The sequence below is a fragment of the Clarias gariepinus genome, chromosome 16 (genome assembly GCF_024256425.1).
Source record: "Clarias gariepinus isolate MV-2021 ecotype Netherlands chromosome 16, CGAR_prim_01v2, whole genome shotgun sequence".
Classification (NCBI taxonomy): Eukaryota; Metazoa; Chordata; class Actinopteri; order Siluriformes; family Clariidae; genus Clarias; species Clarias gariepinus.
In genome coordinates, this window is record NC_071115.1 from 5,585,494 (window position 1) to 5,657,582 (window position 72,089).

Genomic DNA, 72,089 nt, shown 5'->3' on the forward strand with positions numbered 1-72,089 from the left:
CACGCAAGGATTTTCCGGGCTATTTGGTACGACACACCAACAGTGGCAGCAATGTTGTGGATTGTTTTCCAACATTCATCATGAACATGTTAGTAAATGGTTTTGACATTTTTTGGGGTTGAGCTCATTGAAGGTCTTCCTGATCTCTCGTCGTTTTTCCAGTGAGGTTCTTCCGCCTTTGAAGTGTGCATGCCACTCAAAACACCTCAAAAGACTCATTGCATGTTAAACATCTCTGTGGCAGCTTTGCCAAGTTTCACGCAGAATTTTACCTTTGCTCATTGTTCTAGCTTGCTTTCCATAATAAAATAGCAGACATGGTAACGCACATGGTATTTTGGCACAGTAACCTATGAAGGTTGATGCTCCCTGTCACTGTGCATGTGGCTTTGTGCTGCCATCTGTTGGCATCTGTTACAAAACTGTTAAAAACAAATGTCTCAAAATGTTTTGATACCACCTTGTATGCTCCATATTGTGTAGGTTCTCATTGTGCTGCCAGCCCTGACCTCTCAGAGCATGACTGTTATGTTATGATCTGTTTTTTGATATTTAAGAAAAAATTATTTCACTCCCTTTTTTGAGGGAGTGAAATACAATTTTCCATACAATTATGAATGTAATGTATGGGGTATTGAGTCACTGTTCCTCTTTTCTGATGCAAAAAGACTTTTTTTTGCTCTACATTGGAGTTCTTTCCGAGGTGTTCCTGAGAGAGCATCACGGTCTGAACAGGCATTTGGACATCAGCCTTCTCTATCAGCACCTTTATCTTCTAAATCTAGAAATATTTTTCCTCCACCTTTTATTCATCCCACTTCTCTTCTTCCCCATTTTGTATGTATACTTTTTTAAAGCTGAGAGTGCTTATTCAATTCGATGCGATATAGGGCTTTTAACAATTGTCATTGTCGCAAAGCAGCTTTACACAGTCAAAAGAATTATTTAGGTTTGTATGGAATGTAAATGTGTATAAATCAAAATGGTCAGTTTGTCCCTGTTGAGCAAGCCAAGGGCGACAGTGGCAAGGAAAAACTATCTGAGGTGGTAATAGGAAGAAACCTTGAGAGGAACTGGTCTCAACAGGGAACCCATCTTCATTTGGGTAAATCAGAAAGCAGGAATTGATCTGCATTCATGCTGTGTGTTAGGTGGCAGGCAGGTCAGCATAACAGTTGATGTTAATTGATGTTAATATGGAGTTCAGGTAGTTATTCGAGACTCAGGTAGACTTGTAGGAAATTCCGGTCCTGAACTATCGAGCAACTGCAGCCATGTCAAGTCTTCAGAGAAACAGCTGTCAACATCAGTCGAGGCCAAAACCGTCTTCATGGTAGAGTGAAATTGTCCCCAGACACCGGACGCATCCCAAAGAGACACACGGGGCATCCATGTGACAAGATCTCCAACCAGAAGCAGAGCACCAGGATGGGTCAGACAGGTCCAGAGGGCAAAGGGAGTCTGGATTACTGGCAGCTCAGGAACGACATGTGTAGCTTGACAGAGGGAAGGAAAGAGATGGGGGTGGGGAGAACAGGGGAGGGGAGAGCAGAAGGGGAAAGATAACAGTTTGGTACTGTATGGTTTATGGATGTGCATCCCTGGAGATAGGTGGAGCATGAGGAGCATTTATCTCACCAGCCTGACCACCATAACGAGGGAGAAAAGAAATCAAATTTCATTCCAACTTCAAATTTAAGTGTAAATACTAAAAAGATGCCTAGTGATGAAGAGGTAGTTGAGGAACACCATTAAAAGAATGCCTGGTGACAGCCTAAGACCTCAATATGACACTTTCCAAACTGGTGTGTTAAATGAAATTCAGTTCAGAACAAGGATTTGGTTCCAATCATGAACCTTGCTTATTAACATAGCTTTATTCAGAAGTTTGAGTGCTTATGAGAAGTGGCAGTAGTGTTTCTGACTTGTCTGTTTAACAAGATCTTGGAGGCTGAGAGGAGAAACATATTGGTGCTGATTTTTAAGAACAAGGGGGATGTTATAGTATGTTAGAGTGGTGAAGGACATGTATGAGAGCTGTAAGACAGTGTTGAGATGTGTTCAAGAGTTCAAGGTGGAGGTGGGTCTGCATCAAGGATCGGCTCTGAGCCCCTTCTTGTTTGCTCTCGTGATAGACAGAGATAAAGAAGGTGCAGGACTTTAAGTACTTAGGGTCAACAGTCGAGAGCAAAGGTGGAGAAAAGTGTCAGGTGCGTTGTGTGATAGAGTATCAGCAAGAATGATGGGAAAGGTGTTCAAGACAGTGATGAGACCAGCAAAGCTTTACAGCTTAGAGACAGTGGCACTAAAGAAAAGTCAACATAGGCATGAAAATCTTTTAAATGTAGGATTGTATTGCTTGTAGGAAGAGTATAGTTCCTTATTTGTCTATTTTGAAGGTGGCAAACCTAACCTTGGGCCTGTTTTAGTGAACACTTGTGGACAATAACAACCTCCTGAGAGTATGTTGTCTCTGAGCAATACGTTTATTTAAGTAGAACAATAATAATAATCCTTTAGGGCCAGGAGTGCCTCTTGTGGAGCCTCTGGTGTTGTTGTGGTTGTTGGATTTTTTTTATATGAACTTTGCAGCTATAAAAACATTCATAAAAAACAGTAGACAAAGTTGTGACAAAAACCTTTATTCTGTAATAACTTTCACTATGATGAAGCTATCTAAACCAAAAAAAAAAAAAATGCTACATACCTCGACATATTGTGTTACATGCGATACTGGAAGTGATCTCGGGATCAGGGATTATCTAGACATTTTTATTTATACACATTTTCACATTTTATACACATTTCCATAATATTCTTTTGATTGTGTAAAGCTGCTTTGCGACAATGACAATTGTTAAAAGCACTATACTGTACAAATAAAATTAATTGAATTGAACTGAATCTCCATTTTCTGCCAGACAAATCTCGACGCAGCATGTTCCATGTTCCTGAACGTACCGGGACCCTGTGACAGTATCAACTCCTGAACGATGGTGACACGATACACATGCAATTTTGCCCATTTTTGCACAGCTCTTTGACATGTTTAATAAGACCTCCTGGCCGTATGTGCGAGTTGTCCAAGAGGTTTCGTAGACGACTGCTGCAGACGAAGTTGCATGATGTCATCAATAGCGCCCTGAGACATTTCCAGGCGCCCTCCGCCATGAGAAGGGATTATTGATCCTATATACATATATATATCACGCACAGAGTCAGCCAAAAAATGTATACACACTTCAGGAAAAGAAAAATATTATGATGTATATTATATTAATATAATATTAATAATATTATCATTATATATATATATATATATATATATATATATATATATAACATATAGCAATAAAAAAAAATTTCCTGAAGTGTATGTGTAATATATATATATATATATATATATATATATATATATATATATATATATATATATATATATAGGGGAGCAAAGCTCCCTGTGTGTCTTCACAAATATGTAGAGGATATTCTGTGAATAAATTAACATTTTGTCTTGTTTTAATTTCACCTCTAAATGAAGACTTTTCAGACAGCTTGTATATTTATGTATATTAAAGCATCTATATATATCTATGTATTTTTTTTTTTAATCAGTCTCTGTGTTTGTCCTGGTCCACTACAGTGATTTTAGCAGAGCAGAACGCCTCCCCGTGCATGTTGGTGGCTTTGCAGGTGTATGTGCCGCTGTGCTGCAGGGTGACGCCGTCCAGTGTGAGGACACACATCCCGTCTTCCTCATAATCCACCTGCACACAGCCATCCTCCTCCTCCAGAACCGCACCATCCCTTAACCACAGCACTTCAGGGTCTGGGTAACCTGCAACACAAGTCAAACCGGGACCAAGTCTTCCCCTAATTTCTTTGAGCAGGGTCTTTACTAAATGCAGTAAATGTATAAATAAACATTAGTTTGATGATGATGATAATAACGCGTCTAACCAGTGACATGACAGACGAGCTCCGCAGTGGAGTCCTCAAACACTGACAAGTCCACTGGAGTCTTAATGAACTCAGGTTTCGACTGCATCCTTTTCTCCAGGGACTTCAGCACATGCTTTGTATCTGCAGCAAGGAAAGTTCAGACACTATCACTGTGTGGGAAGATACTGACTGGCACAAAAAAAAGTATTTTATAAAATGAATCAAACAGTGCTTGGCAGAAATAGGTAAACCAATATAGCAAAAAAAAAAAAAAAAGCATGAACAATAGTAGTTACAAAGTGGACTTTTTAACAACCTGGATCCACTAACATATTAACTATTAATGTATATATTAGGGCTTTATTTTTACTGATATATTGATTGGTCATTATGTTTTTGTTGGTCAATAAAATTTTAATGATGGTACAATTAATTGTATGACGATGAAGTTACGCTTGGTTATGGTGAATATTCTGCAGTAGGTCCTGTATGTGAGTGTGTGTTTACCGTCCACAGGGCTGGTGAGAGACGTGGAGTTGTCCGATTTGGACAGCAGGGCCATCCTCTTCAGAGCCAGCACGGCTTTTCCTGTTTTCTGTTCACAAAAAACAAATGGCATTGACAGTGTCTGTTACTCGCCATGACAATGATTCACAAACCTTTTTGACTTTTTTTTAACTGATTTACCAGATCAATCTGATCAATCAATTAATATATTTTTTTTAGGAAAATGGTAATGGGATAACGAGTTTGATCTGAGTACTGATTTTAAAATAAAAAAAATCAACTGATGAAAATTATTTGTCAAACCCAAGTGTTAAATAAGTGTTAATAAATCTTCTGTCACTGTAGCAGGTTTAAATTAATGCCCTCGTTTTATCTCATTAGGATGCTGATTCTATTAGAGATTAACGACTCATATGGTGGCCCTACAACATGGCTAACAGTACATGAATTGAAATTGCAAAGGGGTAAAGGATAAGATGTTTATTTTACATTACAATTCTTCAAGTTCTAAATTTTCTTCTAAAAAGTGATTAAGCTCTTCATGAGAGAGTATGTTGCGATTTCTAGTTTCTTTATAACATGCCAATTCTTTCTAATTAACTTTAAGAGAGATAGACCTGTACAACCTGTTCGACTGCTCTTTAGCACAGATATCTGCATTGCAGCAACTCAATGCATTTCAGCATATCAACGTCAAACCGAGCCTTAGAATGGTGAACAAATGTGATTTAAATGACTTTGAACGTTGCTTGGTTGTTGGTGAGTATTTCCAAAACTACTAATCTACTGGGATTTTCACTCAAAACCATCTCTACAGGTTACAAAGAATGGCCTGATAAAGAGAACATCTCCAGTGAGAAGCAAATCTCTGGGTGAAAATGCCTTGTTGATGTCAAAGGTCAGAGAAGAATGGCCAGACTGGTTTGAGCTGATAGAAAGGCAACATACAACCAAGGTATGCGGAAGAGAATCTCTAAACACACAATTCATCGAACCTTGAACCAGATCAGATACATCATTAGAAGACCACACCATCGGATAACAGTCCTGATAGTTGAGACCATGAAACTGAGGCTACAATTCACAAAATTGGACAATAGAAGATTGAAAATTTTTTCCTGGTCAGATGAGTCTCAAAGTTTAAATGTTGATGTCGGATGGTCGGGCCAGAATTTGGCGTAAAACAACATGAAAGCATGGACCCATTCTGCCTTGTATTAGCGTTTCAGGTTGCTGGTGGTGCTGTGGTGTGGATTTTCTTGGCACACTTAGTTCCAGTTGACCCTTAGTACTAATTGAGCAGGGTTTCAACACCACAGCCTACCTGAGTATTGGGTCCAATCCTTTATAAGCACAGGATAAAGCAGCAGGTCACAAAGCTAAAATTATCTCTAACTGGTTTATTGAACATGACAGTGAGATCACTGTACTCACATGGTCTCCGGAGTCACCAGATTCGCGTTATGGATGTGCAATTGACAAATCTTCAGTAACTACAGAATGTTGTCACGTCAATATGGACAAATAAACATAAAAAAGGGAAGCTTCCAGCACCGTGTCGTATCTATGCCATGAAAAATGAAGGCAGTTCTGAATGCAAAAGGGGTTTAACTCAGTACTAGCAAGATGTACCTATAGTAATGCACTGGGTAGTGAGTGTATATCTGCAATAACATAAGCGACAATAAAAACTAAACAGTATAACGTTTCATTCTTTAATTAAAAAAAACTGACTTTTGAAAATCATCAATATTGTAGAATGAGAATGGGTTTTTGCTATATCCAGATGGAAGCAGATGTTTTAGAGCTTTTTGTAAATAAGGAAATTGTGCTTGTTTTCTGAGACTTTGTCTTACTGCAGTCATCTGTAACTTTCTTTTTTTTTTTTCTCTCATAAATTTTTAGTACCTTCCACTTCTGCCTGGCTAAGTACTTCTTCATCTTGTCTTTGGAGAGGTTCTTAGCAGAGACCGGTTCTGTAGACTCCAACGTCGCCGTCCAAGCATGAGACAGAGCTTTATCGCAGGACATCCGGTTCCTGTGTAGGGAGAGGACCGCATGTTTCCGTGTGCATCTGTGTGTACATGTGTATGTGTGTGAGAGAGTGTTTACAAATGTCTAACTTGGTGTTTTTCTGCAGTAGAGAGCTGATAAAGTCTTTGGCTTGGTTTGAGATGTCCTCAAAACTCTCCTCGTCGAACTCCCACTGGGCCGCGGTCACTAAAGCCAGAGTCTCTGTATCGCTGTCTCCTTGGAACGGAGATTCTCCACTCAACCTGTACACAGTTCATTCTGTTAATAGCTTATTATATTACACATGCAATGATGAGAGAAACCACTAGATGGCTGGCTACCATTTTTTAAGACTACTGTATTTTAAAGCCCAAAGCAAAACACCACTAAACCGAGGAAATGAATGGAACGCTGGTGATGGATTCAGTCACACCAAAACAGGATAAAAGATCATTTTGATAAAAAAAAATGTATCAGCATAATTATACTTTTAGAAATATGTCTGTTTTTTTGTTGTTGCATGACGTAAAACTTGTGGTTAACCTTTAATACCAGTATACTACAGTTCATCTGTCTACTCTTAAAGAATGCAAAACTATCTGGATTTACTTGTTGGTATTGTTTGCATTATATTGTTGAAGCATTTGAACGTTGCATGAAAAGCCAATGAGAACATCTACCAGGACTTTCTCAAATGACATTCACTTTCAGTCATGTGTACTCGGATCTGCAAACAAAGTTACCTAAAAGAATCAGGAAATATAATTCCAGTATTTAAAAAAAAAACTTTAGCTAGCTAGGTAGCTTAGTGGTTAGCAGAGTCACCTCACACCTCCAGGGTCTGGGTTCGAATCTCGCCTTAGAGTTGGTGTGCATGGATGTTCTCCCTGTGCATGGTGGGTTTCCTCCAGGTACTCCGGTTTCACCCCACAGTTCAAAGACATGCAGATTAGTTTCCAAATTGCCCCTAGTGTGAGAGTGTTGCCTGGAGGTTCTACCATGGCCGTTAAAATGGGGACTAAATACAATGGCCACCATTTTCCTCCACAGTCCCTAATTGGACTACAGAAGTTCCTAGATAGACTTCCTGGAGTTCCTGGATGGAATTAATAGCGAACCAAATGTCTGAACCAAAGGTTGACTTCCAAATAGTATAAAATGTGAATGCACTATGTAGGGTGTTCAATCCCTTGTTCCACACAAGTAGTGCCCTTGATCAGGGGTTAGAGAGGGATTTTGGATTGAGGTTTGTTTTAGAAGCTAATTAGCTTTGTAGCTTGGCTTAGGCATGACACACAACGTTTTACACACAGTCGGTTAAGAGGCATTTTAAGAAACAACTAAGAAGCAATTACTAAGAAGACAAAGTGTTTTTTAAGGTGACAATGTTATCAGATGTATGTTCATGCTCAAAATTCTTCCGTGATCCGTTTTAAATGTGTGTTTTGGCACTGGCATCCGGTAAGTACCGTTCCCTTTGCTGTCCCAAAGTGGGCGGGACGATGGGGGTCATGAGGTCACGTGTACCAGGTCAATAAGTGTGTTCTTGATTGATCTCTGCTTCACCATTGTTTCTCAGCTCCAACCTTGGAACATACTGCAGCTTATCGGACTTTCAACGAGATTCATTATAAAAGGTGCTGTATTATAAAACGATAAGAATGGAAATGCAAGTATTTCTATCATCAATTCTACATCAATCTGCATTGACCCTAAAAAGGTCAGTAACAGTAAAAAGAAAACAGGCTGCCAATGGCGTGGTGATAAAACTGGTTTCATATGAGATCGTTGTTTTGAGCGGTACAGTAGTAGTCTTGTTGCTGCATGTTGCACTTTCTTGTTTACTTGTGGCAGAAATCCTCTGGGCAATTTATGACAATAGTCAAAGTTGTCCCGTAAACAACAGGAAGTGTTTCCATGTTGTAAGAGAGAGAGAGAGATGAAACTTACAGTATGTAACAGATAACGCCAATGCTCCACATGTCTGTGTTCAGACACACAGGTTCATAGTTGATGACCTCCGGAGCCACAAACTCAGGGGTTCCATGCATCACCTTCAGAGGAGTGGAAGAGTCTGAGCAACACACACACACACACACACACACACACACACACACACACACACACATACCATATTTAATACACATTTGAAAACTGACCCGTACACACACTGACCCGTACACACACTGACCCGTACACACTCACCCAACTTGCTGGCAAGCCCGAAGTCGATAATCTTAATCTGAAAGCCGGTTCTGTCCTCACACACAATGTTCTCCGGTTTTAGATCCAGGTGAACGATATTCTGCTGGTGCACGTACTGAATCCCCTGCAGGATCTGACGCATATAACCTACACTCGATTGCTCCGTGTGCTCGAAGTTATCATCCACAATACGCTCAAAAAGCTCCCCACCTGGAATGCTACACACACAGACATACATACGTATTACATTCACCCTGGGTTTAGTGGAACAGACTGGTTTGATCAAACTAGGTTGCTTGAAACTATGACGATTTTAAACCGGGACTTGTGATGAAATTGCTGGTAAATAAAGGCGTAAAGCTGATTGACATTTACAGAAGGCTTCAAGCACAGTATGGTGATGAGTCTCTTAACTGCAATAAAACATGAGATTGACGAGACAGTTTCAAAGAAAACTGGCCTACTGCGGACGCTCACGTGAACATTCCTTGTGTGGAGCGCCTGATCCTTGAAAATTAACGGATAATGTATCGCCAACTTGTGAAAGAGATAAATCCGTCTGTGGGAACTGTCCACACAATCATTCACCAACACCACTTAGACGTTACAGGAACTCTGTAGCTGTGAGTTATTGCCACATCCCCCGTATAGACCTCACTTCAAGACATTTCCACGTATTTTGAAGGAGTTCCTGGGAGGCCGGAAATTCAGACTAGAGCGAGAAGTCCGATCATGGCTCTGGCGTACTGATAAAAACGTTCTACCTTGATGGTGTCCAAGCTCTAGTGAAACACTGGGATGAGTGCATCAGTGTAGCAGAGGATTATATAGTGGAATAAAGGGAGATTTTACTCTCAGAACTGTGTTCTGTTATTCTGTGCAATCAAAAGTCCCGGTTTGAATCGAACACAGAACAGGATCGTCCTCTACTGTATACATGTATATGGGTTGAATGACAAAGCTATCTACGGAAGCTCATTGTATTCACAAAAGAAAAAAAAAATCAGAGGACTTATGTCATAATTATGACTTAATATCTCATAATTATGAGATAATATTAATTATTAGGTTAGGGCTCTGTTCATTTTGTGTTTTCAGTTTCATTTTGTTTCCTATAAAGTCCTAATTAATAAACCCCCGCTATCTCCAAACGATAAGGTCTTCCCGTGTGTATCATAAGCACTCTCACAACAACTCCTATTTCATTGATCCCCTCTAAAGCCCTGCGTTAGGGCTCTTATACACATCTTAAGATTTCGTGGTGCGGCTCTCCATACCGCCCCTACGTAACAAAACCAATATGGAATGCTTCATGGATACAAAATCATCCATTTAAAATGCATCCAAGCTGGCTTTGTGGTATCTCAGAGAATCATCTGGCACCTATTAAAAATTATGGATCTTCGTTTCCGAGCAAAAGGATGCAGTAACTTTCGTTTCCGATGTCATGCGCTAAAATGCCCCTTCCACAAACTGCCTCTCCTTATCTCATAATTATAACTTATGAGAGTAGGTTATAATTATGAGATAATTATCTCATAATTATGAGATATTAAGTCAGAATTATGAGATATTAAGTCATAATTATGAGATAGTAAGTCATAATTATGAGATAATTATTTCATAATTATGAGATAATTATTTCATAATTATGAGATATTAAGTCATTTGACAATTATGAGATGGTAAGTCATAATTATGAGATCAGGATCTCATAATTATGATATATTAAGTCATAATTATGACATGATTCATGAGATTTTTTTTTCTTTTGTGAATGCAATGCGCTTCTGTAGCTATCTACTCTCATAAATGTTTAAAATTGATGAACATCGGGCATTATTTGGTATTTTTTCATGAATTAAAGATGTAGTGTACTTATTTTAAAATATACGTTATACAGTATTAATATACTCATAGTACACGGATAAAATCGGAGCATTCAAATGAAGCATCTTAGTATCAAACATTAACATGATGATTTGTTGGTAAAGAGTTTTACAGTTTTAAAGTTTTACAGTTTTACAGATTCATACTTAAATCTCCAGATATCTATAATGCCTATTTTTAAAAGCACTGTACATGAATCCAAATGGTTACTATCCAAGACAAACCACATAGTGTAGTGTGCACTGTGGATACTCACAACTCCATGACCATCACTATCTCAGGCTTGTTATCATACGCCGCCAGGCACTGCACCAGTTTGGGATGATGTAGGGAGTTCATCAGCTCGATCTCCTTCTTAGCCGCTTCTCTCTCTTTCGCACGACGACCCTTATAGAACTTTCCAGCAAACACCTCTCCGGTCTCCTTATGGGTCAGACGGTACACATGACCGAACTTCCCTCTGGAAACAGAGATTTAAAATAAAATAAAAAAAGTGAGAGGGAAAAGTGTTAAAATTTTGGTGAATAACCACAAGTACATAAAGCTTAATGTCCAAAAACATCAAACCGTGTCTTTATAGTCCTTGCTTTGTGCACTGGGACACAGTCATGTTGGAATAGAAAAGGGCCTTCACCAAACCGTTACTACAAAGTTGGAAGCATACAGTAGCATTGGTTAAGATGGCCTGGCATGCTGAGGGATCAAGATTACCCTTCACTGGGGATAAGGGGTATGATTCATTGAAACACCTGAGTTCAATACTTTTGTCTATATAGGGTCTGAAAGTCTACGAAACTGCTTCCCTTTCTCTGTGATTCATCACTCTGCTGCAACTATAAAATGCTTTACACCCCAAACATTCATAAATACCTCCAAGCCCTAAGGTAGGTGTTAAAAAACTTTATTATACCTTATTAAACCATGTGAATGGCAGAGTGACAGCTGATCCCAACCCTTTCGCAGACACCCTCAAGGAATCTATTCCTGAAAATATCAAAGTTCTCCCGAACTGGCTGGAAATATATCATATTCTTCACGTGTCTTCTTAACACTCTCATGTTTGCACACGCTGAAGCTTTTCAGGGATTAGCTTAGACATTTTTTGGCATCTTTTTATTTCTCTTCGAAACAAGAGCTGACGTGAGCCAAGTTTCTTACATGCAATCTGTTTACTTACACTCCCAGTTTGTCCAGAACATTGTAGTGGTCAGTGACTTTGTGTTTCTCATCAATGGTAACAGTGACGTAATTGTTTCTCTTCTCTCCACGTGGCTCACCTTTGAAGAAGGACACATTCATTAGCACATTTATGTATTACATACTGTACACCAAGGATGAGTGCAAATGATTTTATTTTGGTTTTATAGGTATAATAAAGAAAAAATAAAAAAAAATTCCCAGTAATCAGGGACAAATATTTTGAAACTAGGCGTTTGTTACAATCATTTTGTCACAAGTGAACATTTAAATGTGTATGGCATTAGGTTCAGACATATCAATTACAAAGAGATATTAATAATTCTTACTGGTTCTTATGAAACTTTTGACTTTTTAACCTGACTATCACTTCCCTAGTGGATTTTGGTGGTACTGCAATATTATTTTAGCACAATATATAGATTAATTAATTAATTAATTAATTAATTAATTAATTAATTATTTAATAGATTGAAATAAAGTTTTCCAATAATAACTTTCAAAACATGGTTTCGGTGCTAAAAAGTGCCTCACCTAGGCAAAAAAAGTGATTTTTCAAAATATTTTCTACAAAATCATGCTTTGTTTTTTGGGGTTTGTTTTTTGAAAATTTACATACACATTTATGTTTTTATCAGATAAACAAAAAACATTTTCTAAATACAATTTCATGCCATTTTATGTATGTAGTGTCTGTAACTTTTTTTCAAATGCATTCTTTCAATGATCTTAACTGTCATTCAGATAAAATGACAGTTGGAAGTGAGTTGGAGTTCACATGAAAAGACAAAATCCTAAAAAAAGTTATTGCAACATGAATTTGACAGGGTTATGGACACTACAGAAGTTTTTTTTTACCAAAAACCAATGTCCAATTTATTTTCTTTTCTTTAGTATTTCTCTTTATCCATATTTATTTCTAACGTATAAGTAGTTTTTTAAGGTCACTGGTGGTCGTATAAGCATTTCACTGCATATCGTACTGTGTATGACTGTGTACGTGACAAATAAAATTTGAATTTGAATTTGTCGATTAAGCAACAACAGGTCATACAGTATGCTTCTTTAGTATCAATACTCATAAAGATAAATTAATAATTTGCATTTTAGATTATTACTTGGTTAAAGCGAGACAATATAACGCTGAAAAAATTGCCATTTTTGGGGAACATATAAAATCATCTCTCTTAAAACCGCAGAAGTTATCAACTTGAACTGATGGAATCAAGATTGGTCACTTCCACGTTGAATAAACTTCATAAGTAGCTTTTTTGGCCACACAGATTTTCTGTATTATATGTATTACATAAAAAAGCACCAATACTGTGTTTTGGCCATTTGGTTTTTAATGTAACAATGAAAAGCGGCAATTATTAAAAAAAAAATCACATTCAATCCAAATAGGAAAAAAACAACAACAGATGGATAGGTTATTAACGATCTTATAATAGTTATAATAATGAGAGACCTTGTTTCCTGTACATTTCACACTAAATGTAATGATAAATGCACGATTCTTTACAGTATTTATACAAATTATAATTGTTGGTTAAGAAGAATAAAATATGACATTTCATGCTGTAATGAGAGAATAATCAACTACAGTAACAGTAACTCTGCTTTTGGGAACGACACAATCTTGTCATTAATTTTTTTCCTAAGAACGCACACCACCATGTGTGTTCACTAACCTAAAAGGGTCGCATTTACGATATAATAGTTTTTCTCACCTGCACTGGTGTCCATCCTGACCACCTGAGACTCTGGACTGGGGTCACCGCGTCCCACAGCGTTACAGGCTCTGACCCGGAATCGATACTCCTCCTGTGGCTGGAGTCCTGAGCTCACCCTGAGGGAGGTGCTTTTACAACTAGCTGAGAGCTCGGTCCAGCAACCTGCCTTGTGTGAGCTGACCTGCTGAACCTCCACCACGTAACCGGTGATGACTGACCCGCCGTCGTAGCACGGCCCTGACCAGGTGAGTACGAGGGAGTGTGAGGAGCACACACACACCAGCGGGGACGAGGCAGGTGGCTGGGGTCGGTCTATAACACATACACACCAGCAAATCTTCAACATTGATTTCCTTCAGTTTTAGACTACAGACATAAGGCTATGCTGCTAAATGAAACCTACTGTATAGTTACCACATAAAGCGGAGCTTACCGATGACAGAAAGTGTGAGCGAGTGCTGGGAGGAACCTTTACGGTCTCGCACGAGCAGCGTGTAGCGTCCAGTGTCCTCGGGTCGAGTGTCTGAAATGATCAGAGTGCTGCTCTCAGTGCCGCCGTCGATCCTAAACCTGGAGTCTTCGAGAACCTACAGGCAGATTTAATTCACATCCTTTATTATTATGTTTGTTGTAACAAAGGATTTTTGTTCCAATATTACATCAATGCATATATTTTGGTCTTCCATTTTTTTGTTTCATATATTTATGTTATTTAGGAGGGTTTTTAAAAGAATTATTTTTTATTATTATTTTCTGAACTACAGAGGGGCCCAAAAAATGTATACACAGGATCGCATCAACAACAGTGCAACTATTGGCATCTTTAGAGGAAACATAATACTACACATTACTGCCATAATTTCCATTTGAGGTTTTTATTATTTTTTTGAAGGGTATATATAGATAATAAGTTTTGAACTGTGTATACATTTTTTGGACCTCTCTCTATATTCAAACTACTGAATGCGTGAAATCTTTCATGTTCAATGTTATACCAGGGGAACATGCACACAGCCCCCGAGGCGGGGTCCAACCCCAACCCTAACCTTAACCCCAACCCTAACCCTAACCCTCATCTCTTTAGGTGCGAGGTCACAGTGCTAACCACTAAGTCATCGTGCCACCTGGAAATGACTGTGTGCAGATTATAATCTGAGATGCAGAGTTGGAAGGTAACTAAGTACATTTACAGTTTATATTTCCCGTCTGTACTTAAGTTTTGCTATATATGTAATGGAGTAAAAGTAAAAAAAATAAAAAAAATAATCACTAATAAAACTACTCAAGTAAAGTAATTTCTTTTTAACTTTTACTTCATTACATCCTACAACAAAACCAGTGTTTTGTATTTTACTACAGTTCTGCATGGTATTGCGTTACATACTGTAACATAGAGCTGTGTAAAGTTTTGATATCAGAACCTGCTGACTATTATGTGTAAATAGTGTGATTTACATTCTTGAGAGAGAGAGAGAGACTAGTATTCTACTAGGTTTTAAAGGCTGTAGTAGTGTGCTAATACAAGCTCAATACTTAAGGAAACTACTGTACTTTTTCTGAAGCAGAATTGTACAGTAAATGGAGGACTTTTTTACTTGAGTAAAAAGTATCTTTCCTTTTAAACAGAATTTGTGCACTTTGCCCACATTTGACGAAGGGTAGCTTAGGGTTGCATGACACCATCTTGTCAATAACAGCAATTCATCAAGTGCTTTATTCTTTTTATAACTTTTCCAAACTTCCGAAAATTAGCAGTGCAGAAAAAAAATCATACTTTAAATCAAAATATAAACTGATACCAAAATCCACTGGTTGATGCTGTCTAATATGCAAATTTGTATTTACATTATTTATCATTATTATTATTATTATTATTATTTTTATTATTATTATGTTCCTGCATCCCCTGTTTTTTAATCCTTGGGTATAGCATTTGTTCAGTTTTAAACGTATTACTATTTTTGATAATTCATTGAACTATTTTTTGTTACGAGTCAAGTCTCCTGAATTTTGTAAAGTGATAACAGCAATCACAACCAGAATAAATATGAAAATGTCTTCGCATGTGTGTCAGTACCTCTTTTTTGTTATAAATCCAACAGGAAACGATGGGTGGATTGCCCGTGAAGGTACAACTCAACCGGGCCGTCTCACCCACCCGCACATTCACCTGAACCTGAGACGACACAATTTGCAGAGGGACGACTGCAGGGACAAGAGGACACAGGGGACTGTTATCAGCCATGTGTGAAACTGAACTGTATTATACACTAACTGGTGAAAAGAAAAAAAACACTAAACAGTTGTGTTTCCATCAGAAAACCATTCGTTAGTGAGACTAATCAGGCTTGAATTTGCTAGGGAGCATCAAGATTGTAACAGTTTAATTTAAGCAAGACCTCGCTGTACTCACATTCCAGCACTATGACTGCATCTTTACATTTAATTGTGCAGCTTGTTAATGTTTAGTGGGACATCCATGTCTTTATAGTAATGTTATATAATATTGCAGTGTTAATAATGATTGCAATAAAGCTCTACTGCTTTTAACACATTTTCATAATACTATATATATATATATATATATATATATATATATATATATATATATATATATATAGTAATTTTAAGCTCTAAGCAGCTACAGAAATAAATATGTGTATTGCGTTACACTATAACTACACACTGAGGCAATATCTGCTTAATCTGGTAATTAACGTCCCACTCAGCCCATATCTAACTTTTATGGCTGAGTACATGATAAAACTCTCCGAAGAGCCACCAAACATACAGTAATCATTCAAATCAGATCAGAGTGCTTTATTTGACTTTATGCTAAATAGACCGCATGCTTTTAATGAAATTATGTTTTTTTTGGCATTTGGCAATTCCAAAAAATACACCACACAGTACATAGCTTTGCAATGCATAAAGAGTTAATAGAATGTTTGGAACAGGAACTGCATTTAAAAGGTAGAGAAAGAAAGTAGAAAACAACTAATGACCAAATTCACAATGTTGGTGCTTACTTAAAATAATAAGGCCATCTTGATGACAGCTGTTACTATTAAAAAAGAAAAATGTAAAAATGGCTGCATAACTTGAAAAAAAAATTGTAGCTTAATCAGTTTATCCTTAATGATCAAGCCAGGGGCGATGGTTACAGGGGGAAAAAAAAACTCATGACGCAACATGAGGAAGAAACCTTAAGGGGAACCAGACTCAAAGGGGAAACCGTCCTCATTTGGGTGACACTGTACTGTATATGTTGTGATCATGAACAAATCTCTTTTACAGCTGTGTGCTATAAGGTCAAAAGTGCCGTTGTATAAGAGGAAATTCATTGTAGTTAACAAGAAGCCCGCCTTGTTATGGTTACTGATTGTTCAGACCTGTTCAGTGTACAGTAATTAAAGTAATTTTAATAATCATAATCAACACTCAATTAAATCATTGTTTCAAATACACAGTAAAATGATGCAAGTTTAAGGGTGGTAGTAAATCTACTGTACATAATCTACAGTAGTTGTGTATTTAAGACACAGACACAATTTTACGAGTGCCCTTAGGGTTAAGGTTCAAGTAAACTGGCTTTTTTTTTCCTTGTGCAGGAACAACAATTTTTTTCCTAGTACAGGCATGTCTGTGAAGACTAGCCACATGCTACAGACATATTTTCCTTTTTAAAAAAAGCCCTTGGGCTAATTATAGTCTAACAAAGCCAAAATCCAGTGTGGCAACATTTTTGGAGGTTAGACGTACATGATAAAAAGGTGAAAGAGAAGTCGGGTTAAAAAAATATATATATATATAAAATCAAAGCCCAGCAGAGATTCACATGCAGATCTGAGATTTTTAAGCACTACAGTGGATTTGTCCAAGAATTGCCGCTAATAGATTACAGTTTAACCTTGTGTAACATGAATGGCTTTACCAAGCGCAAATGTTGCATGACTGAAAAAAAAAACACTGTACAGTCAAAAAGGACCTATAATAAATAGTTTAAAAAGACACAAGCGGAAAAAAAAAGGTTGTAAGATTTACTAATAATACAAATTTAAAAATGGAAGGAAAAATGTATTTACGATATAAACAGACGGAAGAGTGAGGAAGAGAAGCGGTCTTACCTGTTCCCGAGCTGCTCCTTCTCTTCACTGGGAGCTCTGAGAACCGAGGAGAACATGGACAGAAGATCAAACACACAAAGAGCCCGGGGAGGGGTTACAGATGCAATCTGTGTGTGACATGCATGTGGCTCAAGCACGAAAGGGAACAGTACAACTATGCATAACAAAACACACAACTGGATTCCGAGAACTGCGATATGACGAGCTACTGTCCGCTCATGAATCTTCTTCACAGGCAAACAGTTTATGTGGCATCGATTACTTCCTGTTCATATGAGAATGATAGGCGTTAAGCCATAAATCTATGATATGAAAAGCATCATTCAATACATTAGTTTTTTTTTTTTTTTACACAAAAGGTAACCGTTGTGTTTGTGAATGCAGGTCTGTACTGTTACTTTTTGGAATTCTGTTAGGTGTGAAAGTTAATTACTTTTGATTAATTACTCAATTATGAACAGGAACAAACAAACAATAGCTTAACGTTATTAACATGAGGACATTTTATTAAGCTTGTTAGGTGATTTATCTAACCTAGGCATTGATCAGTTTAGGTGTCTAAAGTCTTTCAACATAGACTTTCTTTTGTTTTTTTTTCTGTGTCAGTAATTCACACAATTGCACTGACCGCAAAAGTGTTACCTTTCAAATAAGACCGAGATTGTGATTATAGCCCAAGGTATGTGGGAACATATCCAATCTAACCTATTAATGCTCCTTTAATCATTTGTCATTTATTAGTGTTTTTAGTGTTAGTGTTAGTGTTATCAGTTTTCCATCTCCAAAAAAAAAAAAAAAAAAGGATTTTGTGGTTTGTTTGTTTTTAAACCTAACTATCTGCGTTTACTGTCTAAAACAAAACAATGGCTCATGAGGACCTGAGAGATTATAGCTGTTTATAACTCTCGTTGTGGTTATTTCATGACTTCTATATAGATATTTAGGGTCTGGTGTAATTTTTACATATTATGTCTACTTTACTAAATTAAATAAATGCTATAATGTACTTCAGTATATTTATATACTATTATTTATTATTATTATATTATATACAGTATAAACATAATATTATTTACGTTTTTTATTATTATTTTGTTCAACTAACATTTTATTGAGGGGCAATTCTGCCCTTAATTTAAATATGCTGATACTTTGAATAACTTTTTATGTAATTAAAAAATAAACAAACAAATAAGTAAATATTTAAAAAAAATGATCTAAGGAAAACAAAGCAAAGCAGGATCTGCTTATAGATACTAAAAAAAAAGGTACTTTTAATGAAATAATTTGGTGTGGTAACAGTAATCCTAGTAAAACAGTCACAGCAGTCTGCAACAGATCGTCCCATTGTTAACTATTTTCATGTAACAGCCCGATTTTGGGTATTTTATTACTTAAAAAAGGAACTAATTGTTTTCTAGTTATCAATCATTATAAAGTCTATAATAAGTGATGCCATGATAGTCCATGTTCGACACACATTTATGCACTATTTTATTCATATTCTCTGTTTAACTTAAAATGTCAATCTGTCCTGTCGCAGCTAGCTGACTAACTAGGTCTCCAAATTAGCTAGTTAGGTTTTTTTTTTGCACTTGTACTGTATGTACAGTAGAATGTTGTTTCGTTTCACTGTGTACTTAACCGTATATGGTTGAAGTGACAATAAAAGCCTACTTGACTTGCTTTGGTTTATATGCAGATTAAATAGACATACAGTCTATTCAAGTAGCCTTATGACTGTTATATACTGTTATGAAAACCCAAAAATCTCAATTTTAACTTTGTTTGCCTTTTTACTTTAGCAACACAGGAGAAGTAAAATTACTGTTATGTTCAGTAGATTATATTCCGCTATGGCTGATGTGACCTGTCTTATTTACTTTACAAAAATATATTTTTCCAATCTGTGTATCCGTGTGCACCCTAACCAAATCAGCAAGTCGGTTTGAATGGTCAACAACGAAGTGGAGTTTAAGGACAATATTGATGTGTAATAGTACTCATACTGCACTTTAGCAGCGTTAACATAAAGAGGATGTTGTGTAAATGATTCGCACTTCAAGACAGAACACTCACCCCTCGGGCTCGTTGGTGTTCGAGGACTTTGCGTCTGAGGCGACTGCGGCCCTCTGAAGACGCTGATTTCCTCCAAACTGGTCTTGGGCGATTTAAAGCCCCAATTTTCCAAAGGAGGCGTGCAAGGAGAGGACGGAGACGAGCGTGTCCGATTGTTCGAGGGAGCGACGGTCGTTTCTAGAGCAAATAAAGACAAACATTAGTGATAAGGCATGATTATGAGGCTGTGGAGTGTATTTAAGGACAAACTCTTCTAAAGAGCAGCCGTGCTCCTGTGTGTGGTGTAAAGATGAGTCCATAGGGGCATCTTTTTGCCCTGGGGTAAAAACCAAATTATACCTCAGTGACCGTTTTGTCAAATCACGAATATGTATTAGGCACAAACACAAGCATTCAAAAGAGACTTCGAGGTCAAGACTAGAGATACGGCTGACAGGCGAAGAGATAAAGCGTGTCAGCTCTTGTCCAGGAAGTCATCTTTTAATCTCAGCAGCTGTTGTTGTTCTTGTGTGTTAGCGTTACCTCTGACATACACTGCTGAGCTGCTGGATGTTTTTCCTGCAGTGTTTTCAGCTACACAAGTGTAAGCTCCGGCGTCCCCTGGGACGCATCTCCTAACAACCAGCTTCGCCTCTCCACTGACGAACGATGATTTAGGAAATCTCAAAGGCTGACCTGAATTTAAAAAACAAACAAACAAACAAACAAACAAACAAACAGAGAAAGTGAAGAGCAGAGAGATAAAGATTAACTGATTAAATGTTTGGGGGGGGGGGGGGGTGGGGGGGGGGGGTTGGTATGAGTCATTACTTGTGGTAAGGTCAGCCTGCTAAGATCTAATAATCAGTGTTTGTTGACACATATAATCGAAAGAGTGCTGGAGAAAAAAAAAAAAAACACCTCCAAATCATCTGCTGGTGGTTTTTCAACTGTATCACCACATCCCTGTTTCTCTAATTTATCAGGAGAGGAACCTGAAGTGGTCTTCTGCTTTTGTTAGGTATAGCTAAGTTCAGCCTTTATTTCTTTATCACATTCACATTACTGCACAGTGAAATTCTTTATTCTGCGCACGTTCCAGCTCCTTTGTTAGTAGGCTAGGGTCAGAGCGCAGTGTCAGGAATTATATGGCACACCTGGAGCAGACAGGGTTAAGGGGCTTGCTCAAGGGCCCAGCCTGGTGGAGCTGGGGTACAAACCACTGACCTTTCCAGCGTTCACACTACTAAACCGTAGTGGACTCCGGGGGCAAGTGTCCTCAGAACCATACCGGAGACCCTGGTGTGAAAGCAGCCTTAAGTGACTGATGACTGAATGCTAGTTATTTTTCAGTCTACTGTTTCTCTCTCTCTCTCTCACATGAGCACATTACTCATACTGTATATTAAGCATAACTCAATGTTGTGTATTGTCCCTATCTCATAGCCTGGGTTGTTGTGTTTCTTTATACAGACATTCTGTGAAAACATTATTTATACAGAATCATCCAATGTTGTCCATCAAAAAAGTAATGTACATCGACCACAAATGGCCTTGTATAACCGTACTGCTCTCTAATAATATAGAAGCAGTGCACTTTGGAGTTTCCTTCCTCTTTGCTTTAAAAAAAATAAATAATTAATTACACCACTGTTTCCTTTTTTTCACAATTAAAAAAACAATCTGAGTCATTTGCTGCAAAGCATGAACTGTAGGTCACGTCCACGGTTGGTGGGCCTGCAAGTCCGAACAAGTCTAACAGCTGTTAAACATCATCTCATTTACTGAACCCGGGTGTAATCTATTGCACTTAAACCCTGTATTAATCTGCAGAACCATGACTACCACTGCCAAGCTGAGCATAACATGTACACAGTGATATCCTGATGAGAACCACTTAGATTTTCCTAATTAGCCCTTTTTATTAAGGTCCTAAGATCCTAAGGTCATCTTGCTCTTTTTCTTTGTCTCACTCACACACACACACACACACACAAAACAGCTGTGATAATACAGTATATATCCGGTCACATGACCCTTTTCCATATATATTAATGTCAAAACATTAATAATCACACACAATCAAAAAATCATTTTTAACATATAATAATAATAATAATAATAATAATAATAATAATAATAATTCAATTAAATTTTATTTGTATTGTGCTTTTGACAATTGTGATTGTCGTGACGCAACTTTACACAATCATAAAAATTATGGAAGTAAAATGTGAAATGTGTATAAATTAAAATGATCAAATTGTTACAATGATAATAATAATAATCCAATTTAATGTTTTAAATAATGTTTATTTATCTTTTTGTTGAATGACAGAAACGACTAATTAGACTAGGGTTTTTATTTATTTATTTATTTATTTCTATATATCCTGCTTTACTTTCCTGCTCAGTTGTCCAGTTAACTCACCATTATGCAGCCAGGACACCTTGATCGGCTGACCCCCTGCAACGATGCCCCTCAGCGTGATGTCACTTCCTCTGTCAGCCACACAGTCCTCAAGAGGTTTTAGGAAAAGTGGCGTTTCCACGTTGATCTTTCCTGTGTTCAGAGGAATGAGAGATAAGAGAAGGATTAACATTAAAGCGTTAAAAGGCAGAACGAGATTCTTCCCACAGAAATATTTAACACCATGCCTTCTAGGGGATGTTTACAGTTAAGAGTCAGTCAATGACTTCAACAAGCTCTTCCTGCCTCTCAGGCAGCCTGCATGGAAGACCCTAGATCTCAGGACTTAACTCTTAGGAAAGACTCTCAGGTTACAGAGAGCGTCATTAAGGAAACTTTCAGTTACGTAAGTGTTGCAGCAATCCTATGTTGTGTGTTATAGGTGCTTCTGATTGAACCGCTTCCTGCAATTAGATCCAGATTATTACTCAACAAAATTCCAACCTACAAACAGTTGAATTAACTTTTACCCATTTTCCTCTATTCCTATATGTAGATTTACATCTTCATGTTGAAAAACTGAGCGCGATTTCAGATCTACTGCCTGCATCACTGAGATCAAGGTTAAGACAAAATTCTTTCTTTTTTTCCTTTGAGGCTGATGTTTTGTCTGCTGCATTGTAACGGAGACAAAAACAAAGACCCTTAATGTAAATTTTTCAGGTTTACAGGAAGCCTGGTGGGGGGGGATAATGGAAAACATACAGTAGTGTTATACCAGTGAGTCATTCAACGTAGGTGCAGCATTCGCATTCCACTGTGTGATACATGACAACAGATCTTATCAGGAACACACACACACACGGGAAAACAAACACACACTTCCGTCTGCAGTATGGTACAGTGCTCGGGTAACAAAAGAAATTAAGTTGCCATTTGCGTTTATATAATCAAACAGAAAGAAATTCACGAATGACCGCGATCAGAGATCGTCAAAGTGAAAGCATGTCCACACACACACACACACACACACACACACAACATGTGACAACACATTGGGACTAAACAGCTGTGTACTGGTAATATTGTCAGCTATTTTTTTTAGTTTTAGTCTTAGCCTTAGTCCCGGGATTAATGTCCTTGTAAGTTTTTAATCAACCCTATCCTATTTTTGTTTAGTCCAGTTTGAGTCAGAGGAAACCTTAAGTATTTAAGTCTAGTTTTAGTCAATGAAAACGTAACATTTTAGCATAAAGATTATTATTAATAAACCCTACAGTCGAAACCATTTTTTCAAGGTTTATCACAAAATAATAATCTTGACATTGTAAAACGTAAAAAAAAATCTGATGTTTTCAGCGATTTATATATATTTTTAAAAATCACAACAACTCCTACATGTCCATATTTCTTAAACTACAAAACATTAGGAGCAGTATGGACAGTGTTTTGAATTCTTCTTATTTTTTTTAAATATGAATTTACACACTTGGTCTGTTGTAGGTATACTGTAACTCCTAGGGGTCACTATCATTTGCTAACATACTGTATTAGACTAATGTGTTGGGCAGCGGTTTAACTACAAAATAAAATACATCACAACATAATTATGTTAACACGTGGCAACATAGTTACCACATAAAAGAGGCTGTAAAACGGAGTGATTTTTATGGTATGTCTTAATGTGTCTCTTCAGGTTTGTGGTATTTTTCCCAGGAATTGTGTGCCCACAGCGTTTCCCCTCCGATATTACGACACCTCGCCTTTTTTTTTCTCCGGTTCAATATGAAGAAAATATCTGAGGCGCCGTATAAGGCTTAAATCCAACGTCACTCATGCACACACACACACATATGAAACAGTCACACACACAACCATACATATATATATATATATATATATTTTTTTTTTTTTTTATGATATTTTTGATTATATATTATTTTAGATGATATTTTTTTCAACCACATTTTGGTCTCGTCTTTTTTCGCCAACGATATCGCACGCTGATTTCGTCACTGTTACTGTCCACTGTCTTAGTCACAGGAAAAATGTTGTCAACTAATATTTTTCGTCATTATTTTTGTTGACAAAATTAACTCTACAGCTGTGTGGCCAGAAGAAAACCACTTTAAGTGTAAGTGTAAGCATTAATAATGGTCTTTTGAAGCGATGGAGAAAGGTCATGTGACCTGATGAGTCCAGATTGAGTCCATTCCAGGGTAAGAAGGGAAGCGCATGAAATGATGCACCTACTGTATCACACATAGTGTCCACTGTACAAGCCTCTGGAGACAGTGTTATGATCTGGGGTTCCTACAGTTTCTCAGGTCTGGACTCAGTAACGTTATGTGGCAATAAAATGAAGTCAGCTGACGACCTGAATGCCCTGATGGCACGTATCCCAGGACTCAGATTGTGAAAGAGTGGCTCTGGGAGCATGAGGAATCATTTTCACACATAAACTGGACAAAAAAATAGTTCTGGCCTTAATCCCACTGAACATATTTGAGTTTCACTGGAGAAGACATTACATAGTGGTTTGACTGTCCCATCTTCAATACAAGATTATAGTCAAAAATTAATACAACTCTGGACTGAAACAACTGAAGAATTGTAATGTTAGATAAGGTTGTCGTAAGAAGGCCATGGTGAATGCACACAGTTATCAAAGCTAATGGTAGTTAAATTAAATATTGATGCTTTTTTTCTCTTTTGGCCAGACAGTCTAGATAAATTAGCTAACTGGGGAATAGCTAACACTCTTACTCACTCGCTCATCATCTATACCGCTTTATCTTGCATTCAGGGTCGCGGGAACCTGAAGCCTATCCCAGGAGACTTAGGGCACAAGGCGGGGTACACCCTGGACAGGGTGCCAATCCATCGCAGGATGCTGGATTCACTCATTCGCACACTACGGGAAATTTGGGAACGCCGATTAGCCTAACCTACATATCTTTAGACTGTGGGAGGAAACCGGAGTACCCCGAAGAAGGCCACCATGCACGGGGAGAACATGCAAACTCCATGCACACAGGGACAGGAATCAAGCCTGGCCGGGAATCGAGCCTGGACCCAGTGCTAACCACTACACCACCGTGCCACCTTGAATAGCGAACATTTTCGCAAAATTTGCTTGAACTGAACTGTCTAATGCCTAAGTTTAAATTCACATTTTAATATTTATTAAACAGAGACAGTATAGTTCTAAGCTTCAAAAGGGCCAGACTTTTTTTTTATGTAGTCTTGAGTAATAGTTGTACAGGCTTTCTGAAGGACTTTTTGGGCTCTCATTTTTGTCAGATTTTCAGCCCAGTCCCTGTACCTTAGCAGTTTTAGAGGAATATTTTCAGTTGTTAAGCCACACAGTGACCTATGAACCCTTAAAGCATAAAGACTTATCACATGAACCAGTGAGAAACAGGTGCAGATGATGACAGGTGATCAGGCCGGTGATTAGTATACTGCTGGTGCTGAATTCCGACTGATTGGAACAGAGGAAATAAAGTTGTTGTTAAATAAATGACCAATTTTTTATGATTTTTTTTAATATGAAGAAAGGAGCAAGGACTCAATACCTTTGCAGATTACTGTATCTTTTTTATGATTAGATCTTCCTATTCATAACCGAAAATGATCCCCCTAGTAAATCACCAATCTCCTCATCCTTCCTTTCGAATTTAAGTCACATTCCCACTTTTTGAATGTTCAGTATATTCAATTTAGTGCACCAGGTCCGGTTTGAAAAGTTCAGATTTTTGTGTCTAACCAGTCTTGGTGGGGGGGAAGGGGGGGAAGGGGGGTGTTCCACATCCATGTCACATTAAGATAAAAATTTTCTCATTTTAACCTGGTGATGTGAACTTAAACTTTATTTGTTTAGTTGTTTATAAGGCAAAAGTTCCTAGTTTAGGAGTTTGTGTTATTCACTTTGTAAGATGTGTAACACATGTCCATTGGTACATAAGCAAAAAAGATCCCAACCCACAAAGGGCACTACTTGGTATGTGGAACAAGGAATTGTTCACCCTTCAAAGAACACTAGATTTCCATTTTATGCTATTATGCATTAAGTTAGTAAGGGGATATTCTAAAATTGGAAGGACCGAAAGTTTATAGATTCTCAGTGCTGCCGACCACCTCAATGTTTTATTCAACCTACACATTGGCTCAATAGTACTAGTAAGAACTTAAAACTATTTTTATTCACACTGCATATGACCTCAGAGACAAAGTGCTGCTTTGATGGACACAAAACGAGTGTATAGCCCTAACACCTAGACAGCACAAGCCATTCTTAGACACTCCTTCACACATTTCTGTGGTAAAACCCTTACTTTTCTTAAAGTACAATCTTGCCTTTATATGTTCGCTATGTCTTCTACCAGAGTCTGACCCCAGCTCTGCGATGTTCTTCAGACTGTTTTTATAGTCCTTTATAGTCAGATACCACATCAGCACATCTGATCGGTTTTCAGATTGCTATTAGCAAATCTCTCAGCAACAAGTTACTGTATGTCAGGGTAATGATTTCATGTTTAAACTTTAAAGTTCCAGTGATTAGAGTTTATACTATAATTGTAGACGCAACAGGGAAGGAAGTTTTGAGTCAAAAACAGTATCAGGATTTCCTGCAGTGATCAAGCTGAAGCTTGTTTTCACATTAACATCCTTAAACAACAAGTCTTTTTATATTTCAGTATAGAGACAAAATAAACACTAAATCTGAATGCTACTGTACTTATCTAGTATTTTTCTTTTGCTAGTATTTGGATTTTGATAGAAAAACAACAATGCTTACGAAACAAAAATTCCACTTCAAACTCAACAAACCATGTTTTTTTCTTGTTGTCAAAATGACCTAATTGTCATTTTCTAACCTTAAAAGACTATTTCACAAAATAGTGACAAGGTAAAATTGATGGAATCAGTGGTGGCAAAAGAAAACGAAAAAAAAAAAAAAGAAAAAAATCCCAAACAACCAACTACTTGGTGTGTGTAATGAGAGATTGTAGACCCTACAAAGCAAACTTTCCATTTAAAAGATTTCCATTTCACGCTACTTGGAATTCAAATCTGGGGACAAAATTGTGTCTCCTGTAAATCTGTTAAGTTTATTTTAATGAAATGTCCACCACCTCCATTCTCCTACTGCAGCAATTTGTGTCGAGAAATATATTTTGACTCAATAATTATTAGACTAAATAAAATAAACTATATAATAATTAGAATTATCCACTTTAAAATACAAGTTAAACTAAATCATGTTTTTTGTTGACAAAATAAACAAAAAATCTAATTTTCTAATGTTACAAAACCATTTTACAAAGTGGTCCACTTTGGAGTCCACTAGCCTCAGCTGAATAACTGTAACAAAAGCGTAATCCCAAATAATGTACAGTAAAATGAAAAGCTAGTTTGCTTTGTAGCGTGGACATGCCACCAAATTTTACGATTTCAATTCTACAACAAAATTCACCAACACAAAGAAGAAGAAACAGTTCTTCTACAGCATCTCTCTGAAGAACCTTTTTCTCTTTTTAGCTTCACTTTGAAGAGTGCAGGTCAGTGTTTTTAATGATATGTTGAGGTACAGCAAGCTGCTCAGAAAGTTTTCCTTGAAGGTAAAAGTCTTCACGACAGACAAGTTTACCGTTTCCTGGTAACATACAACAACAATTAACAAAAAGCAAAAGACAATGACTCGGGTGATATAATGCCATCGAGAACAGCTACTACATCGTTCCTCAACATTTAATGTAACAATAAAGGATGTAAAATAAGATGGTATAATTCTTTTATTAATTTAAGCAATCATTTATTAAAGTACTGTAGTATAAGAGGAATGAAACACGTCAGAATGGGCCTTTATTGCAGAATAATCCACTTTGCCATTATAACACCAAACCATTGAGTCATTTAAATCAAGCAGAAACTCAGATGTTGTGTTCCTTGCAACCTTAATTAACTACAATATAGAGTTAACGCTGTTCATTTCCAAGAATATTAAAACAGTATATGTTGTGTTATTATAAATACAGCAGACAAATGAGGGGTGTTCAAACCAAACCGGGACTTATAATAAAAAGCAAAAAAACTGATGACATTTAGACAGATAGATACGTACTGTACATACTGTACTTTACTGATGTTCGAGCACAGTACGATGATGAGACTCTTATCATTCACCAACACCACTTGCACATTACAGGATTCAGCTAGGAGTTGTCGCCACATCCCCCGTACAGTCCTGACCTCGCCCCCAAGCCATTTACACATATTTGAGCCATTAAAGTTCCTGGGATTCCAACAGTTCATATGTGAAGCAGGCAGTACAATTATGGCTCTGGTGTCCTGAGAAAACTTTCTACCCTGATGATATCCAAGCATTAGGGAAACTCTGGGATAAGTGTATCAGGGGATTATATAGAGAAATAAGGGGAGTTTTAATTCTCATAACTGTGTTCTGTTATACTGCAAAATCAAAAGTCCCTGATGTTTCTGCTGTTAACACGACAACGACCTTTCTGTAGGTATTTCTTGTTTGCCAACAAACTTCCTCTAGCACTAAGCCGTTATTTAACCTCTGTGCCATGTAGGTCATATAATGTTTACGTGCCAGAAAACACAAGAAGTTTCTATTAATTCCTAATAAAGTCAACAGAAATGTCTTATTTCATCCTATACCGATTATTATAGCTCAGCTGGATGTTTGGACAAAAATATTAATATAGACGTCAAATATAGGTCTGATACCGTCACCTTTGTCTGACATCACCCGAGCCAACTCGATACAGCAAAACACCTTTTTTAAGGGCATGCTGTGACAGTTAAAAAGAATGCAATTATCTTTGACATTTTCTCCACTAAGGCTCACCTCTAAGCATGACAACCATTCTATACCTACAGTATTACCTAAAGCACATTGCACAGACTACTGTATATAAAAAACACACTTACCAGAGTTGAGTGGTCTCTCTAAGCTCTTTCCCTGTGTAGTGTTGAAGGAGCGTGAGGCTCCTCCAGATGCTGACAGCTGGATCCTAAGAGTGGACACATACCGTTTCTGTCCCCCACACACACTCATAGTCTTTAAAAAAAAAAATACTGGATGAATTGTTAGACAGATAGACAGATGCTGCCTGGACCTAAACAAACAACAGACACATTTCCGCCGAATGCTTATCAAACTTCCTCCCTTTCTTCTCTGCTGTCTTACTTTCTTTCACAGGCGCACAATCTTTCGGTTCATGCTGTGCATACACACTATCTCGCTCTCACTCTCTTTCACTCCCTCTCTCTCTCTCTTGTCTGTACACACGCCTCCCCTCCTCCCTTTATTCCCTCCCTCCCTTCCTTTCAGTAGCCTCAGGGTCTTGTTCACATTGGGGGACTTTGTCGTATGGATTTTGTTTACTTTTTTTCCTCATTCCTTTGCCAGGTAACCACAGGGTTATCAACTGAACTTTGGCTAGGTTGCATCACGCTGCGACATGCGGACGGGCATCGTTAATCCTGTTAACCAGCACTTTCGAGAGAAGGAACGTCACTGTCGGAGTGATCCAAGATTATTTGTGTGTTTAAAATAATAATATAATAATATGAATAAAAGTATTGGACAAGTTCAGACACACTGTCTCAGGTTGTCTGTTAATCTGTGCAGTAAAGTGGAAGTGAATATGTTGACTCAAAGCATGACAGCTCGAAACGAAACCCACACGGGCAAATGAAGGCCGTGAACAAACATAACCAGCAAGTTCTAAGCAAGAAAACTGCAATTACACCAGGATCCATGAATACCCCCTGTGCACTGGGGCATGGGAGAAGGGGAACAGCGAAACTCCTTGTTAGTTTCCCATGATCCACAGGTGTACAGGCTTATTAAGGAGCCTGGACTAAAAACGTCAGCCTTTACAAAGAGATAAAAAAGAGATAGTGTCCTTAGGGACTGTGTTTGCATAGGGTGAACAATGTGTGGAATGCCCCCATACCTGTCCACCAGAGACTGGTTCAGCTGTTATTATTACAAACCTATCTAGATACCTAGTAATCACCACTCTCAGTGGAACTGCAAAACCTCGCTATGTATCGCGTAAAGCATGAGCCTTTTCACATCCTCAAACTGCTGCGGGGATTTTATTTAAAGAAAAGCAAGCTACTGTATAGATCTGCGTCCTTATACGGTATGTCTCTTGCACTATTATACAGTTCAAGAGATTCTCTTGTGCCAGTGATGCTTCAGTAAAGCACCAAGAGCCACCACGCAAGCTTTATACAGGACATACGGCCAAAACACAGTGTTGGCGTTAATCTTTGTTTTATTATTTTATACATGTAATGCAGAAAATGTGTGTGGCCAAAGAAGCTACTTCTGAAGTTGCAACATGGACGTGACCGATCTCGCTTCCCTAAAAATTTCAAGTTGCTAACATCGGCCGTTTTGGAAAGATGATTTTATATGTGCCCCAAAAATGGCCATTTTTCAGGCCACTTCAAACAATAATCATTTAAAATGCAAATAATTTATATTTCCTGTGAGTATTGATACTAAAATCGGTGTAAGCTTCTAGAAGCACATGATCTGTAAAAAGTGTTGCTTAAAATTGTTTTTTGATAAAAGCTTAAAAAGCGAAACTAAATCTGTAGTGTCCGTAACCATGTCAAATTCATGTTGCAATATCTAACCAATTTTGCATTTTAGAACAATTCACTTTTTTAGGTTTATGTCTTTTCATGTAAAATCCAAATCGGCCAAGTTTCATATGAATGGCAGTTATAATCATTAATTAATTGAATTCAAAAATCACAATTATTTAGCTATTTGTATTTTGTATTTGATAAAAATATACACGTGCATGCATATTTACAAAAAACGACACATGCATTGGAACATAAGAAGCATTAAGTATTATGAAAAATGGTGTTACATCATTCTTTCTGAAAATTCACATTTCACTTAAAGTGAGACACTTTTTAGCACCGATACCATGTTTTGGCCGATACCATTTAAACGAAACCAACTGTTTAAAGTAAGTGGTAAATGCAAAGTGCTGTTTTACAATCCAAATTAAGTGAGATTACACATCACCAGTGGTGCTTAAGCAGTTAACTGCATAAAAGGCACCTCCAGGATTCAAAGCTCTAATTTAGAGAGCTAAAAATCATTTATAAATGCTTTGGCCAGTGCTAGGACTGTAGTCAAGAATACCTTTGTCAGGTCCAAGACAAGTCAGGGACCAGGACTAGTCAAGAGAGGCAGGACAAAGCCTTAAGTGAGTCAATGCAAAGGGAATGAACAGACCCACACGGAAAAAAACTATATAAAACATATATGTTTTAATATAGGTTTGATATAGGTTTTTAATATATGTGACATATATAAAATTGGCCGTTTTCCTATATTATATGTACATATATACGTGCATATATGTACCTATATATACACATGCATACATGTACCTATGTGCATATATATGCACCTATATTTTTACCTAGATATTAGTAAAATTATAAAAATCCATAGCTGTTAGACAACATAAATAAAAGCCCAAAATGTAGAAATTAAATTTTTTTAATTTTTTTAAGAACAATCAAATAGTAAAAGAACAAAAATATAGTACAAGAACAAAAATAAGACAAAAAAACTCAACAGGAAGAAAACATATATATATATATGTATATATATATATATATATATATATATATATATATATATATATATATATATATATATATATATTTTGAGGACCTTCTCAGCTTCGTGAGCTTTGAATTGATAGATGTGCCAATAAGCCCAATTAGCCTTTAGTATTTAGACTGTTGGAGAAAACCAGGGCGCCCTGAGGAAATCCACCAAGCATGGAAAGAACATGCAAACTCTATGCATACAAAACTGCGGTGCGAGGCCACAGTGGGAACCACTCCGTCACCATGCCGCCTACAACTGTGCAACAATAGACAAAATAAAAAGACCAAATATACAGAAGTAACCAATATGCATAATAGTGGAAGGAAAGAGACAAGAAAGGCGACACTTCCCTAGCCTTGCAGAGACTCATTAAAGAGCTTACTGGCTTCCGGTTACTGTATGGTTATGACCTACCATAATGTCTCTTAGAGCAGTGAACCTGTCTCAGTCCATTGCTAAATGTTCTCTTACTGTAGTTAGAAAAACACAAGATGGACCAAGAAAAGAAGAAACGAATGTGCAACTGCAGCAAAACATTGTTTCTTTGTTGTGGATGGAAAAGTTTCTCATCCTTTCGGTGTTGTTTTTTTTTTCCCTTGCCAAAGTCAACACCCATACATAATAAATTTGTTGTATTTGGATCATTAAACCAGTTCAAATATTTGGCTTCTATTGCGGATTGTGCAATACCAAGGCTATGTTTTCTAGAAGGGATTACGTCTTGTCAAACTTTGTCCATGTGAAAAGAAAAGAACATGTATATCATTTTAAACTCTATATTTAGCAAGAGCATTGACCAAGATCAAGACAGGTCAACATACAAGTGCCAGATTGAATTCCAAAATATGACTCAAGTCCTACTGCCCTCTTCAACGCTCCCTTAAAACCGCCTGTATGTTTGTGGCTCCTAGAGTCCTACTTCATTACCCGGGTCTGAAGATACCAAAAACTTTCCAGCACACTCCTTGAAAGGTTCCGCTTCATGTGTCTATCCTCACCTTAAACACTCCATCGTACCCCTGGTCAGGTGAGGCAACATAAACGTCAGAATAAAGACGAAAAAAACAAACTTAGGGGGAAGATCAGAAAGCTGCACATGGCCCATTAAATCAACATCACTTTCAACAAGACACATCTGTCTGTAAACTCCTGCCAAAGTATCCCACATTCATAGTATTTACAATCCCAAAATTTCCCCAGAATCTCGCCCACTCTTTTCAGATTCACAAACCCCTTCCTCTTTCATAGTTCAGGTCCTGCAGGAGTCAAAGTGTCAACATTTGGTTGGTTCGGAGGAGTATATTGTGGAGGACCAACAGCTATACAGTGTATCGTGGACCACATGCTCATTAATGACTTCCACACATTCCAGACTCAGGGGGGATGCCGCAACACAGGAAGTCATATGGTCTGGCTTTAGGAGATACTTCTATTTCAGCTGTCATAGATCCAAATCAAGCAAACCTGTAGCTCATTACTGTGCCCCACCCCATGAAAAAGCCATTTATGGTTTGAGAATCGCATAAGTCCTGAGCCAAGTTCTAGTCATAATGAGGGTCTTTCAAATCAAACTGGGACTTGTCGTCCCATGAGCAGAAGAACGAAGGCGTAAAACCGGTTGGAATTTACAGATGAGACTCTTAGCCACAGTAAAACATTTGAATGATGCAACCATTTTAAAGAAGGCCGTACGTCCGTGAATGTCCGTGAAGTACGGTACATTTCAGTCTTTCCCATGAACGTTTAGCGGCTGATCCTTGAAAAATCAACTAATAATTTGTGGACAACTTAGGGAAGGGATGCATCTGACTGTGGGAGCTGTACACACAGTTATTTACCAACACCACTTGCACATTTACAGGAGCTCAGCTGGGTGTTATTGCCACATACAGTCCTGTACAGTCCTGACCTCACTCCAAGCCATTCCCACTTGTTTGGAGTTCCTGGGAGGCCAGCGTTTCAGACGTGAAGCAGGCATTGTGATCATGGTTCCGGTGTACTGATCAAACTTTAAACCTTGATGGGTAGTGAAACACTCGAATAAGAGTTTTTACTCTCACCCTCCATATCATATATACTTATTGTGCAGTCACCCCTGGACTGTTTCTTCTTCTTCCATTACCTACGTATGTGAACAACTTTGCCTGGCTGAAAGTCAGCTTAGTGTAAATGCCTCAATATATTTCCTTAAAGAAATCTTTACAAGCTTAGTTAATTGGTATTAGAACTGCTAGTATAGTATCAGTTCAAATTCTGTCTATTGAAAGAAGTGGGATGTCATTCCTCAGGGAGCATTGCTTGACCTTAAAATACAAGACTACACAGTAATTTCCGGTATGCTGTTAACAGATCTGAAAGTAGGGATGTTCTATATAGACATCTGGAGGGACAGGCATTACAGGAATGCAGTCACCAAAATAAAGCCCACAGAGGCACGTTAACACACGCCGAGCAGTCGATTTCATCTACATCCACTGCCTATATGTGCAGCAGGTATCTACTGATCATACACTCTGATAACACCCATATGTAATACAACACCACACCATGCCATACCACAAGAACTAACCCGTAGTGCACATGACAAGTGCTCCTTCATGGAGTGAGTTTCAACCAGGGTTAACCTAATAGACAAAATTTAAAGTTACGGTTCCACTAAACGGTTGTATGTTAAAAATCGTGTGTGCATCGTGTTTGTGGTTCTACAAACTTTATGAGAAACAAAAAACTAACAATTAAAAGACTTCAGGACATGTGGAAATATTTAAAGATAAAGTGTTGTGATGAAGTCCAACAACAGGCTGCGTTACTGTTACCACTTTAACGTTGATTAGCCTCCAATTAGCTGAAATCACTAGGGGTTTTATTGCTCTTATACCACATCAATTTCCCAAAGGCATGAGGTCCCACTTTCTATCCATTTATAGTTATATCCTATGCTGTTAAACATCTGTTATCCCAGCTAGAACAGTCGCTTAGACTGGAGACTCCTTCTATTAATGTCATCCTTAGGACAAAGTGGAGAACTTTAGATGAAACGCAATATCTATTACGGCTGCATGTTTTGATTCCTGCTTGGGGTCAGCTTGCATGTTCTCCCAGTGCTTTGTGGGTTTCCTCTAGGTACTCTGGTTTCCTCACTGTAATAAACCCCATTAAACCTGTATACAGGATAAAGCGGTATAGACGATGAGAGAGTGAGTGAGTGATTCCTCTGAGCTCTTTTACATCCTCTGAACTAATTTCGGAGTTTGTGGTGGAAAAGAGATGACTATCGAGACTGTGTGCTTTTGTTCCTGTTCATGCACCGACAAAGTTTAATAAGTGAGACATTAATAAGTCCACCATCTGGAAGAGCTTCATATCATATCTTAAACCAGATCTTTATTTCTTCTTTTTAATAACATTAAAAAAAACAAGATACTATAAGTACACCTAGATCCCAGAAGTGATTACTTCAGGCTTAAGTAAAAGGAATGTTAAATGGCAAGTTATGCGTTGTCAAGAGTATACAGCATGAAAATATCTGTTAAAAACCTGATGATAAGATTATCCAAATGAAATGGACCAAATCAGAACATTTTTTTTATTAAATGGCCCACATACAGTAACCTTTCCACAAAAACCTAGACATGCAAGTTTGTCGATGTCAGACAATCACAGTCCGCTGTGTTGATAAAAACAACCTTTATTGCTCTATATAATCCCCTGCTACACTAATGAAAGTTTTCTCAGTGCACAGGAGCCATGATCGGACCGTCAGGGCCCACTGCAGGGGTCAGTTCTTCCCAATGATGTTCAATAGGGTTGAGGTCAGATGTCTTTGCAGGCCAGTTGACTCTTTTCCTCTCCTACCTTGGTTAATATCATGACTTGACGACTTGATGACACAGGGATATCATCATGCTGTGACAGGTTCGGGCCTCGTAGTTCCAGCGAAGCGAAATTGTAACGCTATAACATATAAAGACTCACTTTGTACTTCAAAACTTTGTAGCATTTTTGTGGCAACTTTCTTGTGCATTTCACTTTCACAAAGACTGTCTATCACAAAGATTTTCCACAGAATTGCTAGTGGGCGTACAAAAACAAGCAAACAGCATAATTAGGGTTGTAATATGAACACCAAGCCACATACATGCACTTTGCGCTGCCAACATCAGTGAGTCAGTCCACCATGTGACAGGCACATAACCTCCCTGGCACTGCTAATCTAACACCTTGTGTCATAATGGAAATTTTTAGTAAAGTGAAGCTAGTGCAATTGATTTTGATATTTTGAGCATTGTTGAGAAAAAAGTGAGAAATAATGTCAGAATATTATTTTAATGTGTATATTATTTTAATGTTTAAAAACAGTAAATTGTTAAATTATTTATACTATTATTTATATTGTTATACTTTTGTTTATATTATTATTATTATTTAGAAAAAGTTTTTTTGAGAAGACTTTTTTTGTTTTATATCTTCATTGCTTACTTGCTTATCTGCAAGGTCTGAGGGGGGTGAGGGTCCATGTCACACTATAAGACCTCTGTGTCCAACAAGGTGGACTGTTAGCACTAGTGCCATCCACACTGTGCTAAACCAGTACGAGTGCATAATCAAGGCTTTGGCTAAAATGGCAGTGAGTCAGTCTGATGCGGCTACTAAGGCACAGGGGCTTTATGACACGTTTCAGCAGGGAAATGTTGTCTTTGGTCTTCTGTGTGCTTTGAAAATCACCGGGGAGTTGGAGGTTTTGAATATGTCCCTTCACAGCACAATTCAGACCATACATGCGATGCTTTCAGCTGTTGCCTGTGTTAAGGAAAGTTTCAGCAAAAAGAGAAACTTAGAGAGTTTTCAGGCTCTTTACACGAAAGCAACAAGTATGCCGCTCCTCGTGTCTGTATCCCACCTCAGCGCTTCACAGGTAATGCTCCTGCACATGTACCTGTGTCCCCTTCTGACTACTACAGAACTGAATTCTACAAAGTTCTGGATGTTGCTGACATTCAGTTTAGAGAAAGATTTCAGCAGGAAGGAATGCAAATGTTAAGGCACCGGGAACAAGTTCTATTAACTGGAAAAATACATGTTGTTGTCCAACAATACCCAGAAATCAACCCAGACATCCTCAAAGTTCAGCTTGCATTGTTCAGAATGAAGTACAGCTTCCAGTCTAGTACTGAAGTTGTTGCAGTTCTTCAAGGAATGACCCCAGAGGTTCGTGGTCTCTTTGACCAAGTCAAAACAGTTGCCCGACTCCTCCTAGTTTTTGAAAAGCTTGCTACGCCCCTGCTTTACAGATTATTTTATTAACCAATCACAGTACTTAAATTGCTGCATCATCCCTAGCAATGGGGTCGACCACACCTCCTTACTAAGATAAAGGTTTTCGTATTTTCCTTACTCAGAGTGGCTCTGAAAGGTTTCCTAAATCACTTTTAGTCTAGGACTCCCAGCTAGGACTTTTTAAGCTAAGATAGGAGCTCTTTGAGACAATCCTAAACTTTGTGAATACGGGCCCAGGCTTTCCTAAACATCCACTATCTGGTTTCAGGGATTCGGTCCCCACTGTAGTGACAGATTCTTGCTATACAGGGTGACCAGGGTGAATCTTAAGCATCTTAAATAATTTTAAGATTTGCATCAGTTGTGCAACCACTTCTAGCCCTACAGTGTTGATAATGAACTTAGTGTTTGTCCCGGGAATGTGTAATGTTGTCCTTTTTTATGCTAATACAGTGTCTACAAAACAAGGTAGTTCCTGTTATCACTTATGCTATGGCAGCAATACATTGCCGTTTCTGCCCAAGCCTCTATATATCTCTAATCTGAAAGAAAGTAAGATAAGAAAATAAAAATTAGAATTTTAAATAATGCAGCTTTCTGAGAAACCAGAAACCCTTCTATCCTAAAAACGTCTGAGTGACTGCAGTCACAAGTCCTCAGAAAACAGCTGTCTTTATCACCCGAGTCCAGGACCATCTCAATGATGAAGCGAAACCATCCCAAGTCACCACATGCATCCTAAGCCGACCACACAGGGCCTTCATGTGATAAAACCTCCAACCAGAAACAGAGACCAGGATGAGTCCAAGAGGAACAGAGGGCAGAAAGGGGATAATATAATATAATATAATATAATATAATATAATATAATATAATATAATATAATATAATATAATATAATATAATATAATATAATATAATAGATATATTAACAAAATATAATTTAAATAAAATTGGGATATAGAAAACATGTCCAGTCATGAGCAAGACAATGTACAGAATAATGTGCAAATAACCCTGGTCTATACGATAACCCTGCTTTGTATAGTGACTGGGACACAAGCGCCACCTTCCGGTCAGAAACAAAAATACAGAAATGAGAAAGTGTATGAGATCAAACTTTTATCTCTCTCACGCTTTATTATGTACAGTATAAAGGGTTGCTGTGGGCCAGGAGCCTATCCCAGGAGACTTAGGGCACAAGGTGGGGTACACCTTGGACAGGGTGCCAATCCCTGGCAGGGCACACACACTACGGGGAATTTTGGGAATCCAATTAGCCTAATCTGCATGTCTTTAGATTGTGGGAGGAGACCAGAGTACCCGGAGGAAACCCACCAAGCACGGGGAGAACATGCAAACCCCATGCACACAGAGACGGGAATCGAACCCGGACCCTGGAGGTGCAAGACGACAGTGCTAACCGCTAAACCACCATCCCGCTTGACTTTAATCTCTTTTTTTTTTTTTTTATTAAAAAGAGAAAATTAAAAAATAAACAGGATAATATTTAATCAGATCAGTTGTTATTTCAACAACTTTATGCAAAATCACAACATTTATTTCCACATGCATTAGCATCAATTCATGATGAATTAATGTGTGCAAATGTTATCTTTTTAATCCCAGAACTACTCTTTCCTGATTTAAGCCTGATGAATCTTGGCATTGTTGTTTTGTTCTATGTCCAACTCCATAAACGTGATTATCTGGTCATTCAGTACATTCAGGTCGTCAGCTGACTTCATTTTATTGCCACATGACGTTGCTGAGCCTGCTGTAGACCTGACCAACAGATCATGATCGATTATGTTATGGATTTATGGTTGCAAGCATGGCATGAGCGCCAATGAAAACACTTAATGTGCCATAATGTACTTTTTTTGGTGGGGGGGCCCCGCGTACACCAACACAAATGAACGTTATACAGTTTAGATATTAAAATAAATAAATAAATTATATTAGGAAATACATCTGAATTTTCATTTTTTAAATAAATAATTATTATGTTAAATAATTACATGTTAAAATAGCATTAATTTCTGCCCCTTATTAACCGGCCGCCACTGAAACCAGTAGAAGAGAGTGAATAAGACAGGACAGACCATGGAGTGAGGAAACCTGGAAGCTTAAATAACCTGATAGAAGTCATTTGACAACATACACATCACCTGTAAACAAAGAGTGAAGCTGGAGATGATTACAAAATAAAATCCAACACTCAATACATAACCAATCCACTGGCTGCTCAGCGCCCTCTAGTGGTTATCCCTGACATATCCATGATATCCAAATTGAGACTTTTTTTTTTTTTTTTTTTTTGACCAGGTCTTGTACAGTAGTTGTGATAATGCCATTATTTAGGTTGTCTATTATTATTATTATTATTATTATTATATCCTTAAATGAATATCCTCAAGCTGATGTTAATGGTTTTATAAATGAGTTTCAGGCCTGATGATAATGACACACAATAACAAAGCAATTTATCATTAATTTTCATAATGACCTCTGGAACATTCAGTTGTCATTTAAAAATTAGCTCACATAATACTTTACTCGAGTAATTACTCGAAATGTCACCTTTTACTAATTGCGTATTTCCTTATTCCTGACTTACAGTACCAGTCAAAAGTTTGGACACACCTTCTAATTCAATGTTTCTTGTTTTATTGATTTTTTTCTACATTATAGAACATACTGGAGATTTCAAAACTATAAAATAACACATATGGCATTAAGTAATTCCAGGTAACAACAACAGCTGTATTGTCAAGTGCATTTGTAAAACCCATTAAGCTCCGTGATGAAACTGTCTCTCATGAAGACCTTTTTAGGAAAACATAACCAAAACGTTACCTCTGGTGACATTTAGAGTCACCAGCCTCAGAAATCACCAATTAATAACAGACAGAACCTCAAATTAGAGCCGTTATGAAAGATTTACAGAGCATAAGTAGCAGATATACATCTCAATATCAACTGGCTGGAATCTGGCTGGACGGACATACAGACATAGAGACTGGTTCCGGGTCACACATCTTTTGAAATGTAAAGATAATTTAAAAAGCAGGTTCTGATCAATGTACAGACAAAACCTTTCTTTTATGTCTATAGATACACGGTCGCAGGGGGTCTGGAGCCTATCCCAGGAGACTTGGGGCACGAGGCGGGCACAAGGCACACACTCACACGTTCATTGACACACTAGACGCAATTCGGGAATGCCAATTAGCCTAAATCTGCATGTCTGCCGGACTGGTGCAGGAACAACAATCTCATCCTGAATGCTGAGGAAACCAAAAAGATAATCGTCAATTTCAGGAATAAGCAGCTCAGACAAACATTTGGACATTTGTTGACCGTTGAAATGATGTCCCTCTGGCACGTCCCGTCATTTTAATAAATGTTCTGTGTCACATATTTTACCAATTAATGCCGTCCCACCGCGACGTACCGTTTTTGGCCAGGGACATGCCTTCGGACCAATGTTTGCTGGGACAGCACTCGGTTTTACGCTGTGGAGATTAACCGAAAATTTTAGCACACAGTTGCTGAGACACACAGTCACTTTATAACACTTCATTGCACTGGTATCACATAGTACAACATAGTTCTGTGTAATTTATATTTATATTAAATTTTATATAATTTATATCATAGTCTACTTAGTCTTATTTTTAATTTGTACAATTCTTTTAGTCTTCTCCTTTTTTCTTTTTTTCTTGAATTACTTAAAATCTGCACAGTCTGGAGTTTGTTGCAATTGCATTTCACTACTGTTGTACTGGTACAGACATTAAGGTGACAAATAAAATACACTTAATGGACAAATTGCCAAAATCCCAAAAAAACATGAAAACATATAATGTTTCTGTAGTATTATTTCAAGCAGACTGTGTTTTTCTAGTGCTGTGACTTGATGAAGATCGGAGCACATTTTATAACCAATTCATGCAAAACTCCATGTAATCCCAAAGGGTTCACATACTTTTTCTTGCAACTGTAGATATACAGTATATCTTATTTATGAATCATTCTGCAACATATTCTCATCATTACAATATATTTAGTAACTATTCCATTCCACTCAAAGCAGCTTCACAAAAACAAAAAAAAATTTTTTTTTTTCAAATTTCAATTTTTTTATAATAATAAAAAAAATAATAATAAATTGTGTATGTTTGAGAAAAATGTGTCTAGATAATAATTAGATGAATAAATGATGAATGAAATGTCTCTGATGAGCAAGCCAAGTTCTAATTTAGTTTAAATTAACATGAAGTCCAGTTCAGCACAGGGATGAGTCAGTAGGTGCAGAGGGCAGATGGGGTCTGGATCACTGGGAGCACAGGAGCAGCATGTGTAGCTCCAAACCATCATGAAGCAGAATCCAGCTGGAGCTGGTCCTTCTCTGGATGCCTCAGGATCCTCGCAGGGTCGGCCTTTGTCTACTGAAGCTGTATGAAGTTATGGGATGAGTTACGCGTATGCCAGATTAAAGAGATGCGTCTTGAGTCTACTTTTAAACTGGGAAACTGTGTCTGAGTCCCGAACACTGTCTGGAAGGCTATTCCAAAGCTTTGGAGGTAAATATGAAAAAGCCCTACCCCCTTTTGTAGATTTTGAAATTCTGGGAATTGTTGGAGAAACCCGGAGCACCTGGAGGAAACCCACTACGTACGAGGAGAACATGCACACACACCCCAGGTGGAAATTGAACCTGGAGGTGTAAGGCAACTACGGCACCATGGCCGCTCACATACACACACGTACACACCTAATTTGGAAATGCCAGTCAACCTGCTGTCGGGGGAATGGGGAAGTAAACCGAATACGCAGAGCAGAGGAAACCAAAGCTCCAATCCAACTGGGTGCTGAATGCATTTGTCCAACAGGGGGTGGTGGTGGTGTTTCCTGTGCACTTGGAATAGCTGGATAGATGACAAACTGGAACTTCTGCAAACAGAAACATAAGCATGGCCAAAAGAAGAAAAATACATTTAAGATTTTTTTTTTCCTGGTTCTCATGAGTACATAATGGTCTTACATGGAGTCTTAATGGAGTTACAGTAAAGTTTTAAAAACACCTCTGTTCATTAATTAAGGTTTTTCAAGACCACTGATAAAACGTGTTCTTACAACTCTTGTTCTTTGTGCTTTGGACTATTTGACTATCAAGAGAAAAAAAAAAACATGACTAATATGTTAATCGGTGCCTTATTTACATATATTAACCAAATTTACTCAGGCAAAAATAGTGAAGCATGAAAGGAATAGGTTGTGTTTGGCAAATACAAATAGTGCAACAGTACATGCTTCAGCAAATTCACATCTTGTCAGAGAGGATTAAGAGTGACTGCATGGCTCTGTGAGTGTGAGTGTGTCTGTGACTAATGCTCACCTCCATCTTGGGGGCCTCTCTCCAGGCAGGTCCCACATGGAAGTGATTACACCACAGGGAGGAAATTACAGAGTGAATCTACAGCCCATCACACACATACACACACACACACACACACACAAACACACCACACACAGACAAAAGACATGCCCAAAAACTACAGCATTTTTTTTTCTAGTCTTATCTTCAATCTGCCAAGTATAAATACACACACACACACACACACACACACACACACACACACACACACACACAGAGCCTTGATCTCAACATATCCACTTAAACCTCAATCCGGAATATGTGGTCATATATTAACTCGCCTCTCTTAAGCTTGTGTGTGTGTGTGTGTGTGTGTGTGTGTGTGTAAGAGAGAGAGAGAGATGTAAATGCAGGATTGTAAATTCCTCAGGAGGAGCTGTTTTGAAGGCCTCCATTAAAGCTGCGGCGCTGGCTGTCTCGGCTGCCCGGAGCCAGGGGCTGTAATTCATCACCTACAACAGGCCTGGAGACCAGGGGTTCGAGTTACACATCCACCCAGCCTCCGCCCTCTACATCCTGGCACTGAGCTCCAGCCCATGGGCTGGCTGTGGATTAAAAAATGCTGTATTGTTATGAATTGTTAAGACCATTTTAAGTAGTTACGCTGTGTTCGGTGCGCTGAAACCGTATACAGTACATACACGGCAAACGTGTTGGTGTGTGTTGATGTGGTACGTTTCTGTAAAGCAACCAAGAAAATTACATTTGCAAGGGAAAATTAACTTTTTTATACCAATTTTTAAACTCTTTTTTGTTTTAAATACTCGATATTTTCTTTTTTTTAATCTATGACTGTGTGCTCACAAACAAGCTTCTGTATTTTTTATTTGTATTTTTTTTCATAAGGCAGAAAGGTCTTATCAGTTTGTCATCTCATGATTTAGTGTGACGATATATTTACTGATGGAAGCTTCAAAGAACTTGCTCTGTTACTGTTACCACCATGAAGTTGATTATTTATTTTCTAAATAGTAGAATTTACAGTTATGGCATTGGGCAAACGTCATTATCTAGAGCGACTTACTGTAAATTTTATCTCATTAAACACCTGAGCAGGTAAAGATTAAAGGCCTTGTTTAGGGGCCCAACATTGGCAACTTGGTGGTGGAGTTTAAACCTGGTACTGCCCGATCAGAAGTCCTTTTCTGATCGGACAGTACTTTCGCTAACCTAAGTATTTGGCTAACCTGCAATGCCATTGTAGCCAAATACATATACTGCCCACAATACTTTGGAGTGTTTCTGTGGGAATTCCTGCCCATTCACTCTGTAGAGCATTTATGAGGTCAGGCACCGATGTTGGACGAGAAGGCCTGGCTTGCAAATCTCTGTTCTAGTTCATCCCAAAGGTACTTGATGGGGTTGAGGTCAGGGCTCTGTGTTAGGGCCGGTCAAGTTTCTCCACACCTTCAAACCATGTCTTTATAGTCGTTGATTTGTGCACTGGGGTACGGTCATGTTGGAATAGAAAAGGGTCTTCTCCAAATTGTTGCCACAAAATGGGTTTAATAACATTGTCCAAGATGTCTTGGTAAGTTGAAGCAATAAGATTGGCCTTCACTGGAGATAAGGGACCTGATTGATTGCGATACTTGAATTCCATAATTAACGGGTCTGTCTAAATATCTTTACCCATATACTGTATCTTCCATATCTATCAATTTATAGACACAATAAAAATTTTGGAACATCCATGACTTATACTTTTGTACATTAGAGCAGCTTTAAACAGTCATTCACTCACCTGCTTGTCTTCTTTCTTGAGGTTTAAGAAGATTAAAAATGCAGATTGGGATATTCAAGTATAAGAATCTTAACAAAATAAAAATCATTGCTTGAAGACCTGCACGCTAATACAATGGACTGATACTGAAGACTCCTTCCATTCATCATAACTAACCGTCAGTCACAATTCCCTGTCAATAAGCTGTTACCATGGAAACGATAACATGTTATAAGCGTATTGATATATACTTGTGAAGCCGGCACTGCCATCGTGGAAAGTTAATCAACACCTTCTGACCAATCAGGTTTAAGAATTCAGTGAACAGCAGTGTGTATGGATAATTAAGATGCCTTGCTCTAGTCTTTTCTGGTTCTGACCTGCCTGCGTTACACTGTAGACCCGCTGCGGATTATGTCCAGGAATTTTCAGTGAAAATAAAAACTCACCATTATGGAAATAAATCATTTCGCTTTTGGCTCCTCTGTGTGTAACAGTGTGAGAAAGTCCTTGTCCGACCGCAGCCATGTCACAGATGAAGGGATGTGAAGAAAAAAGGATCCGAGAGCTAAAAACCATAATGTCCATCATGCCTTCACCCAAAGACTCGTCTACTAACCGCAGTTTATTTAACTGAGTTTATTTAACTGAGTCACTCACTCAGTTGGAGCACTGGGGAGAGTGAACAAACCCACAAGCCTGCATTTGTGTGTGTGTGTGTGTGTGCATGTGTGTGTGTGTGAAACAAACATGCACAATATAAAACACTGTAAACATGACATCACACATACATCCAGCACCAGAGTCATTATATAGTCAATGCCACTGATGTTTATTAATTTCTCTAATTTTGTGCTTTGATGTTCTTTTACCAGCGTCCAGCTCTGAAAAGTCTAAAATAAAATGAAAAAGAAACCTAAAAATCATCTACAGTATACTGCTGTATCCTTTATACAGGGTGACGGGAGACTGAGGGCATGAGGACATGTACACCCTGGCCTGGGTGCCAATCCATCACTAGTACACACATGCACACATGATCATTAACACACTACGGGAAATTTGGGAATGCTTGACCCCGGACCCTGGCGGTGCAAGGCGACAGCGCTAACAACTTAGCCACCGTGCCGCCGCTAAGAAAGCAAGAAAAAAATAAACAGAAATGCTCTAAATTGTTAAATAGTGTTTCTGGATGAGTAAAGTGGGGCCACCATTAGCTCTTAAAAAAAAATAAAGCACACAATACTGAATTAAAGTACATAATAAATAAGTTAGCCTTGGCTAGCCAGCTAGCTAAACAGCGTGCATAGCTAGCCAGATGTCTCTACAGTTACAGTTACATCCACTGGCACTCAAACGGCTAGTTAGCATCAGCTAGCAAACTAGCCAAGGTCAGAGCAAGTCATTTATTAGCGCTAATATTAATCCTTGCTAGCATATCTAATCAAATTTTGTATATTGAATGAAGCCACATAAAACTTTGTCTAATTAAAACTTGTAGAAATGCTTGCTAGCAGCCTACCAAGCTAACATCAGTAAACTATTATGCACTAGTTGTCATGAGGTGACTCTGTGACTTGTATGATCAAATTTAAGCTTGAACTGGTTCAGTTAGTTTTTTTTTTTTTTTTTTTGTAAAACCAGCCACAAGCTAGTATTTGCTTTGAGCTAATGAGTCCTTCTATTTATCCTTATTATGTATCTTGTTTTGACTACAGCATATGACAGGTGTCATAAATTAAAGTACTCATAAATAAAGGATGGGGCAGGACATAGTGTTACAGCGTTATTGACATTTTTTTCTCGCCCACACACAGCTAGCGTGAGAGATGGAGTTGCCTTCAAGCGTCACTATCTGTCAGGTTCTGCAGAAAGCAAACAATAAGCGACTCGAGAATGAGATAAGGCCAAAAGTAAGGGAAAAAAAAGGAGGAAGATTTCTTTTCCCATACCAAAATGATATGGAATGTCCAAGGAATTTTCAAAGCACTTCTTGTTTCCCTTGCTAGCTGTTACCTGAGTTCAGGGTTCATTTAGAGATGAGATCCTTTGGAATGTTAGCTCAGCCATGGTAAATAGCTATCTAGCAAAAATGCTAACACATGATTTTTGACAGTTATTGCTCACTTCTTATACAAGAGTAAAAGTTTTCGAGATTAGCTCTTTTTACCAGCTTTATTTTGTCGCCGTATGTCCTCCCTCAGATAATTGTCCTCCTTAAAACCTGGCAGTAGAGTTCGCTATTGACGGTCTGGCCCCTGGGGACAAATTCTTGGCGCACAATGTCGAGGAAAGATGATGAGCACGCATTTGGGTTGAGTTGCAGGCCTACCTCGCCCTTTTCGGTCATGGAGATGATGGCTCTTCCACTGTGAAGACTGTTGCTTCGTCTCAATGTCGTACCAATACACCCAAGTTTCATCATCGGTAATGAGCCCTGATGAAGTTCTGGGCAGACTTCGAGTCGATATTACTCTGCTCCTGGGTCAGTGGCCTGGGGACGAACACGGCGGCACCATGACGCATGTTCACACAGACTATAGCAGCAACGTTGTGGATTGTGTGCTGACAATCATCATGCACAAGTTTCGAACAGTTTTGACATTTTTAGGGATAAAGCATGTCTTCCAGTGAAGTTCTTCCACTCTTCAAGCTTGCGTGGCACTCAAACACCTTGTACACCTCGCCGTAAACCTGACGCCGATTTGTACAGTTTTCTGCAGAATTTTATATTTGCTCTTAGTTATAACTTTCCGTCTGTGATGAAACCGCGAATGTGGTAACGCAGGTGGTCAGAAAAGTTACACAGCTACCGATGTACACAGGACAATGTCTTTTGGCACACTGACTTATGAGGGTACGAAGGTGCTCTCTGTGACTGTGCGTGCAGCCTTGTGCTGCCACCTGTTGGCGAAGAAACATCCATGAACCCTCTATTTTGTCTTGTTTTGTATCATTTTTTAGCTGGTAAATGAGATCATGGGTGCACACATATGGTGCATATTTATATTATGTAAACCAATTAATAATCTTTTTATTTGGTAATTCTACTGTGTGTGTGTGTGTGTGTGTGTGTGTGTGTGTGTGTGTGTGTGTGTATTATGTAGCTTCTGTCCTTCCCTACTTAACCATATAACTGTCATCACTTTGGTCCTCTGTTGGTCCACATTTACCCCCTTTATATCTACCCCAACCCCCATTCACTTACACACACACACACACTCCCACACACAGACACACACCCTGCTGAGTGTGACACACTGAAAATAGCCACTACAACCACACACGCGCGCAAACACACACTGAGAGAGCCGTAATACATCTGTCGGCACCTCTCTGAGCAGCAGCTGGTAGCAAAAGTTGGCTTTGCCACACACACACACACACACACACAGTCACTCACTCCATGCCTGCCACTTAGAAACAATGACCCAATTAGAATCGCTGGACACACACACACACACACACACACACACACACATTTTTTTAAGATTACCACTCTATGTATGCTTACAAGAATATACAGGCCATAACCCACTACAGGTCTAGCACTTCCAAACAGTGAAATCCAGCCTAGAATATTTTAACACACACACACACACACACACAGCAATTTTTTTAAACAGGAAGCAATTTCTGATAAGAGAGGTGGTTTCACGAGCGCGGCCCTATTTCCTGTTTGTTACTAATGTAGTCTGTACCTCTGCTGCTCTAAGCTCTAATGCTTTTCCTAGAAATTGAAAGGTTTTGTGCAAAAATTTGTGTACCCTTACAAAAGGAAAATAAAAATTACAACAAACTGTAATTTATTCCAGCAAGGCTAAGTGTGTGTCAAAGCACGATTTGTATTTGTGTGTGTGTGTGTGTGTGTGTGTATGGGTGTGTGTGAGAGAGAGTGAGAATCTGTAGGTGCCTTAATTCTTGCCTATATATATATTGTGTAACTTTTTGTCATTGTAAATTTCCATGATTCATTCATGGTCATGTTCATGGTGGGTCCAGATCCTGTCCCTAGAGACACTGGATTGTAAATGTCCTTTATTTAATTATCTATTGATCCCCTTTTCTACCAAAGTGAACCAGGTGCTAGTCTGTGTCTGGTGCTGGTTCAATAGTGAACCTTCCAAGAACTGGCTTTGTTTTGCCGTTGCTAGAGTCACATCATTACGCTAGCAATGGCAAAATATATGTCTTGTACGTCTCTATATTCCCAGTAACGCCAGACGGCAATGCAAGTGCCAAAAAAAAAAAATAATAATAATAATAAAAAGAACCCTAGCCCTGTCTGAATGTGGCTCCACACTATAGGTTGGGACAGGGTTATTAGTGGTTAGTCATGTCACCTGTCACTGCACACCTTGGGTTTTGGGGGGATTCTGGGGGTTGATCCTCCTACAGTTTAGTCCAAAGACATGCAGTATAAACAGACAAATTGCCCATGGTATGTCATTGGGTATGTGAGTATATGTGGTTGTGTCCTGTGATAAGTTGACACCAGGGTGTACGTCTGCCTTGTGCCTTAAATTCCTTGGGATGAAAGTTAAAACAGGTTTTACCCCTCGGATAACCCATTTCCTCATACTGTATCTCAGCGCACTATTTCGGTGTTTATGTAAATGAGCTACTGCTGGGCCACACCCACCAGACTACAGCAGATTTTTTTTTGTTACCTAACACTAATGAAAAATGAGCTTTGCATAATAGGGCCCCTTTAAGGCAGGATTACATTTACAACATTGGGCAGAGACCGTTATCCAGGGCAACTTACATTTTATCTCTTTTTTATTTTACATCTGAGGAGTGGTTGCTCAAGGGCTCGACAGAGGCAAATCAATGGTGCTGGGGTTTGAACCTGGGACCCTCTGATCAGTAGACCAACACTGAGTTAGCAAGTAGCCCAAGGGCCTAACCCAGACAACAGTTTCATACACACATTGACACATAGGGACCAAATGGCTTTTTTTTTTTTTTGAATGAAGAAGTAAACTGGAGGATTGTAAGGAAGCCCATATGGATAGGAAAAGAACATGTAAAACGCCACACACACACACACACACACACACAGAAACCTGAGCTCAGGATCAGACCAGGGATTATGGAGCTGTGAGGAAGGAATACTACTTGCTTCACTACCATCCCACCTTTGCAGCATGCTTTTTTGAAACAGATTACAATTTTAGCTTTTACCGTGAAATAAAAGCAATTTTTTGTTTCTTTTTTTCCCCCTTAAGATTTTGTTCTAAAATGTTTCAAGGTATTCAAACATGTAAGGATTAGGTGTGTAAATCATATGGATTGATGCATTGTTTTAAAAGGCAAAAAAAAAATCAAAACTATGTAAGGAGACATTTATTGTAGATCAGAATTCATTAGAAATTAAATTTCAGTGAAAATGGACAGATAACTGGAGTGTGAAAAATAATTGGTATCTTAAAGCAATGTTTAAATAAGCTAACAAGGTGATCTGGCTATGAATATGATACCTGATCGTCCTTCTCCACTTCGTGATCATTTATGAATCACTGGTCATGACATGTGCAAAACCTTACGCCTGCCCTCATTTATGCATATTAAAGGAAGTTAAATTATGTATAAAGGAAACAGGAATAAGTGTTTTACTGTTACAGTGCCTAAAGATACAATTTGTAAATCGGTTGTTTGTGTAACAGCCTCAGCAGCGACCTCATTTCCCCTCTCGTCTGTTCCAACCACACAGCATTATACAGTACTAATCACCGACCTGATCATCTGTCATCATCTGCACCTGTTTTTTTTAATGCTTAAATGGTTGATAGGTCACTGTGTGGCTCAAAAAAAAAAAAAAAAACATTCCTCTAAACTGCTCAGGTACAGGCACTGGACTAAAAAATGAGAGCCATAAAAAGTCCTTCAGGAATCTTGGAGAACGATTACTTAAGACTCCACTAAAAATACACGAAAGTCCGGCTCTTTGGAAGTAAAATATGAAGAGGTGGGTAAAGACTTTTGCCCATTACTACCGTATATAATGAATTGTAGCACACTCAGAGGTATCATTGCATTAAAAAGCAAAATTGTATTATATTGTGCATTGGATTGTGTAGCTCAATGTTATTAAGTAATGGACATTTTTAGAATTAGATATTAATTATTGAAAAAATGAGCTTCAAACAAAGATTACTCTTTAAGAGTCAGACATCAAAGGAACTATTAAAAGCTTTAAAGTTTGTTTAATTTATATATTATTATTTCTCTTTATTTACCTATCGTTTGTTTGTTTGTTTGTTTGTTTGTTTGTTTGTTTGTTTAGGTTTGAGTGATCTTAAGTTCTAAGGTTGGAATGGTTTTGCTATTCCTAAGAAGATTTTAAGGTTGGAGACACCCCAAAAAGGAGCCATACCACCTTAAAATCACTGCTCATGTGGCACAGGGCACAGGATCACCAAACCTGAACTGAGGTTTAGAAAGCATTTAATTAGTACCCTGGATTTCTGCTCAGGCACACGATCTGTCATGTCATTGTTGCTGAGCATGTGCATACCTTCATGCCCATGATGTACCCATCTCTGAATCTGCTTGTAACTGCATCAGGTCACAAAGCAGAAGTCATCTCAAACTGGTTTCATGAACATGACAAAGAGTTCAGTGTTCTTCAGTGGTGTTCCGAGTCATGGACTGGGAATGTTTCTAGCAAACTTGGAGTTCATGATATGAAGAATTAGAGGCTTCACCCAGTATTGTTATAGTTAAGTGCTTTAAGAAGAAAATAAGACTTGGAGAGGAAAAAACTACTGTTAGCTACTTATGGAAAACATGGTTCTCACATCACATCTCACAAGAACCAGTGCAGTACAGTAGTGAAAAACCCACATTACAAAATGTTTTCATATGGCAGTTCGCAGTTTGAGATGCAGTCCCAAGTGTTCAGGACGGACAACCCATGTTAGATGTTTTGGAGATAAAGTCAGAGAGGCCAGATTGAGGTGGTTTGGACATGTTCAGAGGAGAGATGGTGAATATATCGGTAGAAGGATGCTGAGGTTGGAACTGCCAGGCAGGAGGTCTGGAGGAAGACCAAAGAGGAGATTTATGGATGCAGTGAGAGAGGACATGAAGTTAGTTGGTGTGAGAGAAGAGGATGCAGAGGATAGGGTTAGATGGAGGCAGATGATTCACTGTGGTGAAAGACTTCCTTATTACCAGGAGTCAAAACCTGAGTGAGACTGATGAGTTGCTGAGTGTTAGAAACAAAGCAAAACCACTCTGTTGCTCCACAATATGACGTCCCTGTTCACCTGTGTAGATGTAAAGGGTTAAAAAAGGGGTGGCCGCTGGATGGCACATCAATGTCAAACCATCCCAGTCCATCAGGTTCCCAAGCAGAACTGGAAAATGTTTAGAGATTTCATGCACAGCGATGTTGCGAGCTTTGTCTCACTTTAAAACATTCCTGTATCGTCATGACTGTTGTCATGACCTGAAACTCAAACCAAAACAGCAGCTTTAGTGGCTTAGTGGTTGGCATTGTTGCCTTGGACCTCCAGGCTTGGGTTGGGGGTTTGAATCTCGCCTCCGGTCTGTTTGTGCATGGATTTTGCATGTTCACCCGGTGCTTTGTGAGTCTCTGGTACTCCTGTTTCTTCACACACGGGCCCGCCCCTTACACAGGATAAGCGGCATGAAAAAAACATTAATGAAAAAGAATTATACACCAGTGCAATTAGTTTTAATAATAATTGTAGTGGTTTGGTACAGTTCTTTGGAATAGATTGCATTCATTTTTAATTGCAGTTTCCTGTCCTGTGTGTAATTATAAAGTGGCCTGGAGCTACCTGTTAGGAATTCAGCAAAGATGAGTGAATAGATTAGCGTGCTCTTGTGTCATCTTTGGCAGACTTTTTGTTAAAATTGCACTTTTCTTAAATCAAAACATCTTGGGCATTTTGGTAAAATATCCATTTGGATCCAGCACATTGGTCTCCACTGGTTAAAATGAGATAGCACATGAAGCGATTACATCAATAGACATCAGAAGGGCTGTTCAAGCCAAACCGGGACTTTTGATTGTACTGTTATGAGAGTTAAAAACTCCCGTTATTTCTCTATATAATCCCCTATCCAGTGTTTCACTAGTGTTTGAATACCATCAAGGTGGAAAGTTTTTTCAGTATGTCCGAGTTATGATCGGACTGCATGCTTCACTTTTGAAACGCCGGCCTCCCAGGAAATCCTTTAACGGCCCGAACATGTAGAAATGTCTTGAAGTGAGGTCAGGACTATGTGGGGGATTTCGCAAAAACTCCCAGCTGAGTTCCTATAAAGTGCAAGTGGTGTTGGGGAATGATTGTGTGTACAGTTCCCGCAGACAGATGCGTCTCTTCCGCCAGTCGGTGACATATTGGCCTTTATATATTTTATGAATTTCAAGAATCAGGTGGTTTACTCGCTGAATGTTCATGGGAACGACTGTGAGCTCTAAACCACCTCGGCCGGGATCTTCGGTGACTCATCACCGTAATGTCCCGCTTTGACTGGAACAATAATCTTATAATATTATTTTAGAATATAATATTGTATTTGATAATAGAATTAAAGTAATGAAAACATTATGGATAAATGCACCATTGAAAAGAAAGCACTTGCTATATACTGTATCATATGGCATTTTAATTACTGGTGCAAAGGTTTCTGTGTTACAGTATGTGCACGTGTTTGTGTGTGTGTGTGTGTGTGTGTGTGTGTGTGTGTGTGTGTGTGTTGTGTAAAACTATGCATTCCTCTGCCCAGTGTTTAGCCTGTCCCTTCATGCCTTGAGCGAGAGACAACAGGCCATGTCTACTAGTCATGATAAGTCGAGCATAAACACTCACTCTCTCTCACACACACACACACACACACACACACAGAAAATCCAGTAGTATCAGTGTAATCCACACTAATGACTAATTTTGTCTCCATCACATTATTATCTTTTTTTTATCAGATGAAAGATGATCATTTCACAAAGTCAGCATTGAGGAGTCTGGAATCTAAATCGTCGTTGACGAAAATGAGGCCTCGAGAGATGAAGAGAAGAAAAATGTCGGCTTGTGCATTTCTCCAGGAACTTGGACTGCTGCACGATGGTCGTGATTCCGCATCAGAGACAGGGAGTTTTCATGCGGGCGAAAAAAATAAATACAAATCTTGAACTGGAAAACGTCCAAGTCCCGTCTGGTTGGCCGAGCGAGCCTTGCCAATCGGTTCAATATGGCTCGGCTTGTTTTTAGACCTACATTTCGGTGCGTGCATTTTGCGGAAAAACCTTTCTTTCTTTTGTTTTGGTGTAGAATGGTGCGTGCAGGTACATTAAGCTCCAGGCTGCGTTAATCTGCATAAACTAATCCACTGCTTGTTAAAAACCCGAGTTAGGCTAGTAGGGCAGGTAAATAGGATTTGCATAAGCAAACTGTGTAAAGACTTGAAACCAGAGGGTAGATCTTAGGAAAAAAAAAAAAAAGGGTTCGCGATTGTTCCTTGCTGCAGCCCTGACACGGTTAGTCCAGTTTTACCGCGTTCCCCCTCTCCTAGTCTTAGTGCTAGAACGAGGCGAGATGAGACGAGCCGAGACGGCTGGGAGAAACCCGAAACGTTCGCATGAATGCTGCATCTGAATGTCTGTTTTTCGTTTACGGCCCACAGGTTGAAAAGCCAAGGTTTCTGTTTAACACATGCAGAAAAGCGAGCGGTATCGGTTCTCATCCCTCTCTCCGTTTCCCCGTTTCCCCTCTTTTCCCCCTCTCTCTTTAGTTCCTGAGCTTGTTTTTCTTGGAGAAAGTAAAAAGCAAGTGCGTTACAGTAAAGTTGAACTTTCCATAATGCTTTCCAAATCTCTCTCCACACACACACACACACACACACACACACCCATCATCAAATTACTGAGCTCCAATCCTCCCATTTGTGGTCTTTTCCAACACACACACACACAATCTTGTATTTCTATCTATCTTACATAATTGCACAGATTTTTGTGTTGCTCAAGCTAAGACAAAATAACAACAAACAAACAAACAAACAAGATAATGTCCATGGGGTTCAGAGCTACTGTACATGTCTATTATCAGAAGTCTCGTCTTGTTGCAGCGTGTTCTTAAAACACTGTCTTTTTTCCTGTTAGTCATTCTTAAGACTTCTTAATGCAGTAATACACACACACACACACGCGCACACACACACACACACACACACACACACACACAGTACAATATACACATACTTGCCTGCACACAAAACACACAAACACACCACACACAAACCACACCACAAGGCTGTATTATTGTCCACTATTTTTAAATGTAAATAAATGTCTACCACACACACACACACACACACACACACACACATACACACACGGAGAGAGATGCAAACCTAGTTAAAAAGAAAGACATAGATGGTAGACTTTATTTGATAAACAAATGAAGTGTAGAGCGATGAGCACAACCTGTCTCATCACGAGCACTGGAACAGGAGGGGCTCCTACCACCACCCACCATCACCTTTTTTTATAAATACACATATAATGTGACATATAATAATTACGATTTGTATTTGTTTACAAACAAACAGACATGTTTTTGCTTTTTATCAAGTTATATTTACATTTACATTTTTATATTGTGGAACAAAATAGTTCCTGTTATCTTTTACACATATTTGATCTTTTTTTATTTTTTTTAAACAAAAAACTGTTACCTCTGACTGGACACACTGTGCTCACACTGGAGACTCCTTCCATACATGTTGAATGCAAACATCACTTTTTTCCCCACTCATTATTAGACATCCAGTATACAAAAAAAAAAAAAAAACATGAGAAAAAAACATCTTAATCTCTTTGTTGTTGTTGTTGGGGAAATGTGACGTCATATAAGGGGAGCCCCTCCCCCTGGCTTGTTGCTTACAGTAGCTCTGGCGTTCCCTGGAGGGGCGTGGTTCAGCCGTAGCTGAAGTAAAGACGAGTAAAATAAAGACAATTTGAGGGATTTTATTATTTGAGGAAATTTCACATGGGGCATTAACACACACACACACACACACACACACACACGTATTTTAACCTGAGCTCTGAGACATAGTAATATATGCGAGCATTAAATAAACAAAACACCTCCTTATGTGAGACACCACCTTATCAATGTTAACACGGGATTTTGCAAGCGGTTTATGTTAAACATCTGGTGTACAAGTCCATGTGTGATTTGTTATTATAATAGGGAATAAATAGTGTAGAAATCTGTGATGAGTCTTGCAGCAGGAACACCGTCAGCGCTGCTGTTGGGAAAATGAATCACCACCTTCTTAAAAATCAGACTTGGGATTTCCGATTGTGCGGCCATGGAATGCAGTGGAGAAACAAGTCCGATCCGCGGAGGTCCCACCCCACATCCTACAGCACCCAAAGGGTCCCAGCGCCAGACACCGCAGTACAGTACAGATCTTTCAGAGTCAGACCTGTACAACACTTCGGGATAAACTTGGCAGAGCTGTGTATCATCAATGCATCACTGATTGTTTTCCCAGAACAACACACCCCTAAAAGTATATTTAGTGTTTAAATCGAACAAAAGTAAAGCATGTCCAGCTCTTTAGTGTCATTGACGGTTCAATAGTTAAAGGGTTAAAGCTATAGATAACCTGATGATCTTTAATGTAATCATTGATTTTATTATTGTTTGAGGTTGAAGTCCACGTACATGTCTGTCTGTCTGTCTGTCTGTCTGTCTAGCAGAACTCTCTGTCTAACTTATTACTACAAAGAAATCACATGCTGTAAGGTTGAGTATCTTACGCCTAGTTTACACTAAGTTCTACTTCTTTGGTGGTCAGACAAATACACTCCCTGTTCGGTAATCGGAGAGTGAATCACAGATGAGAAATGAAAAAAGTAGATCAAAGGATAAAGATGAAGTTTTGTCTTAAAACCACTCCAGCGTGTTAAAATTCACTTAGACCACTTCAGCGCTGTTATTTCAGCCAAAGTGAAAATATGACCCAATTAGTAGCTTGTTTTAAAGTAGATTATTAAATCCCACATATAACATCATAACATCACTTTTACTCCACATTTTGATTTCACTTCTGGTGCAGGGTAAACTTCAGACAGATATCCAAAAAAATGCAAAAGGTTCATTAAATTCTGTCCAACGGTCGATTTAAGACGCGCCCACAGTGTAGTCTGCTGTTAAAACTTGTGGTTTATAATCTGTCACATAAACGCTCTTAACTTTACTTCTACTCAACATGTTACTTCATTTCAGGTTTAACTTCACGCTAATACCTAATGACTGGAAAAGTTTCATTAACATCCAAAATCTGAGACATTGTATGGGCTGGACAGACATACAGACATACAGACAAACAGAAGATTTTCTGAGACTGGTTTCAGGTCCTCCAGTGTATGAAACGTGAAGATATCATCGAAAGAGCGAGTTCGGACGCATGTACAGAAAAAAACCTTTCTTTTATTCATAAGGATTGGAATTGTATATAAAAGCGTATTTAGTATTTGAATCGAACAAACCTATATGTTTAAATATTGACTTGTGATCACATCTCTGATCTTATAATTCTTTTGTCTTCAGCGCTCTAGATCACTCGTCTTTTTTAATCAGTTACAGTACGCTTCCCCGCTTTTTTTTGGACCAGAAGACAAACAGGCACTGCTGCTAGCATGAACCGTGTTCAGGAAGTGGGCCCCAAGGCTAGTCAGGCCTTGTACGGGTGTTCTTGTTACTTGTGTACACACACACACACACACACACACACACACACACACACACCAGCAGTCGCAGCACTTGGCCGCTGACTCATTCATCGCATTCCCTTCTTTCATCTAAATGGAGACGGGGAGGGAGAAGAAAGACAAATGGAGAGAATGAGACAATGAAGGAGTGGAAAAAGTTGAAGACAGACAAAAATGGTTTTACGGAGCCAAAGTAAAAAAAAAAGAAAAAAGAAAAAAAATCACTGCATAACTACTTCTCCACTTTTTTTCCCTCTAAACATTTATGCCACTCATGCAGTTTTACATTCTGTTGTAGAATTCCGATGCCTGAGAAGATACTTAACGTGTAACAAGAAGTAAAAGTAAAAGCGGTAAGACACAAAAAAAAAAAGAAAAGGGAAGAGAGAAAGCAAAAAACAAAGAAATAAAGAAAATGAGAGAAAAGTGTCCTTCATGTGTGTATGTGGGTTCCATAAAACTTTGTCCTAGGAGTTGAGGGTTTTGGGCGGATCTGCTTTCTCCTTCGCTTGCTGCACGTCATGGCATCAGCAGGCAGGAGTTAAATTACCATTCTCTCTCTCCCTTTCTCTCTCTCTCTTTCTCTCTCTCTGTCTTTCTCTTCTGCTCATTTTCCAGGGGGATTCCAGCCGTCAGAGGCTATGTGTGAGATGAGTGTGTCTGTACTTGACTTCATGTTTGAGGAAGAGTTTATTCTTAAAAAGCAGAACTCGCACCAGATGCAAAAACATCATCATCTCCAGACGTCACTAGACTTTCTCGAAATCTATTTAAAGTATGCACAGTTTTTCTGACCCCACGTTATACTGGATGTGCTGACCAAATGATCCCATTGAGTAGATCTACATCTGACGTGGACATCTTGTGGGTTTGATTAAAAGACCAGAAAGATCTAAGAACTGGGGCTAAGCTCAGGGGTAGGTTTAGATGTTAGCGTTATTGCATTGTAGTGATAGGTCTTCTCAGGATAGTGTGGCAAATGTGTGTGTGTGTGTGTGTGTGTTCTCATACACGAGTTATGCATTTCATGGCAGTTGCTGCGGTCTGAAAGCAAACAGCAAACCTGAAAGCTCCAGGTTTATGAACTTTTCTCTGTGAGCCTTTATACTGATGAACTGGATATCGAATGCTGACTTACTTGTTAGACTTCTATGTTTTTTCGACAGTTTAATCCCTATTGGTGCCTCAGGCTAAACAGGGGAAAATATATATACTGTATGTATATTTCATATCTTAAGATTTGTCTTAAAACACTTGAGTGCTCTTCTCTACAGTAAAGTTTGAATGTTCTCCCTGTGCTTGCTGGGTTTCCTCCAGGGTCCCCCGGTTTCCTCCCACAGTCCAAAGAAATGCAGATTAGGCCCAAACTGCCCATAGTGTGTGAATTAGTGTGTAAGTGTGTGTTTGTGTTCTGCGAATAATTGGCACCCTATCCTTGTGCCCTAAATCTCCTAGGTTAGGCTCCAGGCCCCCACGACACTGTATACGAGATGAAGTGGTATATATGATGAGATGACGATGAGACAATGTGGCGTGGCACGGAGGCGATCCGTCTGTGGCACTGCTGAGGTGTTAAGGAAGTCCATGTTGCTCTGATAGCGACCTTTAGCTCTTCTGCGCTATTGGGTCTGGTGTCTCCGCATCTTCCTCTTCACATTACCTCATAGATCCTCTCTGAGGTTTAGGTCGGGCGAGTTTGCTCGCCAATCAAGCACAGGGATATCATGGTCCTTAAACCAGGTATTAGTACTTTTGGCAGTGGGCAGGTGCCATGTCTAGCTGGAAAATAAAATCTGCATCTCCATAAGGCTGGTCAGCAAAGGGAAGCATGAAGTGCTCTAAAACTTTCTGGTGGACGGCTGCACTGACCTTGGACCTGATAAAACACGGTGGACCAACACCAGCAGATGACATCACTCCCCAAACCACAACTGACTGTGCAAACTTTACACAGAACCTCAAGCTACTTGCATTCTATGCCACTCTGGGACCTCGATTTCCAAATGAAATTTACTTTCATCTGAAAAGAGGACTTTGGCCCACAGAGCAACAGTCCAGTTCTTTTTGTCCTTAGCCCAGGTAAGACACCTCTGACATTGGCTCTGGTTCAAGAGTGGCTTGACACAAGGAATGCGACAGTTAAAGCCCATGTCCTGGATACGTCTGAGCATGGTGGCTCTTGAAGAACTGACTCCCACTGCTGTCCACTCCTTGTAAATGTCATAATGACATTGAAATATATCAGTCTGTGTGTAATGAATATATTAATGAATAATAAGTTTCAATTTGTTTTTATAAAATTACTAAAATAAGTAAACTTTTTCGATGATAATCAAATGTATTTAGATGCACCTGTGTGTACATAGATATATAGAACTCCAATAAGTGTTAAAGTAAGTACCAGGCAGTGTACATTGTGCATTGTGTACACTGTAAGCAGTGTACCATTCAGCCATAAAAAAACTCTGGATGGAGATAAATGTTCTGAGTTTGCATAAGGTTTTTGAAACAAAGCCATGGCAAATGTTCTCTGCAATTCAAACTAAAGGTAACGCAGTGTGGTTTTAAAGTGTGCTAATTGTTTTTGGCCTCGCAATACATATTTATATACACAGTAATGTATCTGAACGAGGATACAAATGCAAATAAATCTACTCCTAAATTACTCCTTATATACACTATATGAACAAAAGTATTGGCCAAACCAGTCCCCTTATCCCAAGGAGAGGACAAACTTATTGCTTCAGCTTACCAAGACATCTTGGACGAAGTTATTAAACCCATTTTGTGGCAACACTTTGGCGAAGGCTCTTTTCTATTCCAACATGACTGTGCTCCAGTGCACAAAGCAAGGGCTATAAAGACAGAGTTTGGCGAGTCCCACAGTGTGGAAGAACTTGACTGGCCCTAACACAGAGCCCTGACCTCAACCTCATCGGGCACCTTTGAGATGAACTTGGAACAGAGCCAGGCCTTCTCATCCAACATCAGTGACTGATGAATTTCCACAGAAACATAGAAGAAGAAAATAAACATTGTTTTATGATCAAACATGTGCACCAAAATATTTATGTTTATTGTTTAAGTAAGGTTTATATTATTAATTAATATTTGTTGAGTCTTCTTTTAATTTCCTCCTTAATTTCAGCGGTTTTAAGAGCACCTCGGCGGCACGGTGGTGTAGTGGTTAGCACTGACACTTTCCACCTCCAGGGTCCAGGTTCAATTTCTGGCCAGGCACGATTCCCGTTTCTGTGTGCTAAAGTTTGCATGTTCTCCCCGTGCTTGTTGGGTTTCCTCTGGGTACTCTGGTTTCCTCCCACAGTTCAAAGATATGCAGGTTAGTCTAATTGGCGTTCCCTGCGATGGATTGGCACCCTGTCCAGGGTGTACCCTGCCTCGTGAATACAGGATAAAAAGGTATAGAAGATGAGAGTGAATAAGAGCACCTCAGTATAGTCAACAAATCTTGCCAACAACAGCATGAAGACATATTTCAGAAGCCCCAGGTCCCCAGAACATAACTCGTCAATGTTGATGTTTTACCCATTTCTTTATACTGAACTATGATTCTCTAGAAAAGGGGATTTAAGGATTCCTACCTATGTGTCTATGGGACAGTCCACACTCAGATTGACCAGCAATGCGACGTCTTTGAAAAGCATGTGCGTAGAAAAGACTGTCTATTCTAATGCAAAAGAAACAAATAGATGTCGTACTAATAGGGACATTTTGGGGTCATAGATTTTATCATAAAATTGTGTAATTCTTGCATGTCTGTTTATAAGTGCACAAGGCTAAAAGGGCAAAACACATCATTTTTAGTATGACTTTTGCAATATATGTTTATTTTAGGACGTCTATGTCCAAACATAAATCTTCCAACAAAAAACAGTCCACACACACTGAGATTACTCACTTGAGACACTGACTTTGTTTAGTCTTTTCCAGCTTCCTGCTCTTTATGGTCACTCTTTATTTAGAGACATTGCATTTCATAACTTTTGAAGGTATCTTTGATTTTATAGCATTAATATAGTCAAATCTAATTAATAGTTCCATTATAAGACAATAAAAAAACAAATGTAGAACTATTACGCCTAATTTTTATGGTGGCGTAGTGGTTAGCACTGTGGCCTCGCACCTGCGGGTCCGGGTTCGATTCCTACCTCGGGGTCATGGATTTGCATGTTCTCCCCGTGTTTGGTGGGTTTTCTCCAGGTACTCCGATTTCCTCCCACTGTTCAAAGACTTGCAGATTTAGCTAATTGGCGCGTTCTTAAATTGGTCACAGTGTGTGAATGTTGACTGAAGGTCGTAAAATAGAAATAAAGGACAACAGCAATCACCATTGGCCTCCACAGTCCCTTGGTGGACTACAGACGCTTCTAGATAGATGGATAGAAGCCTATGGCAGAATTATCTTTAAGACCAAGATTGGTTAGAAATCCTAGGAATCATAGATTCTTGGTTAATATCTGGTTTAGTAAAATCTTAAAAATAACATGTACTAAGTAACCTTGACTATATTTAAATTACTTCACTTGCTAAGATTTTTATTATCACATACAGTAAGAAAAAAAAAAAACATTTAACTTCTATTGTAACTCTATATATACATTTGTGCATGAGACATTTTCTTTTTCCCAAATGTCCCCAAATAAGAAATATTTCCCAAATTAGAAATCTACTGTTTCTTTGCTTTTTTTTTAAACTGACCAATGAAAAGACAGGGCCGCATTCTCAGTTTTTACCGTCTCGTACAATAACCGTCTGTTATCAAACAGAAGCCGTCTCAAACAGTGAGACGGCTTAAACGCCATATTTTTTGCCATTATTGTACGATTTCTGTGTGCGAAATCGTACAATAAAGGCAAAAATATGGCGTTTAAGCCGTCTCACTGTTTGATTTTGAGGTTTGTGTTGCATTCTGGGTTCAAAGACACAACAATGTTGTTGTCTAGTGTGTGCACCACATTTATCGGAAAAACTGTGAATATCATTGCTTTCAAAACAATAAGGGTGGGGGCACTGAGGCTTGCGGTGCGAGCTGTACACATTTACATCACTCACCAAACATAGCGCTCTGCCCAGAGCTCACTGTCTCCCCAGCTCCCTCCTCTTTCTCTGCTATCTGGGACTGTCTCTGCTCATCTATTCAATCACAGACCAAGCCAGATTCTCGTAACCAAAAGTGGGATTTGTTGGGAAATGATTCGAATTAGGCCCGTGATGTCAGTCACACGTTGAAGCAGTTAAATATTTTGATGTGCTCCAGAAATCAATGCCTGGCGCTGCTGTCTTAATCTCAGCTGATCTTTCAGCTCATTGTTTTTGATGCACTCCAGCTTTAGCACTAATTAAATGTGGTGTGTACAATATGTCTAGACATCACTGATCTATATAAGATTCATGTGTTCTGATCTAGATATCTGAAGCCTGATCTACTCTATATACTTTATCTGTGGTCTGATCTACACTATATATATATATTCTCTATATAAGATATCTGTGATCTGATTCACTCTATATAAGATTCATGTGGTCTAGATAAACACTCTAGATATATGTGGTCTGAGCTACTTTACATAAGATATCTGTGGTCTGATCTACACTATATGAGATATATTTGATCTGATCTACTCTATACAAGATATACAAAGCCTGATCTACTCTATATACTATATCTGTGATCTGGTCTACTCTGTATAAGCTATCTTTGGTCTGATCTTCTCTATACAAGGTATCTGTGATCTGATCTAGTCTATATAAGATATCTGTGGTCTGATCTGCTCTATATATATTATGTGTGGTCTGATCTGCTTTATATATGTGTGGTCTGATCTGCTTTATATAATATATGTGTGGTCTGATCTGCTCTATAAATGCTTTATATATTTGTGGCAAAGAGGCGGATTCTGCCCAAAACACAACCAATCTTGAACAATTCTCACCCGCTGAAAGCGTGCTCTCCAACCAGAGACTGATTGCTACTAAGTGTTCTATAAAGGACCACAAGAGATCCTTTCTTCCAATGGCCATAAAATTATACAACTCTTCTCTGTAACGTTTACACTATGTGGGTAGTAACTGTCTGTAATGATACAATATCACATAAATACAATACTTATTCCGGCAGTCATTTACCAATACTTTTGGACCGTACCATTGTTCAAGTACAGTATCGATAACTGTATTACTTCTGCAATGCTTTTCCTTTTTTCATTCCAAGTGCAATATATGTGAATTTATTCATGCCTCGTGTGCTGCGCCCTACTTCAGTGCAATACGGTATTTACAGTTTTTAAGTTATTAAATTTTTTTTTTATTCTATTTACGTCTATTTAAGACTTATAAATTCAAAGGTCAAAGTTCACCCTTCATATCGCGAATGAGTCGTTAATCATAGGAGCACGTGTTTTGAAAATTTTAAATGGTACAACTAACTTGTATATGCGTAATTGCCCCTTGGAGGGGGGTTTCACCAAATACTACAAGTCATTGTATTTAAATATGATTAATTATAAAATATATCACTGTTCAACTCAACAAAGAAATATTGACTTGATATTAAAGTTTCATTGACAAGAAGGACATCTGGTTGTGTCTCAGAGGTTCAAGAAGGTGAAGGCCACCAATGAAGACTTTATTTGCACTTTTCAGAATAATCTTGGATATAATGTGCACATGACAATTCTTTTAAGTACTTTAACATATTCCTCATTATAGTTGCACAGCTGTTTTCGGTTTTCTTTCTTAATACAACTTGTGGTTACTATTTTATTGATGGGGTCTTGGACATAATTAAGCTCACGTCTCCATAGCTGCTTTGTTACATTGTCTATTGTTAAAAGCACTTCACACACAAAAAGGAAATTCGACCCCCTTATTATATATACACTGCCTGTCCAAAAAAAAAAATAGTCACCACCTGGATTTAACTAAGTAAATAGTTAAGAGGCTTCTATTGGATAATTACTGCAGTGATTAATATGTTTCAGCTGGCAGCTGGCTATTTAACCCTAACTGATGCGGCGAGGTGCTTCTCATAGACATTTCCTTTAATCTTGGCTCCATTTCAGAAGGGTCAAATTATTGGCAACAAAGGAGATTGCTGAAACTACTAAAATTGAGTTAAGAGCATTTGACTGGACTAGAGCATTATTTGAAACTTGGAAGGGTAGAGCTGAAGCATCATCTTTGAGGAAGTAAGAAACGTAGTTGGAATTTTTTTTTTTATATATATAAATATTTAATGACATTAAAACGTTAAAAAAAAAAACAACAACAACAGTCGAATTCACAGCAATGTTTAATAGTGAAAATTCCACACGCACAATGAACTCAAAGGGTTTGGGACTAAACAGATGTGTAACCTTAAGTCATATCAGTGAGACTAATCTGAAAACAGGCTTCAATTTGCCAAAGAGCATAAAGAATGGACTTTGGAGCAATAGAAAAACGTGGTCTAATGAGTCCAGATTTATCATTCTAGAAGAGAGGCAGATAAAGTGATGCACCCATCATGCCTAGTGCCTACTGTAAAAAAAAAAAGACTTGAAAGCAGTGTTATGATCTGGGGTTGGACCTGTTGGTCAGGTCTAGACTAAAAAACGAGGTCCTGAAGAAGACTTTATGCAGCGCTCTGACTTTCCCATCAACAATACAAGAGAGAAATGATCCCACAGCTATAATCAAAGCAAAACGTGGTACGATTAAATATTAATGAGTTTTTCTTTATTTATTTTTTGGCCAGGCAGTGTATTAATTTATTTTGTTTCTGATGCAATGATCACAGGATGTGGAGAGTAACCACACACACACAAGATGATAAGATTATTGTAATTGGATATTATTTGTGTCAAATGTTAAGAAATTGTGCCCAACCCAAGCTGTCAGCGTAATAATGCTCAGTGTATGATTAATGGACCAGTAAGTACGATAGCAAAATGATTTTGGAAAGCATTGAAAACAAATTTCTTTTATCCAATACTGTTTTATCTAGTCAGCGTGCATTATTGTGTACTTTGAACACTGACATGTGTTTTGAACTTTTTTGTGATCCTATAAAGTATTGTGAGATACACTGTGGTGCGATTGGTTTCAGGGTCAAGTGAACTGGATTCTGGCTCTAGCGTTTCCTCAACGTCAGCTGCATCACTCGAGTTTATAATTAAGCTCAGTTTCTGGTTTGTACCCGTTTAAAACAGGTTTAATTACCCATAATGCAAACTAAACTAAAATAAACCACCACAGCGCCAACCAAGAGGTTACTTAAGCGCTATAAAGGCATTCCACCCCCTCATATTCATATCTGTATTAGTTTTATTACGCGATTCTGAAACATTGCATATGCGCTACTTGTAAAAACCACACTTAGTGAAAAAGAAGAGCGTCTTTAAATAACTTTTGCTTTATAGCCGAGAGCTGTGATTCCTAACTGATCTATTCTTGTTTCGCACCACTACATTGTTCCGCAGTTTCTAATTCAAGCTCCCTCGTGAAGGTCGCACTCTGCCGCTGCACCACACCCTCCCGCCGTCGCCGCCACTCGGAATCAGATTAGGATGTGGTGTCCAAACAGACACAAAGACTTATCTCGTGTATACTTATCTCTCGAAAGACACCCACAAGAGCCAAGCAGAAAGGAGACCGCACCACAGTCGCACCGCCACCCTGAGAAAATGAAATGCCACTTTTACTGAAAACAGACCATAACTCCGGGTTACTCGGCAGGGAAAGTCTTTTTCTTTTTTTCTTTTCGAGCACCTGATCCATGAAAATATGCGTTCACACCCAGACAGACACAACAGCCTGAACTTCGGGCCAAGTTTTCGTAAGTTTTCGATGTGAACTGCCAGAGAAGTAAGGTAAAGACAGAATGCTGCTATTGTCTGAAGGACTGAGCGTGAAATTGACTGCCTCAAGGGCATGCATTAGACTGGAAATATGAGCTTACGCAGCTCTCTCTCTCTCACACACACAGACACACACACACACGGATACAGAGGTCTGAGAGAATGCTGGGATTAATAGTTGCCAGTGGAGACAAAGCAAGCCAGGTCACCGAAACAGGCACTTGATCAACATTTGCACGGAATGTAAGAACACAATGGTGAAAGACAGGCGGGTGCCAAAACTTTTGGAACTGTCCCAAATCCTGAGTTACGTTGAAAGTTGCACCTTGAAAAAGATGCAAGGAGCAAGAAAAGCAAAAATATATGCACGCACACACACACACACACTCGTCCTGTTGTCATGTGCTCCTTGGTTTTTTATTTCCTCCTTCCAAACCCCCCCTTCGCTTCTTCACGTCATGTGAAACCCATTTGCTTGTCAAGAGCTGTCTCCTTCACACTTTCCACCTACAAAATGAAGCCTGTTTAAACAGCACCCTCATCCCCCCTCTCTCCATCGCCCATCTTAACCCCTTCTCACACACACACACACACACACACACGCAAACACAAATGTCCATTCATGCTTCCGAAGGCTCTGTGTTATTTTGGAAAAGATAGAAAGAGAAAGGCACGCGATATGGAGCGCGGGGAAAATTAGGGGCCATGTGGAGGTAGTGTTCTGTTTTAGGGAACCTTTCTTTTCTTTCTTTCTTTTTTTTTAAATTCGAAACAGATTTCTGTACGGACACGTGAGGGAGAATCCTGATTACAGAGCTGTCACGTGCATGTGTGTGAATGTGTGTTCATTAGCAGCAGACAGAGATAAAGCAATAATAATAATAATAATAATGATAATAAAAAGTATAACCCAGCTGTTTAAATACAAATATATAATTATATTCATATATATATATATATTTTTGTACAAATATTATTTACAGTGCTTTGAGGCACGTCTTAAACACCGTTTGCTGCGAGAAAGAATTCCACATACAAAAGGCGTTTTCCTTCTCCTGCTCCTCCGTCTACCGCTTGCCGGAATCCCAGCTGGCATCTTGATCTAGGTTTAGGAGTTGAAGAGGAAGAGCGAGGAGTGTATAAAAAAGCAATGAGGACCAAAGTGGTTCAGCACGTGGCACGGAAATGGCCTTTTTCTTTTTTTTTTCCTTTTGGGAAGTCCTTGGTAACGTTCTTATTTGGCTTTTTATTTAGCTTGTCCATTTGCAAACACGAAACGACAAAATAAAGCAACACCAATTAAAATAAAAAAAGACAACACTTCAAATCTCCTCATTCATCAAATATCTTACAAATGACATCGAATATTCAACTGCAAAATGTCAATAATGTCCAATACTGATGACAAGCACAGACATATGAGTTCCACAATCTGTCTTTGTAAATGATTTTTTTTTAAAGTCATTAATGTCTCAAAAAAAAAAAAAAGAAAGTTGCATTTTCTTGCTGTGTCCTTATGTAAGAGTAGATTTTTTTCTACACTGTGGTCTCGCCATGTTGTCCAGTGGTCAGGCGTGTATAGAACTTTTTCCATGAGTGCAGCGTTTTTCCGGACCAAATCCAGAAGCCGGAGGTGATGCCCACGATGAGGGTCATGAGGTATTTGATCATGTAGACGGTAAAGTCTGGGGTCATGCGTGGCGCGGGATGCAATGGACACGGGATAGCCAGGGTCTTACAGTGTGAGCTGATCCAGCTGCGTTCCCAGTGCTCACGGAAGGCCTGCTCGTAGAAGAAGCAAGCAATGACGATGGTGGCCGGCACAGTGTAGAGCACAGAAAAAACGCCGATACGCACCATGAGGCGCTCGAGCTTTTCCGTCTTGGTTCCGTCGTGCTTCATGATGGTACGGATGCGGAACAGAGAGACGAAACCGGCCAGCAGGAAGGATGTCCCGATGAAGAGGTAGAGGAACAATGGTGCCAGGACGAAGCCGCGCAGAGGGTCAACGTTGGTCAGGCCTACGAAGCAGACACCGCTCAGAACATCACCGTCGATCTGTCCCATGGCCAGGATGCTGATGGTCTTCACTGCCGGCACAGCCCATGCCGCCAGGTGGAAGTATTGCGAGTTGGCTTCGATGGCCTCGTGTCCCCATTTCATCCCTGCAGCAAGGAACCAGGTCAAGGACAGCACAACCCACCATATGGAGGACGCCATGCTGAAGAAGTACAGCATCATGAAGAGGATGGTGCAGCCCTCTCTTTTCGTGCCTTGGACTATCGTCTTATAGCTGCCTTCAAAGCTCGTGTTGCATGCCACTTTGTCCCCGAGGAAATAGCCAGTAATATATGCGATGGACACCATGGTGTAGCAGCCGGACAGGAAAATAATAGGGCGCTCGGGATACTTAAAACGCTGCATGTCTACTAGATAGGTAGTCACAGTAAACAGCGTGGACGCACAGCACAGGCACGACCAGACTAGAATCCAGACACGAGCAAACTCAATCTCCTGGTCGGTGAAGAACATGTAAGCTCCATGTGTCCTGGATGACTCGCATGGAGCACCGCAGTCCATCTCCCCTAAAAATTTGTAGTTAAGGTAGGACGGGACCTTGAGAGTTGGCGGGCAGCGGAACGGCCTTTCTGCCGTGGAAAATAAATGGACCCCGGGAGTGCCGGCAGCGGGCACATGTGCAGGAGCCACGGTGGCCACCGAGTCATTCTGCCCAACGCATATTTGACCGTCTCCCAACACTGGGAAGTTCTCACACTGTAGGCGCTCCGGCCACTGAAACCCAAACTTGTTCATGAGCGCCTCGCAGCCGTGCTTAGCTCTTTCACATATAGACCGACACGGGGGAATAGCTTTCTCCAAAACGGTGCATACAGGCGCATACATGGAACAAAGGAAAAACTTGAGCTCTGGAGAACACTGTACCTTGACTAACGGATAGAACTGGTGGACCTCCAAGCCGGCGTCATCTTGGTTGTAGTGTCCGACCAAGTTTGGCATGATGGTTTGGTTGTAGGCGATATCTGTGCACAGGGGAATAGTGATCGGCTGACAGAATCCATGATCAGGCACAGCTATTCCATGATCTCCTTGGTACTGACCAGACCCTGAGACCAGGCAGGAGGACAGCAGCAATGTCAAGAAGGCAGCTGAGCTCCCACTAGTCTTCATTGTCCTGGGTCAAGCGCCTCAACTTGAGAGAGAAAGTCTGCACGAAGTTAGGATTGAGAACAGCACATTATTTTCCAGCACTGAAATCAAACGGAAAACCGAACATCAAAGAACTTTAAAGTAGAAAACAAACTTTCACGTCCAGGAGAAACGTGTTGCTCGCGCGCACTGACTGCTCGACTTTTTTTTCCCTCACTCTTTGTCCCGTTGGACAGTTTCAAGCCCCCCCTCTCTCTCCGCACTGTCTCGCAAGTGATATGGGGAGGAGGAAGGATTTAGGGGAGGTTGAAACTGTCACTCTTCCAGACTCCTTCAGCTTAACTAAACTGCCGTCTGGTGGATCTCTGAGGAACCACAATCTGGCGACCTTCTCAGACACACACACACACACACACTCGACAGGGCACGGCAGATTACACATAGGCTAAGTTTGTGTTTCAAAATATTTGAAAAAAGAAATCACAAAAAGTGTTCCCCAAGCAAAACTCTCTCTCTCTCTCTCTCTCTCTCTCTCTCTCTCTTTCTCCCTCCCTGTGTGTCTCTTCTCCATGCATTGACAAATCAGTGTGCATGTTGAAGAAAAAGAAATAATAAAAAATTATAAATTCATATATAAATTTACAATCACTACCAGAAGAAGAGAAGGATAAAGAAACACAAAAATACATTACATCTATCTATCTATCTATCTATCTATCTATCTATCTATCTATCTATCTATCTATCTATCTATCCATCCATCCATCCATCCATCCATCCAACCATCTATCAGGCACGACCAGATTAGAATCCGGACACGAGCAAACTCAATCTCCTGGTCAGAGAAGAACATGTAAGCTCCATGTGTCCTGGATGACTCGCATGGAGCACCGCAGTCCATCTCCCCTAAAAATTTGTAGTTAAGGTAGGACGGGACCTTGAGAGTTGGCGGGAAACAAAGAAACAGAGTCTACTACAATCATAATAATAATGCATTTACTATCTTTCTATCTATCTATCTATCTATCTATCTATCTATCTATCTATCTATCTATCTATCTATCTATCTATCTATCTTTATTGTTGGCATAAGAAAAGGGTTGAGTTGGCAAGAAATTCATTCGGTGTTCACATCACGCAGGACCTGTCATGGTCCTGTCACATCAACAACGTGGTGATAAAGGCTCGGCAGTGTCTCTACCACCTCAGACGCTTAAGAGACTTCAGACTGCCCTCCAAGGTGCTCAGGAACTTTTACTCCTGGACAATCTGGACATCCACTTACAATAACCACTAGTGGCCACTGCACAACTACCATTCGTGGTCATTAGTTAAATTACACAATTACTCCTATCACAAGTCACTTTAAATATGTCACTTTCAAACATATTTGCACACCCTCTGGACGTTCTGTTACCCGGATGCACAAGACACTTTAAACACTTTACATATGTGACGTTTCCATTTATATTCAATCTATATTTAACTTCATTCCCACACAAAAGTCCATAAAATTCCATATATCTATATTGTACAACTGTTCAAAATTTTCTATATTTTTCACATATTTTTCTTATATTGTATATTCTGTATAGCTGTCTTGTATTTTTCAATTTTTCCCCATATTTTTCTCATATTGTATATTTGTTCTGTACAGTTATGTTATTTTATGTTATTTTATTTTAATTTTTAATTTTATATTTTATTTCAATCTTCTTAGTTAAATTTCCCTTCTTTCATTTTTTATATTTATTTCCTATTCTTTAGTCTTTTATTTTAAGGTCTTTTATCATAAGGTCACAAGCAGTTGTCAAAGCATTTTACTGCATATCGTACTGTGTATGTGACAAATAAAATTTAAATTTGAATTAAAGCTTGTCCCAACTGTATATCGTGCATTATAATACTACTTAGAATAAGAATAAGTAGAGGAAAATAGAAATAGATAATAAATAATATCTATAACTATAACTATCAATTTATTTGTTTATTTGTTCAAACACTACCATCTTGTGGTTATGCATACATAAGGCACTGTGCTCACTCACAGGCAATTTGGGAACGCCAATAAACCTAATTTTGGACTGGAGGAGGAAACCGGTGTACCCAGAAGAAAACCAAGAACAAGGAGAACATGCAAACTCCACACGCACACACACACACACACACACACACACACAGAGGGGACAGGGCAGGAATTGAACCCTTGACCCTGAAGGTGCATGGTGACAGTACTAACCACTACGCCACTGTGCTGCGTTCATGAGAAATCTACCTATAAATAATAATATTATTATTAATAATAATAACAAAAATAAAAAATATAATATTAATTATTATTATTATAATTATAATAATAATAATTATTATTATTATTAATATTATTATTATTATTTCAAAGCTTAATTTTTTATCATGACTACTCACACTCTTACTACTATAAATAAAAACAAACAAGACCATGAAAATGAATAATCCCTAATTTCCTAACTAAATAAAATAATAAATGAATAACTAATATTAAATACTACTACTGAAATGAAAAAAAAAGAATAAGTCAGTAAGTGAATTAATTAACAAGCACTACTAAAATAATCACTAAATCCCTAATTGAATGAATGAATAAATAATGTAAAATACTACTAATTAAATGCACAACTAACTAACTAACTAACTAACTAACTAATACAGCTGTTACTAATTACACATATATAAGACCATGTATGTATGTACTCTATCTATCTATCTATCTATCTATCTATCTATCTATCTATCTATCTATCTATCACACATAACATGAATTATTACCATTGTAGTCAACTATTTTGACTCTCATTCTTTAATTACAGACAATTCGGAGTCAAATGATTCAATGTTATACATTTTTATATTTCAAATTTATTATACTACAATATTACTACAAAACCACCACCACCACAACAACAACAGCAACAACAATAATAATAATAATCTATCTATCTATCTATCTATCTATCTATCTATCTATCTATCTATCTATCTATCTATCTATCTATCTATCTATCTATCACCTATAATAAAGCATTATACATATTTTGCTAATCAATG

The 72,089-nt window shown here is 38.7% G+C and overlaps 2 protein-coding genes across 2 annotated transcripts; both read right to left on the reverse strand.

Annotated features, from left to right (window-relative positions):
- Positions 1-3,479: 3,479 nt before the first annotated feature.
- Positions 3,480-29,344, reverse strand: mylk5 (myosin, light chain kinase 5). Its single transcript, XM_053514398.1, has 17 exons — positions 29,043-29,344; positions 22,104-22,235; positions 20,216-20,368; positions 19,694-19,870; positions 17,615-17,650; positions 15,565-15,692; positions 13,921-14,074; positions 13,485-13,799; positions 11,735-11,834; positions 10,814-11,017; positions 8,668-8,885; positions 8,413-8,536; positions 6,573-6,725; positions 6,358-6,487; positions 4,450-4,537; positions 3,961-4,083; positions 3,480-3,838 (listed from the first exon to the last, which is right to left on the reverse strand). The coding sequence occupies exons 1-17, from the start codon at positions 29,167-29,169 to the stop codon at positions 3,612-3,614; spliced, it is 2,589 nt and encodes an 862-aa protein (XP_053370373.1). The 5' UTR covers positions 29,170-29,344; the 3' UTR covers positions 3,480-3,611.
- Positions 29,345-65,718: 36,374 nt separating this feature from the next.
- Positions 65,719-69,210, reverse strand: fzd2 (frizzled class receptor 2). Its single transcript, XM_053514400.1, has one exon. It carries the CDS (start codon positions 69,021-69,023, stop codon positions 67,371-67,373), a length of 1,653 nt encoding a protein of 550 aa, XP_053370375.1. The 5' UTR covers positions 69,024-69,210; the 3' UTR covers positions 65,719-67,370.
- Between the last annotated feature and the right edge of the window lie 2,879 nt (positions 69,211-72,089).

What these genes read in the sequence shown, in the direction of transcription:
- fzd2 (XM_053514400.1), bottom strand. Translation starts at nt 69,023, where the DNA reads ATGAAGACTAGTGGGAGCTCAGCTGCCTTCTTGACATTGCTGCTGTCC.
- mylk5 (XM_053514398.1), bottom strand. Translation starts at nt 29,169, where the DNA reads ATGAGTGTGTGTGGGGGACAGAAACGGTATGTGTCCACTCTTAGGATC. An exon ending in GGTGTCCTGGCTGCATAATG is followed by an intron (nt 20,369 to 22,103) that starts GTGAGTTAACTG and finishes TTTTAAATTCAG; the next exon opens with GTCAGCCTTTGAGATTTCCT. An exon ending in CAGGATGGACACCAGTGCAG is followed by an intron (nt 11,835 to 13,484) that starts GTGAGAAAAACT and finishes CCTTCTTCAAAG; the next exon opens with GTGAGCCACGTGGAGAGAAG.